The sequence below is a fragment of the Amblyomma americanum genome, chromosome 9 (genome assembly GCF_052857255.1).
Source record: "Amblyomma americanum isolate KBUSLIRL-KWMA chromosome 9, ASM5285725v1, whole genome shotgun sequence".
Classification (NCBI taxonomy): domain Eukaryota; kingdom Metazoa; phylum Arthropoda; class Arachnida; order Ixodida; family Ixodidae; genus Amblyomma; species Amblyomma americanum.
Window position 1 is genome coordinate 72,195,975 of NC_135505.1, and position 71,393 is coordinate 72,267,367.

General features: G+C 44.2%; 2 protein-coding genes and 1 pseudogene across 4 annotated transcripts; 2 read left to right on the forward strand and 1 right to left on the reverse strand.

The window, feature by feature from the left end:
- The first annotated feature begins 9,331 nt into the window (after positions 1 to 9,331).
- On the forward strand, positions 9,332 to 30,106 carry LOC144104379 (uncharacterized). 3 transcript variants are annotated; one of them, XM_077637340.1, is made up of 4 exons: positions 9,332 to 9,508; positions 13,570 to 13,621; positions 27,409 to 27,475; positions 28,930 to 30,106. In XM_077637340.1, exons 1-4 carry the CDS (start codon positions 9,453 to 9,455, stop codon positions 29,073 to 29,075), a joined length of 321 nt encoding a protein of 106 aa, XP_077493466.1. In that variant the 5' UTR covers positions 9,332 to 9,452; the 3' UTR covers positions 29,076 to 30,106. The 3 variants fall into 3 exon arrangements, 2 of the variants coding, with proteins under 2 accessions (XP_077493466.1, XP_077493467.1); XM_077637341.1 differs by having other exon boundaries at positions 27,409 to 27,460; XR_013308518.1 differs by lacking the exons at positions 27,409 to 27,475; positions 28,930 to 30,106 and adding an exon at positions 18,409 to 18,543.
- A 3,431-nt stretch (positions 30,107 to 33,537) lies between these two features.
- On the forward strand, positions 33,538 to 57,126 carry LOC144104380 (juvenile hormone acid O-methyltransferase-like). The gene is made up of 4 exons (XM_077637342.1): positions 33,538 to 33,654; positions 46,128 to 46,764; positions 55,780 to 55,939; positions 56,609 to 57,126. The coding sequence occupies exons 2-4, from the start codon at positions 46,186 to 46,188 to the stop codon at positions 56,770 to 56,772; spliced, it is 903 nt and encodes a 300-aa protein (XP_077493468.1). The 5' UTR covers positions 33,538 to 33,654; positions 46,128 to 46,185; the 3' UTR covers positions 56,773 to 57,126.
- Positions 57,127 to 68,611: 11,485 nt separating this feature from the next.
- Positions 68,612 to 71,393, reverse strand: part of LOC144103420 (uncharacterized) — a 9,825-nt pseudogene continuing 7,043 nt past the window's right edge.

A 71,393-nucleotide genomic window follows, 5' to 3' on the forward strand; every position in this document is an offset into this window, starting at 1 on the left:
ATCATGGATGAAAAAGAGCTCAGTAAGATAAATAGGTGACAAGCAGCTTTTCCTTGCCCTTATATGTAACACAATTGCTCGGCGTGGGCTCATATAAAGTGACTGAGCTTGAATTACCTACAAGATTCACAAAAATGCACGCATCGTTTTCCGCGCGAGGCAGTACATTGTAGTTGGGAGTTGCGTGGCCTAGTCCCCAGTACTTAAGCATGCCCAAGTAATGCAGGGAGAACTTTTAACTGACTTTTGAACTCTTGGCTTCAGGTCATAAAACTTAACGAAAAGCTTCTACATTATTTACGATTTTAGTGTTCAATAGAAGACGCAATTTATGTGGCATATTTTACGATTTTCAGAAAAATTCTCACCGCAGATGAAAACTGCTCTGGATGAGTAGTTCTCAACAGCAGTCTCATCACACAAAATCTATTGTGGCAGAGCCTATGTCACCAACTCGCTATGGGGCTTTATGTATAGGGCGAGAGATGCGCCGGACGCTTGTGAGGAATTGTCAAGGCGAACCAATGTAACGCGTTGCTTTCGGGCTCACAGCGAGAGTGGAGATGGCGACCATGCGTTGCATATGTCCTCAATCTCATTATACCTCTTACCGTAGGTTCCTTATGAGTCCTCATGTGACCTTTTATAATAGACAGTCTAGAGCGTCTTTATTACTAGGTCGATCAGGGGACATACTGATCTTGTGACAAATAAAGTTGAGCTGCAGCTTGCATTAGAATTTCGAAACGCTTTTTGGAAGTGTTTTTTCTGACACCTTTCAACAGTCTGCGACTGGCTCGTCCCTTCTTTGTACAAAACGACTCTTGAAGACTCCTAGGGGCTTACAGAAGTTACAAGAAATGTGTAGTTCTTATAATCTGCGGTGGTTGCTGTGACTTATTTCTCAGTCGGAAGAACTTCACAAGAAATTACAGCTTTGCCGAGAGGCTGCTTGCTGTACTGAATTCCGACGTACATTCTTGAGTTCCACCAACTAAGCGGAAGGAACAATAAACTCTCTCAGCTTGGAGGAGGAGGAGCAAAATTTATTGCCGCGCTGTACTGAATTGGGAATGGGAGGTGGAGAGGGCTGCTCGATTGGGTGGCAGTCCCTATTGCGGGACGCTATTGGCGGCCGTTGCTGCCTGTGTTCCCAGCTGAGAAATTGTTTTGTGCGCGTTTAACATCATAATACCAGTTTTCCTTTGATCTATAATTAGGCGAATAATGATTTCCTTGTACGCGCGAGAGATTTAGAAGACTGTTCTGCAGTTTAACATCATAATACCAGTTTTCCTTTGATCTATAATTAGGCGAATAATGATTTCCTTGTACGCGCGAGAGATTTAGAAGACTGTTCCTGCAGAAACGATTGGCACTTTCTGAAGAGAATGTCAGCAGGGGCTGAAGGTCGGATGGATCCTGTACAACATAAACGCAACTGAGTGGACACACGGTGGAAAAATTAACAATCTTTATGCTAACGTCAGAGTACCACCGTGTGCCCACTCTATAGCGTATATATATATATATATATATATATATATATATATATATATATATATATATATATATATATATATATATATATATATATATATATCAAGCTTATTTTTCAATGACATGTATCCCCAGAGTCACTGAGCGCTATCTGTAGCACCGGCTCATGTGCGTTTGCCCTTTCAGGCTTCAAAAATGACAACGCTAGATACACGTTACATATTTCAGTAAAAATAATTGCGTTCTAAACCTTTCAATAAAAGAAAAAAAGACCTATTTAGCGTCCTCAATTTTGAAGCCTAAAAGGAGAAAAAGCAGGTCAGTCGGTGCCCCAGATAGCGCTCATATGACAGTGGAGGTCGTGTCATTGTAAATTAAGCTGGAAAGTACTAACGCATCCCTGCTATGTGGGATTCTTCGGGTTCACCGACCACTGGCCTTAAAAATGGTGGCCGCTGTCTCTTCGGAGAGCGAAGTACGCGGTTGATGTAGTTCTGTACAGAAGGCTGAAATCAAACAGATTCTATTTAGCTTGTCTGGTAGAGACTCCTACGCTAAGTCATTTCCTTTTTCGATTAGTGAGGGTAAAAATTGCAATAAATGGCCCCAATAACAAGAAATCCTTCCTAACTCTAAGTTACATGGAATTTCATTGTAACGTTGAGAAAGTGTGAAAATCATTTTCAATGTATAGACCTAACCTGGACACATTTTTATGCTGGTAAGCTTCGAATTTCGATGTGACATAACTATGGTGTAAACATAGCGTTTATAATATGGCGGATAAAGATACACTTTCTACAACCACGAGGACGTTCTAGCAATACTGGGAGTGCGGCGTACTGTGTTGACCGTAAAGGTTCAAGCTTGGAGGTGTAGCGAAGGCTTAGGCGCTCCAGCAAAGGAAGACTGCAGAATTGTCGAAACGTGCGTCTCGAAGTTCTCATCTCGGGATCGAATAGTTTGTGGGAGGAACATTGAGACAGAAATGTTGTTTCCTGCGATCATCGTAGATATTCGAATAATAACAGAATATCATATGTGAGGTACTTTTCATAGCGTTTTTGGAAGTATCATGTCTTGTAAAATGTACTGTGTATGTATTTTTCTCGAGATGGCGCAATGCAGACTCTATCGCCATAAACGACAACCAGCTATACTCTCGAGGTCTTCATTGTTGGTTTTGGCAAGGATTACACTTAATAAGAAATGAACAATATTATTCAGTTTTTCGTACTTCCTTTACAAAGCACAATCCCATTTAAATAAAAAAGCACAGATCTTAATCGCGGTTGCTATCGGTCTTGCTGCTCGGCCAACCGCATGATTAAAAACTTAGAACTGCTGAGGAGCCAGAGGTTTCTTGTTCTCAGGTGTAAGGATTTTTAAACTGATAACCAACAGAAATGTAACTTTTTAGTGGGTTATAATCTCTATTTATTGTACTCTTTTGTGCAGAATTTTTTCATTCGTTAGACTTTTATTCTTCGCTCATACTTAGCAATCTCTAAAGAAAGGTACCTGTTATATGGCATTCTTGTTACATGTCTCCCTGCTGATTTTTGGTGCTGATACAGGGAATCGAAAGCAGCAGTTTACAGAAAAATTAAATAAAGTGGGAAAGACCTGTCGGTTGTAGCTTTTCTCATAAATACAGCGCTACCACAAATTCATTCTTTTGTCGGCACTTATTCAGTGTTATCACTGGACCTATGACATGCCGTACGGAACTTCGAAGGTCTTGCCGAATGGATGCGGCATAGCATTTCACGCAAGTGGTTAGGCTCAGTAAAAACTGCGTGTACTTCGAACACAGATGTTTGACAGCATTTTTCACGAACGCATGCGACAGTAGAGGCGAATATTATTTCAAGCCTATGCGGCGGCTCTTTGTTTTCGATTGGTAAAAGATAGGGAATGTAATCTGTCCCGTCAAAATAGCGACCTCAGATCTCAACCCCGGGAGTGAAATTCTCAAAGATTAAGAAATAGGCACTGCACATTTTGCAGGTCCTCTCATGCCACCAATACCAGCTTATCGTGTTGCTCAATAATAAAAATCCAGGGCAATTCAGGGAATGCCTCTTTGACTTCTCAATACTATTTCTGTCTAGTGACTGCTTTTCTTGCTACACAGTATTTGCAGTGATGACGTAGATCAGGAAACTGGCAAATAAACTGGTTGTTATTTATTTTCTATCGCCTGTTACACTGAGCCCACTGGTCGCTAATAGGGCTTCGAAGCTGCCGGTGATAATAGCCTTAGCAGTTTGTGCACAACTGGAAACGATATTAGCCTCGTCTCTGGGGATCACCGCATTCTGGGCTTTATGCACGTCATTTAAAAAAGCACGTCGCCACCGCGTAGGCACATGGAGGCTTAATAACGAGGTTCAGCGTGCGACACAACTGTCCCTTGTGATCTCTTGCACCGTGACTTTGCCAGCGAGCAGACGAGACCACCGCTGGCTGGACGGAAAAGATAGTGACGCGAAAACAGGCTTCGGAGTGACGTGTCGAAGTCCATATTGCGATGGGAGCGTCAAAGCCGCTTGGTGTTTCAATCTCGAGTTAAATTCCCGATTTTTGTTGAGGCTGATATCCATGAGTAAAAGGCGCTTCGAAATTTTGGAAAAACGAAAAGGGTGATAACCATGAGGAGAAAAATCTATAAATGAACGGTCCTTAACGTAATCGTCAAAGCATCTGTTAGCCCAAATTCAGTTAACCAGCGTAAATGTGAACATATTTATAGTGTATTTTCTGAAGTAAAAGCCACCAGTATTATGGTGCGTAGATACCGTATTTGTAATTTATCGCGCGTCCTAAGTTTGTTTTTTGCCGCTACATGGTCACAAAGTAATACTTGACTTCCATGTGAGTGCTGAGTCTTTCGGTGCTTTTGATGTTGTGGGACATGCTATGCCAGTTTTCAGTCACAGATGGCTTTCATTTCAAGCTGTTACAGTGGCTTCATTTCACGCTTGAGTATCATCATCATGATGATTATCAGCCTGACTACGCCCACAGCAGGGCATAGACCTCTCCATTTTCATTTGCGTTAATTCCTTCCATTGCCAGATGTGGCCAACTTATCCTCGCAAAATGTTAATCGCATCCGCCCACCTAACTTTCTGCTGCCCTCTGCTACTCCTGCCGTTTCATGCAATACACTACGTTACCCTTAACGACCAGCGGTTATCTTGCCTTCGCATTACATGCCTTGCCCAAGCCCATTTCTTACTCTTGATTTCGACTAGGGCGTCATTATCCTGAGTTTGTTCCCTCACCTACTATGCTTGCTTCCAGTCTGTTAACGTTGCACCTGTCCTCCTCTTTTCATAGCTCGCCACGTTGTCTTTAATTTATGCTAAACCTTTCTCGTTGGCGCTCTTGGTTAACGCCTGTGTATGGTTGTCTCCAAAGCAGGTACGCTGCACCACACCGCTTAATTAAGCGAAAGCAACGTGGATGCATTACTCTGTTTTATCCTCGGTGTAATGGTTTAGGATGTTGCTAGCCGAATAACCTGTCCGGCACTGATTTCTTAACTGCGCGCTGAACAGCGTACCTTTGGGGATTTACACTTACGTGTGAATTTTTCCTCGTTGATGTTGCCCTCCCACTGTGCAGAACACATGTTCAGGTGAAGAAGGCGTGCGGTACAAGGTTTCCGTCATTGGGGCTAAGGACGTAGTACCTGTTTTACGCAGTCCACGTAACTGAATTCTCTATTGAAGTAGGTAAAGTTGTCTTGGGTTTCTTTTTATTTGTGTAAATGCTCAATGAGGCTTTACTTTACATTGAGGAGGAAAAACATAGTGTAAATTAATAGCGGCTGGCGTTAACTGTTAGCGGCTGCAAGATGATGTCAAGCGCCTGCGGACCAATGTTTGCCGCTGGGACGACGGAGTCGTCCACCCTGCAATACATGCGCCATTCAGCGCTGCGAGCCGAGATGGGTTCAGGCGATTTTTCAGCTGGAATCCGACATATCGGCGCTGTTATTTCCCGCTAAGAATAATGTTTGCCGTTTCAAACTCATCTTGTAGTTTTAAAAACGTTGTTAGAAACACCTCCCACCTTATGCTTTCTTTCAAACTCCCAAATTTTTCTATCTTTTCTCATCTTCTACAAGTTAGAATTCTTTGGTGCTGAGTAACTATGAAGGTACGGTCATTTCGCGAAGGACGGGTGAGTTTTAGAGGAAAGAACAAATACACTTGTTAAAACATCAACCAGAGGACAGACATCTCTGTGACTTTCTCCACTAAGAAATATATTCTACTCTTTACCACAAAATTTAAAGTATGAGATACAGTTACTATATATCGCTTGCCGTTCGTTTGTGTCCATCAGTCTCCAATGCCCGGTAGGCCTTTAACTTATTATGAAAAAATAACATAAGCAAAGCAGCCAACTTAAAATCAGAGATTTACGACTATATGTCCCCTTTATTGTATTGAGGGGCCGAGGTGAGAACGCACTTTCCCACGTGAAAACTAAAGCTAAAATGAGGTTACTAACTATTGCCAAGGCATGACGAATGAAGAAAACTTCAGTTGCCAGAGGTAAAATCCACTGTCACCTGAGTTTCCAGTTTCCCTTAATTTCTCTACATTAACTACAATTGGAGCAGTGTTCTACAGAGGAGCAGATAGCAGCATGCACTTCTTATTGATAACTTGTAGAGACTGTTTCTTTTGCCTCTGGCCTGCCCTTTAGCTTATACTTGTATGTCGAAAGCATGCACCCGGTTATTTGCACTTGAAAGCGTGGTGTGGTGCATGGCATGCAAAGCACGTAACACGTGCTTACACTGTAGACAAGTGTTCTGCATAATTATTCTTAATTTTTTATGTTGATGCAATTTCGTGAGTCATATGGCTTGTTCTGCTGACGACATTGCTCAAAATGTTGTCTTCTTTGTCAAGGCTTAAAAACTGTCCTATCCGCTTAGGCTAAGCGACATCAGAGCACCATCAGAAAAAACAGACCACGTAATTCAACTCTTTGGCGCACGGCTTTTTTTGATATTTTGTTTCAGCGTCAGACGAAACATAAAGCCTGATGCAGCGACTGAAACTAAAGGCTGGTGGTGCCTGACGAGGCTTCTGAGCCTAAACAGTCCACTGCAATACAGATACATTAGAAATCTTAGACCAAAAGAATAAAGTTTGCCTCCTGTAATCACGAAAAATTAAAAAAACGCAACATTTGACCCTTGTACATAAACGTATCGCATATATTGTTGCGCACAATTGACACAAATCACACATAATAGGAAGCTACACAAAATCATGATAATTCTGCACAAATAGCTGTTGTACAAAATCATACAAAAAAGATATAATGCACGTGTTAAATTGTCAGTGAAACTGAATAAGATTGCTTGAAAGGACACAAAAGCAAGATAAACGAAATATATAGAGTCATTTTGTGTTATACAGAGTTTTAGCGCTCTAAGTTTGTGTTCAAAAGTTTTGAATTTGCATTCAAAGTTTAGCTTACCTTCAGATTTGTTTCAGATCGCAGGTATTTCATACGCCATTGCTTGCCTTCTATAATTTGTTTAGGATAGTTGGCGTTCGGTTTTTTCTGTGCCTCAGAAGGTATTCAGTGTTTTCGGAGTCAATTATTCCGTACAGTTTCTTCTGATATATTACTTGCAGAGCTTTTAAATAATATAACTGGTCTGCCTTTGGGATGCCATGTTTATTAAATAGAGGAGCGGTTCTTAAGTCCTCTGCATTGCCTCGATGTGGTGCAGAGCAGCGCAAGATTTTCTTCTGCAAAATAATCAGAAGAAGGACGTTCTGGCGGCCTAGTTGGTTCATATGGAAGAGATTGGGTACAAACTGCGCAAACAAGACGGGACGTAAGGCACACAAAAAAATAGACAAAGCGCAGACTTCCAACTGATTTTATATGACAAAGCACATGGTTTATAAAGCCCGCGAACATAAAAAGAAAAACACTATTTTCATAGGGCTCGACGATAGAAAACATCAGCAGATTTTTACAGGACAATCAGAGCCGTTGTGAAACACGAACATGCCCTTCTAAATACTCTGTATTTTGTCTCGATAGCGACAGCGAGGGCGAGCTAACGCAGTCGTCACCCCTTTTGGCAATCAGTAACGCCTCGATAACCTCTCTTTCAGTTTTGCTGCGTGCGTTAGAGACGAAAGTGTTCTTGTCCAGGTAAGGGACGCAGTTGCGGCTGTTACAGCTTTTGCAATGCAATGGTAGATTGCTGCCTGTGCCGGTGTGCATTGACCTTTTATGCTCCATGGATCGCTCACTGAAGCACCGGCCAGTCTGGCCCATGTAAACCCGCCCACCAGATAGATGTATCTGGTAGATAACTTCGGAGATACACATGCTTAAATTGGTGTGATGATTTTTCTTGCACGACCTGCGTTCTGTTATTGTTTATTTATTTTTTTTTGAGAGCAAGGGACATACTTTTTTCAGCTTACAAGGCGCCGCAAACAAAACAGGTATTCCGTATTTACCTGCCACCTTCTTGATGTGGGAAGACAGTGAAAATATCGCATGACGAAGGGAGGGGTCCGTTCTAAACACTGCAGTTTTCTTACTGCATTCTTCAGCCTCTGAAGAAGGCCTTCACATGAGCTGCAATTTATTTGCTGAATGCTTTTCTTGTTACGTTCGCGGTCCTTATAAACCATGTGTTTTCTCAAATAAGATCAGTTGAAAGCTTGCGCTTTGTCTGTTCTTTTGTGTGCCTTACGTCCCGTCTTGTTCGCGCAGTTTGTACTAATTCTCTACAAAATAATCAGCTTAGTATAATTGTATTGTGCAGTAGTGGCCCGAACCATTAAGCCATAGGTTAACTTGGAAGGAAAAAAGTGAGTAATAAATGTTCTTTTTAGCCAGAGAGGTATGAGATATTTTGTAAAGACATCCCACTGTGCGGCCAAGTTCCACACTTAGATTCTTACGTGTACAGACCAGCTCAAGTTTTCCTGAAAGCAAACCCTGTAGGAATTTTTGTGTCTGAACTTGTCTCATGAAAGTGTTCTCACATTGCACGATAAGTTTGCGGTGTAGAGGTTTGTTGGCAGGACGAAATATGACATATGTTGTTTTTGAGGCGTTTAATCTTAACTTGTTAGGGCTTACAGTCAGAAATGGAAGGAACAGAAGCACACACAGTTCACAGCTAGAGTCTCGACCATAGAGATTCACAAGCTATACCATTCGGGCACTTCACTGCCAACGCAATGCTAAGTCGGATGTTCTTAACTTTTCAAAATATCGTTTCCTTTACGGTTATTTGGCATTTGCACCATTCCTGCTTATTAAGATCTAAGAGCTCCGTCATCGAATTTCGCTCGAGAGATGTGTCGTCATGTAGCCGTAGTGGCGGTATTGAACTATCATTTTCAGTTGACTACCGCTATCAGATGCACATTTACGGCACATAAAAGGAAACGCGATGTAACGACATGAAAATCAACTTGCGCTTGTAAGACACGATCTTCGGTTTGTGTCAGTAGTTTTTGAAGCTGAGTGATAATTCCAATTGAAAGACGCACCCTAACGCCAATTGGCCATGGTTCTAACAGCACGGACGCCAGCGTTAAATTTATGATCGTAGTTTTAATTTACGAAATATATTTCATTGGATCGAGGACAGAGAAATTTCAAATGTTAAACAATGTCGAAACTGTAATGCTCTCTGCCTCTCATTGCCTCCTAGCGACTGATTTCGCGACAATTAACCTATCAGTCATGGCATCCATCAGATGCAAGTGTGAGATACACGGAGTGACATTTTCAAATTGTCTGAAATGATGATTATATCCATGGTAGCGACAGAGCTCGCTAGCAGTTTCTTGAGACATTAAAAATCACTTATTGGCCAGTCATAATATAGCCATAGCGAACATTGTCGTCTTCACGGCTCCACGTGTTGCTGCAAAATGAAGTACGCAGCGCTAAGTCCTCTTTTTCTCTTGATGTTTCCCATTGCAGTGGAGTAAGTAATTTTTTCTCAGATGTTTTAATTACTTTTACTATTACTATTTTCATTCCCAATTAGAAATAAAAGCGCGAAAGTTTTGGACACGAAAAAGAACATGCGGAATTCAGTGGCTGTACAAAAACTCTGTTAAGAACTTTGACTACCATCGCCCGCATTTTCGCGTTATGCTTAATTACTCTTAAATCTAATTTCTTTTTTCCTCATTGCCAATCCTAATATCTTTTAGAAACGCAGGTACACTTAGGACATTTCAGTTTGAATGTAAATAAAACTTTCACAAAATCTTATCTGTACTATTAGATAATATATACAATTCCAGAATACGTCAGTATTTTAAGCGTACTGGGAACGTGGACTGGAGCTGCCTGTGTTTCGGCCAGTTAAGACAATCATTTTTCTATGTGCCATGTCACACTGCCTGTAATTTAAAAAAAAACAGTGAAGGCTTCGCTAGACGCATCTCCCAAGAGGAACATGATAGTAAGAATACACCCGCACCGCTTAGAAAACTCAGCCAAACGCATATGCCAACCGAAACAAGCGCATATATGACTAACTTTCACTGAGCTTCTTTACTCCGCTTTTCTGAGGGAGAAAGGCAGCATGATTAACGCGATGAGCACATCTTTTAGAAAGAATGGTTTAGGCCAAAAGCGAAGCGCAGGAATAATGAGAAGTAGAACAAGATTTGCGATGCCAAATGACAATATCATTCTACCCTGTGTGTCGTGGAGGGGACTTTGACAATAATATTGTCTAGGCTTTCGCTCTTTCTTTGCTGAACAACTTTCATTTTAATTCTTTTATTCACCCTAAGGGCCCTTTCGGGCATTGCATATAGGGGGAATATAACTAAACAAGATTGATAGTACACGCACATGTGCTACCAAAGCTTTTTAAGCTTTTGCTCATGCAGTCAAATTATATGCAGCCTGCTGCCCTTTTGAATGTGCGTAATGCTCAGAACAGCGAGCAAGAGATGATGTTTCATACCGAAGAAGTCACTCATAAATAAGGAATCGCGTTGGCTGACGAGCTCAAGAAGCTCATATTACTGCTACTAATTCGTCCCCCTTGAATACAAAAAAACAAACAAACATAATAGTAGAAAAATGAGAGAATGGCTCCTTACGCAATGCGCAGAAGGCAAAAACTGCGCCTAGGGGATAATTTGCCTTTGACAGCATTGCGCGAAGCAGCTACTGCTCATTGGCTTGCAGGAGACGCAAGCTGAGGTCTAGTTACGTTATTATCTACTTTGCGATTTAAATTCGTTTACCAAATTGTTTATACGTAGTTTATTCTGCGCTTGTGCGGGATGTCTCCAGTGCGATGTCGTTTTCGTTTTTAATGCCTTTGCAGTATGTTGTAAAAATTATATTCGTAGCGCCTTGGATGCTGTATGTCTTTATTCTTCTTTTTGTTTTTAGTGCTATTGTGAAAATGTTTTAAACCGAAATCTCAAGGTCTTATTTTTAAGGAAGCAAGATTTTACAATTATTGAATAAATAAAACATCTTATCTCCGTCAGGGGCGACAGTTCTGCTTCTTTAAATGGCGCGATAACTGTACGAAGCGCTGATGGTCGCGGTAGGCTGTCTGAAAAAACAATTTATAGCCGGGTTGCTTGGACAGCGTTATCCTTGCGCTTTTGGTTATTGTAACTGCATTGCCCATTATGAATGTATACTCTGAAATCTATTTTATAAAATAATTAATTCGGCGATAGTTCACAATGATTGATATTACCTAATTTATCGTCCACAATCAATGACGACAACTGCTGCGCGCAGCATTCAGCGTTACTCAGCATGCAAAGTCCCCTCACCTACCATCACTGCATTGCGCTCACCCTATGTGAGTCATGCGCCGTAAGCTACAGTCGGTTAGTTTCAGGTCACGGTTCGCAAGAACTGAATTCGATGACGCTTCCACGCAGTGTAACCTATGAATTTTTTCTCTAGAATCGGTGGCAGCGCAAATAAAAATCGTTCGGATTTTCTAGGCCTATTCATTGCAAAAGGGGGCTGGCATCGAGTGACGTTTGAGAACCTGGCAAAAGTTTGCCGCTACTCAATATCGAAGTGTATAGATACTAGCGATAGTCGCTCATTTCACCTCGTTCTAACACAGACAAGCAGGCACAAACACGGCTATTCTAGTCGCCGCCTGACTCTAGTGAAGCACGGCCAGCAGATGGTCTGTCGACAGCATTAGCCGGCGTAGCTCGCCTTAAAGAATGTCACACTGCGGTGATACATACATATTGGTCTAGGTAATGTAGCCGTCTAGTGCTCAGAAATGGTTCGCTGCCGACGGGAGCTAGCGATTAGGCCTTGCATCACCGGCGTCGGTGTTTGCATGAAGCAAACGTCCGATCGTCGATTTTAGGCTGACACAGATGTACTACATTTACACTTGGTAGCGAGGCGCCGGAAGTTGTAAGGCAATACGTCTACACTGTGCTGGCAGTGACCCCAGATCTTTGTCACAAGAGTGCAATAACTACAAGAACAAGAATGGGGCGGAGCACATTTCGCAGGTTTTCTAATGTCATGAATGGCAGATTACCAATATACCTGAATGGAAAACTATTTAACGTGTATATCGTACTGGCATTCAGCTATTATTAAGCGACCTGGAGGCCAGGAAAAATGGTTGCACTTAAACTGAGGACTACGCAGCGAGCAATAGAAAAAAAGTGATAGGCGCAGAGCCAAGAAGAGGGCGGAGTGTATCACAGAAAAAACGCAGGTTAATAATATCCAAGTCGAAATTTAATGCGAATGGAATGTAATGCGAATGCAATATGGCCACTGCTCCTTAAGTGTGACAAGGTGGATATCAAGTGAAGGCAAGTGTTGCAGGGGGCGGCAGAAAGTTAGAAAGACTGTTAAGAATAAAACGTTGGCGGAGATAGAGTGGACGAAACTGCCACAGGACAGGATTAATTGGAGAGGTATGGGAGAAGCCGTGGTCCTGCAGTGGGCGCAGTCAGGTTGATGACTATTAGTAAAGAGGTGCAACAAACTACAGAAAATGTTTACCACACTGGAATCGCAAAGACCTCACGGATTTGTGCTACGTAGAAGGCGACAGTGAGCAGAGCGCCGCGGGACGGAGCAGATCGAAGTTGATTAAGACGAGGCTCACCAGTGCACAGCGAGAGAGTGTGGTGCAGTTTAACACGAGGCGCCTTGGCTACGGAGATAGCCTACAGGTCTCGCAGAGCGGCCCTTAAAGGAGTTCTGTTCGTGCAGCAGTGGGCTCAACTCCCGGTCGTAGATATGGATTTAATTTCTGTTTCATGGTTTGACCACTGACTGAGCTGAATATCAGAACTAGGCACCCGGCGATCGAAGCGCTACGTCCCGTAGTGAAGGTTTCACTTCAAAACCCATGCGGCTGCCTACGTTGACATGACTTGATGTCGAGCGTTGGAGTGGCTGATCAGACAGTATGTGATATTAAATTAATTTCCTTCAACCCGAGAGGTCAGGTTGAAGAAAATTGATGAAATATCACTTAGGGACTTACTGAATGTAGGCAGCTCGGATTGAAAGTATCTAGAGGGCCTCTTATTAATGCGAAGAATTAAATCGTACTGTTTTTTTGTCTTTGAAATATCCTGGCCAAACTCGTTACGGTTAATTGTGGTGAACGGGAAATTTGCCTCTTGATCAAGCTTCGCGACTAGGTTCCGTATATTTATTCCTTGCACCAGCTGTACATGGTGCGAACTATGTACCAATAAGTAGCCGGTTTTGACACTAACTTATCAAGCTTATTTTTCTTCCTTAAATGGGTGCCGTTGAGGCCAGAAAATAATTTCTTTAGTGGACTAGTAAAGTTCTCTATCTTTGCTGAACGTAAAAGCGCAAAAAAAGGACGCAGAGTAAGACACACAACATAGAATAAGACAGACAAGCGCTCGTGTTGTCTGTATTATTCTGTGTGCTTGATTTTTGCGCTTTTACGTTAAGCATAGAAAACTAACTCGCCCAAACATGGCCATTATACTCTCTATCTTTGAAAGCTTTTTCTCTTCTTTTCAGGGCCGGAAACACACATCCACGTCCACGAAATCATTTGCGTTGCCTCAGAGTGGTAAGATGGAATTTATTTTTGCATTTTTATTATGAAAGACAATGGCACTTTTTTCCAGAAGAGGGTTGTAGCGCCGAAAAAGACAACACATAGCAAGCGAGACGGGACAGGCGCAACTTCCACCTGTTTATTCACCGCGTATGCGAATGAATATAAGGACAAATCAAGATGGGTAGCAAAAACCACAAATGCGCGAGAGGGGTTTACCAAAAAAGCGCATAAAAGATAGGTGAGGCACACACGAACCTCACACCCGTGTATCTAAAAAAAGCCGTTTCTTTTTTATAAATGGAGATAGATGGGGCGCTAAAACAATCGCTACAGTTCCTTTTATTATAGAAGACCTTCAACAGTTCACGGGCTGTCTGGCCCTTACTTCTGTTTAAAAATTTTTGCTTCTTTCAGCCATGGCACACACTTAATCTTCCTTTCTTCTCCGCAGGCTTTACAATGATGCGGCAGATGAGAACCAGTGCCATTTTGTAAATCCCGATTATGTTCCGCTAATCGGTCGTTAATGGAGCAACATACACAATGATGCAGTATTGAAATAAATTCAGCAATGCATCGGCACCAACACGCAAAACACAAACTCACGCGCAATTGATTTCTTACGGGAAATCATTTATTGGCCGTGACCTAATTGTGTCATAGATTACATTCAAGTATTCAATACTTCGTGGAAAAAAACTGTAGCTTAAATTATCTGTGCGAGCAAAGTAAGGCTTAATTTTAAGGTAAAGGTGAATCGTAGTCGATAGTGGAATATCTGGAGGAATATAGACTTGATCTGAGACACAATAACAAAAATCCACAATGCAATGCAGAAACATCAGTGACTCGATGTGACGGCGTACGGATAAAGGGGTTCAATGTATTGAGGCCAGGGCGCGAGAGGGTGAGAAATGTTGATTGTAGTGACGAGATATGAACCTGAATTATTTTCGTTGTATGCCGTCAATGAGGTTAATGTCGCAGTGCTTATGGGGACTCCAGGCAAGGGAAAAATAATCTAGCACTGGACAAATTAAAGATTTATACATGTGTAAAGTAGTCTCTTTTGGAGTATTAGTGAAATTTCTCCCCAAATACCGAAGCTTGCTAATTGCTTTTGTCCTAATAAAGTAAGATGTTTAGACAAGGACATGTTAGTGGTAAACAAGACGCCAATATATTTATAGGCCGATACCCTAAGCAAGTACGCCGCTGCGTTGGCTCAGTGTTTATGGCGCTCGGCTGCTGACCCGAGAGACGCGGGTTCGATCCCGGCCGCGTCGGTGGAATTTCGATGGAGGCAAAATTCTAGAGGCCCGTGTACGATGCGATGTCAGTGCATGTTAAAGAACCCCAGGTGGTTAAAATTTCTGGAGGCCAGCACTACGGCGTCCCGCACAGCCTGAGTCGCTTTGGAATGTTAAACCCCAAAAACCAGGCCAAACCTAAGCAAGGATAAATTATTGAAAGTGTAATTCAATTCTGAGGGAGATGTGCTATCAGAAAATGACATTACCACAGTTTTAGAAAAGTTAATTTTCATTTGCCAGGTGTTACATCCGGCACAGAAACTGAAAAAAAGGTATTTATTGGGAGATGGTCTTCTAGCATGTTAATCTTGCGATATAATACGCATTCATTTCCATAAAGGCGTATGTGAGGTGATTGGCTGAGGTAAGTCAATAATGTATAATAAGAATAAAAAGGTACCAAGCACCGACCCTTGAGGTGCACCAAATAACACGTCAACACAACGAGGGTTAGTTGAATTATAACATACGAACTGTGGTCGGTGCGAAACCTAACTAACCTGGTGAGAATTTTTCAATATCATGTAAAGTGTTAGTGATAGATTGCGAAATGTTTTGAGGTTTTGCAATAAGCCGTTTTCGAAAACTACATCTAGGATTTTTATGCCTTAGTCAGTCAATTTTTTTTTAAAGAAAAGTACAAACCATTTCTCATTCGTCTGGGTGAAATCACGTGAGGAATTTTCCCGTCCAGTGATCAAGTTTTAAATGCAATTTATGCTTTTTTAATTCTCGAGGACGGAAACGTAGCAACCGTCAGAAATGTCAAGACCTCCTTAATGCGCTCTGCATTATTGTGACAGCTCTTATATTAACTACAGTCAATGTTTCGAAAATTAGGCTTAGTTATCTTCAAAGACAATTTGGACAGCGTAGTCAAGCCCCCACCTATACTTCCGGTGGGTTTTCCTTACACACTATATCTAGGTGCACTAAACTGACTGTTGTGTATTGCGCCCTTTAACCATGTTTCTGGTGTAATTTCAACTTCCGCCTGGCTATAAAGTAAAATTTCTTTCATTTTTTTCTCATTGAAAACAACCGCACAATATTGCTTATGGTGTTCATTGACCCAAGAAAAGTGCCGTGACAGCAGTTTCTTCTTGTTCGATCCGAACCATTCGGAAGCGATCAGTTTCATTGATGCCTAGAAATCACAGCAGCACTTTTCTTTAAATCTCCAGTCTATTCCCGTTCTGAACATATTAAAATCCTATTCCTAGACAAATCTTGATTCGATCCCGATTCTGATTTTGGTCTGAATCTGGTAATTTCTCTTGCAAAATCTAGCTGCCTCAGTGTGAGACATCTTCAAAGAAGCAGAGTAATTCTTTATCGGCCGTCTCCATCCTTTACGCTACAAGTGAAGAGGGAGAGAGCGGAGGGGGCGGGAGAAAAAGAGGTGGTTAGCGAGAGCAGGGCGGTTGGCAGGTGGCGGGTATGGCGGGTGGATGTGTGGCCACCCGCCAGGTTTTACGATGGCGGTAGCCCCGTTTTGCTCCATCGAGGCTTCTATGTTATTGCATCAAATGCGACACTTATATTTCGTCGCAGACCGACCGGACAACATGGTTGCTACTTTTGTCATTCTGAATTCTCGCCTTAGTACCGTTAACATTGTTAGCGCATCAACACTAGACCTTCCACTCAGCCGCATAGCCGTTGTATAGGAGTTCTCTCTGTGTGCCCACCGGGTTGTGGGATACCTGCTCCAGGTGGCGCAACTTCCGCATAGGTGACGGACAGGCCACCTAGCTAGCGCGGCCTTGTTACATCACCACAACATGCCCACGAGATTCTGCACAAAATGCCGATCGCAGCAGGCGGTAGCCCAATAAATGGTTGGTCGCAACAAGTTGCTCGGGAAGAACAACCTCGCTCCAACAAGCCCGACCTGTGGCAACACCTGACAGCGCAGAGCAGTGGCGCATCGCATACCCGCTGCACCACTACGCCAGGAGTGGTATGACGACTGGCAGCGATCTATGTACAAATAGTAGAGAATGACAAAATGCGGTTTTAAGGACATTGAGCCATTGCAGCTATGACCTTATGGCCCTAATGTGGAGCCCTGAATACTAATGCTAATGAAGCACAACTCGTGCAAACGCACCCATGTCGCGTTTGGGATAACCAAGCTAAATCGTCTGCCATTTTTATTCGATCAGTTTTGACATAGCGCTTTTCAAATTTCATGCTCTCTAGGTAGAAATTTTTCGAATGATGAGGTTGTAGAGTCTTGGGACGTGTAAGCCATTGTCAGAATCAATGTCTCTTTCCTCTTATAAAAATTTTTTTACTAAAAGTCGATTACAGTTTCCGGTTATTATCGTCTGCAGGGCATCTGCCAAACTGCGATGCATTCAGTGCGTCCGTCGTACACGAAGTGTTCCTGGAAAAAGTCTAAGTTTAGAGTGAAATATTTTTACTTTACATGCATCCCAATGCCCCCTCTTTTACAGTGCTTGGTTTCAAGAATCTATAAATAAATACGCGTATTCAGCTTTTATAATAAAGGGCATCTGTCTGGCTCACTAGCAGCGGTATCCGCCTGTCATTCTATGATACACTCATTTTAATAGCGTTTAGTTTGCTTGCTAGGCTGCTACAATCAGTAAGCACGAGTTGTATTCAATCTACTTGCTCAGTCAGGGAACGAATTTCTTCCTGGATTTTGTTTTGGCTAGCTTGTTTACTTTATATAGTGCTGTTTATTTTTCCTTGCGTAGCAATATTTTTGAAAGCACTTACTTTCCCTATGACCAGGCGTAGCCTAATTGTCAAGAGTGAATAGATTGATTGCCTAAGCTAGAACTGAATGTCTCAAATGCTTAGCAAAAGTGGACAGCGCAGGAGCACTAAGAAATATTGATCTGTTCGAAAAAAATAGTGTTTCCGTAATTGGTGATCAGTAAGACGAAGCAAAAAGGGCTTGTGTTTAGGTTGCCGCTCAAGAAGCTGCGTTATCGATTACAAAATCAGCTGATATGTGGGGGCTTTCTACGTGCTCTGAATAGGCGTTTCGTCATGTTCCAAAAGCAAGCGATGGCCGAGGCTGGATGACGTAGCTGAGAATATGGTATGCATCCAGACATTGGCAAATGTTGGTGAGGAGCCCTTGTTGCGGCTAAGCTGCTGCGTGGCATTGCCTCGACTCCGAGGACGGTTGCAAGCATGTGTAATAGAAAGTAAAATTTGTTTCTTTTAATACAGCCACTCAAGTTTTTGCAATGCCAGAGTTCCCGATGCTCTGAAAAAGTTTCAATACCTATGATCAATTCCTGTGGTATATGTACTCGAAAACAAGGGTACATAGACAATAATTGTAATGCGCTCAATGGTTGGCCTATTGTGGTTTCATGTTTTTGGTAATATCAACTTTATCTAAAATGATCAAATGTGCTGTAAGGTTGTTAAAAATCTTCAGTTTTTATGTGGCTATTCCAGTTTCATGCACTGTTTCTTTTCTTCGGGCCTTGTCAGTGTAATCCTTTCGCCAGACAACATAACTGCCCGTATGGATGTCAATGTTTTCCTGAGACAAGTCAAGCCAACTTGGGAATGTGCCTCGACTCTAACATCCAGCTGCCCCCAGGGTTTCGCACAACGTCGACGCTAACCAGGGGAGTGCAAGTATTATAAAATCATAAGTGCTTGCATTATCTCTGAGCGAAGAAAGTCTCCAAGCGCAGATATACAGAATGTTTTAATTTACAAAGCAATTTGTTGAACTGGAATTTTAGCACGCATATCACCCAATGGCAATCATCATCACCCTAGCATTATAATCGCCACCTACTTTAGTCACAGCCACTACAGGACAGAAGCCTCGTTCGAAAACCTCTAATGTTGTCTCATTTGTCTCTATTTGGTTTCTGCAATGCTCCACACCACAAAGGCCAAGCAGTGCTTAGGCAGATTACACTAAACCGGAATTATAGATGTATAGCAAACAATGAAGAAAACACAAAGGCGAGATATACAGGAAATAAGTTCTACATATAAATAAGCAAGGTTTTACTTTAAAATTTCGTTGAATCGTGCAAAGCACATCATCCAGTGCCAGCAAAGTAAGGAGGGGGGGGGGGGGTAGTTTTTTGTATTCTGGTTTAGTCGTAAGAGCGATTTAATTATTATAATTCTCTGAGTTTGTTATATTTTACACCTAAAAGCGATGAAGGCTGCGCATTGAAGGGTTAATACTCAACTGGTAGTGTCGAAAGGAGGCTTTAGTTTGTGATTCGCACGAAGACAGTTCTATCAACATTTTTAATACATGATGGAAGCCAACGTTAACCGAATCCAAGCAGCTTGGTGGACGTTTTTCTTTTTTAAATTGTGGTGTCCATCGAAAAGAGATCAATAACGTAATTATTTGTTGAAAAAAATTTATTAGAATCCAGAACAAAAAACAGCAACAATCCGCCGATGAGATCCAAACCCACGACCTCCGAATTTCGCTTCCGTTATAATGCTAACTAAGCTACTGCGAGAGCTGTCCATTGTACTGTCCTCGGAGGTGTACGTATACGTGCAAAGAAATCGAACCTTGAGGGTTTTCACAAGCGCCATCCTCCTCCATAACGGCGGACGTACTGCGTCCTGTATTACAGCGAGTGGCACCCAGGAACGTGATCGAACGGTCAAGGCAGAAGTTTAGAGAGAACACTCTTCTGCTGCCTATGGCATCAAGACAGACAGAATACAGTCCCTCGTTAGCTGTTGCGCAAACAAGAGAAGGAAAAAGAGAGGCTCTTTATGACACGCATGACGGAAGCCAATTGTAACCGTAACCAAGGAGCGCACAGGATGTTTTCTTTTTCTTTATGGTGTCTTCAACTGGTCGCTACCGCGATCCGGTTAGGATCTGGCAGAGTGGGAGCCGCTCTCGCTCAGAGCGCATAGCGAGACTAGTCAAGCCGAATGGTCAGCACGTTTTTAAGCGGAAGCGCAGGAGGCAGAGGGGGGACGTAACTTCCGCAACCAATACGCGGCAGCGCTGCTAATGTCAACAGTAGCCGGACGTAAGGTCCCTTGACTACCTTTAGCCCCACGTGGTCGCACACAGTTTGCATCGCGGTCGCCGCTTAGCCCGTATCGATCGCTACCCCGGCTTTCCGTCCCACGGGACGCGCATTTTTCGAACATCGCCTTGTGGATAGCACTGTCGTCCTCCTCTGAGCTGCTGTTGGAATCGCAGTTGTCATGCGACAGCAACACACACCGCGTTCCTAGCGTAGTTATCCGGAGTCTCTTGGACATTTTTCCTCACAGAGCGCGGCACCCGCAAAACACAACACAGCAAGGACGCTACCACTGCGTCAAAAGCCTGCACTTGCTTCTGCCTACGCGCTGGGGACGCCGAGGTCTCGCACCGCTTTCGCGTAATGGCGGAAGTAGCTCTGTCACGTAGACTCATCTCGGAGCCGCTCGGACGTTTTTCTCGGAGCGCGTCAGAGCGCTCTGAGCTGGAGGCGAGCGCTCAGAAAGAACCAGCCGAATGTAGTCAGAGTGGCCAGTTTCGACCAGCCGAATGTGCAGTCGCCTCTCAGAGCGCTCTAGAGCGATCTAAATGATCATTCGAAGACACCATTTAGTTTGCGGAGTTCATAAATGGGAGATTAGTACCCTGATTATTTTTTACAGACAATTGGCTAGAAAACAGAAGAAAAATTTGGTGACGATAACTTTTCTAAACTTAGTTATACAGAGCGAGATATCTGTTCTGTTGCTTCGCAAGACTAGCTTCTCGTTGCTCCTCGGTTTAAGCGGCTCATTTAGCTTGCGTCTTCTGCAGTACACCTTTTCGGCAAGCTATGTAAACTCGATTATTGGACGCAGCTCGATGGCGACGCCGTAGAATTGACACACTTGGTATGGCGCGCGCCTCACCCATGCAAAATTAAATGAAATACCGCACACATAGCAACTCTCCTAGTCAGTTGATATCACAGTGGCGACGCCGGCTAGCGCGCACTGCTGCGCCTCTCCAAGCCTGCCCTGTCTTAATTACTTGATATCATAGCGCCGGAGCCAGCGACCGCGCGCAGGTGCGCCTCTCCAATCCTGCCCTGTCCTAATTACGTGATATCACAGCGGCGGAGCCAGCAACCGCGCGCAGGTGCGCCTCTGCTTTGCAAGACACGTGGTTGGCCTGCGTCACAAGGCCTCCATGTCAAAATTCTCTGAAAATTCACCTTGGGAGACATGTAGAAGCAGAGCTTTCGCTCTAAAAACACTCACATGCCACCGACGGGACCCGAACCCAAGATCCCCAAATTTCGCGTCTGGTGTTTTATAAAATGAGCAACGGTGACAGCTGTCCAATCTCCTGCATTCTGGGGAATTTATGTGTAGTAGCATGGAACCTTGAGAATGTTCACAAGCTCCATCCCCCTCCATAGCGGCGGACGTAGTACGCCCTGTGTTACCGCGAGTGCCACGTAGGAATGTCGTCGATCGGTCAGGGTGGAAGCTGTGCAAGGACCCTCTTTGCTACCTATGGCATCAAGAATACCTGAAGCATGTCCCTGGCTACCTTTTGCGCAGACAAAAGAAAGAAATAAAGGGCTCTTTTTGATATGCATGACGGTAGCCAACAGTCACCGAAGCAAGGGAGCTTAGGGGATGTGTTCATCAGTAGGAGATTAATAAGGAAAATTTTTTAAACATAAGTTATTGCAAAGCAGAATAAAAATGCCCTCTCGTTTTTTGTAATTAGGCCAAATGCAGATATTTTTTATTTTAGTTATTTGGAACATACTACTAGCCTCTTGCGAGGTTGTTGCAGGAATCGGAACAGGCTGGTTTTCTTTTTAGGTAAGTCACAAAAGAAAAAAATCACAAAGAAGGTTCATACAACTGATATAACATTGTAAAATGGATAATCATGGGAGACAGTTTCAAAATACATGACGAAATATTAAGCAATACAAAAGTACGTGCAATGCTTCACTAAAAAGTTCAAATAATTCATTATGACAGGTTACAAAGAAAACTGCAAATATTCTGAGTTAACAACATTTCCAGGTAACATATTCCATTTCCTGATTGCTTGCGGAAAAAATGAATAACGAAAGGTGTCAGTATTAAACTTATACTCTGCTAAGTGCAGCGAATGTTCCGTTCTGGTGTTACGTTTTGGTGAAGGAACTAAGCAGAGGTCAGAATTTATTTTTAGGGCACCGTTTAAGAGGTGAAAAATGAATTTAAGGCATGAGATTCGGGCACGGTTACTAATAGTGGAGAGATTTGACTTGTTTAAGAGTTCAGTTGGGGAGTCGTTACGTTGATATTTGTTAAAAATAAAACTTACTGCTTTCCGCTGCATGCTTTCTACCTTATTTATGCATTTTTGTGTGCGCGGAGACCAACACAGGATATTGTACTCAAGCACGGGAAGGACGAGAGAACGGTATGCCAGTAGCTTGGTGTCGGGAGATGCAGATGGTATAGATCGCTTAAGAAAAAAGAGTGCGGAAAGTGCTTTTGACGATAGATATTCTGCGTGATTATAACATTTCAGGTCAGAGGCGATGACAACACTTAGGTATTTGTATTTTTGGACTGATTTCAAAGGTTTATTTTCGTCTTCATACGAGTAAACGAGCGGGTTCTTTTTTCTTGATACTGTCATGCCCACTGATTTCTCGAGATTAAGGGTCATCTGCCACTCTCGACACCATTTTGCAATTCGACCAATTGCATTGTTTATTGAGACTTGATCATCGTGTGACTTAATTTCTTTATAAATAATGCAATCGTCTGCGAACATTCTGACTGCTGCGTTGAGATTTAACGCTAGATCGTTTATGTAAAGTAGAAACAATATGGGTGCCAATACAGTTCCTTGAGTTACGCCAGACATTACTTTGACATGGTGCGATGCGTGGCCGTCATATTGATCATACTGGTAGCGGTCTGAAAGATAATTTTGTATCCAGTTTGTTATTTTATTACAGCCAAGGAAGTGTCGAAGTTTAAACATCAATTTTGGGTGTGATAAACGATCGAACGCTTTCGAGAAATCTAAAAATAAGACATCAACTTGGCTGCGTTTGTCCAGTGTGGATGCGATATCTTGGATCGTTTCCAGCAGTTGAGTTGTAATTGATAGCTCTTTCTTAAAGCCGTGCTGGTTAGGACTCAGTAGATTATTTTCTTCAAGAAATTTTACGATGTGCTTAAGAATGATATGTTCAAATATCTTGAATGCAACACACGTGAGTGAAACAGGGCGATAGTTAGACACATTTGTAGTTTCTTTTGAGGAAGGTATTCGAAGATTATCCGGGCCAGTAGATTTCTTCTCGTCAAGATTAAGTAAGAGCAAAAATTCCTGATTCGTTTAGTGTTAGTTCGGGAGGGTCTAGGCTACAGTCACTTATTTGAGAATCTACGTGAGGCACAGAATTGTCATCAAGTGTGAAAACCGATTGAAAATACAGATTGAAGTCATTAGCTATCTTTAATGCCTCATGCGGAGGTACATGGCTTTGTTTGTGCTTTCAAGAGTTCAGATATCTCCAAAATGTTTAAGGAGCGGTTTCGATAAAGTTGCTAAGAGCAACATTTGTATATTTGTGTTTTGAAGTCCAATTGCTTGCTTTAGATCATTTGAGAGTTTGCGAATGTGTTCAGTGTGTGTTGTCGATGGTTTCCGTCGTTTAAGTTTCCTCAGCCGTGACAGCTTGCGCTTCATATGTATAATGTCTCGAGTTATCTAATGATTAAACTTGTTTACAGTTTTTACACGTGTGGGAACATAAAGTGAGATACAATGTTCCACTTTATGCTAAACGTCAACCATAGGTCGTCACATGATACCGACGGATCGGCGTACATTGTTGCAAATTCTTAATAAAAGTGATCAAAGACATCAAGAACGCCAACATCATCAGCATTTTTCCAGTCGTATGCTCGTGTCATTTTTTTCGCGCGTGCTGGTGCAATTAAGGAGAGCGAACAAATGGTTGCCCGGTGGTCAGATATACCGTCAAGTATCTCATATGAAGAGGCATCCTCAGCGAAACAATTGTTTATGAAAAGTAAATCAAGAACACTAAAGCTGGTGTCTGTAACACGGGTAGGTTCCTGCACAAATTGTTTGAGGCCGAAAGCAAATGCGACGTCAAGAAGCGCGTCGGCACTGGTTTGGTCAGTGGATCCTCTATCCAGATATTCCCACGCTATGCCTGGGAGATTAAAATCTCATATAAGAATAATTTTTCTACATTGTTTTAGGTGACGCTGCATGTATTCTGATAAAGACTCAATGGTATCTGCGCTATTATTTGGTGGACGATACATTGTGCCAATATAAATCGGAGCTTAATTTACAAGTATCTTACACCAAAGTGCCTCAGCGCCATCGACGTCCGGCAAGGGCGTAGTATTATATATCCTCCCTAATCAAAATCATGACGCCACCGCCACGAGAAGGCCTGTCTTTGCGCAATATAAGATAGCCCGGTGAAAAGATATGGTTAGATATGTGCGAAGACAGCCACGTTTAAGTGATGGTTACAACATCTGGACAGTATTCAAGAAGAAATGTTTCTAGCTCTACTAATTTATTTACGATACTCCTAGCATTTAAATTTGCTATGACTACTCGTCTGAATCGTTCCTTTCTCGGTCGCTGCTCTGATAGGGCGTTTTTTTTTATACTGCTACTTTTTGTTCTTTCGTAGCATCCCACGAGAACAGTTGGCCATTAATCCTAATCTTGTCGTGCACGAGAAAAACTTTATCGTGCTTGTCTCGATTAGCCTCGCAGCTATCCCCCAGATTTTTTCTTACGTCGAGTACTCGCTGGGAAAAGTCTTCGCTGGCCGAGAAAGGCGATCCTTTCAGCTTCCAACAGTTGCTCAAGATCTTTGCTTTATCTCTGGAGTCGAGTAGTATGAAGATAACAGGACGCGTTTTGTTTTCCTTTCTCGCGCCCGAGCGATGTATTCTTTCAATCCCAGAGGTTGTCACGCCAAGTTTATATTGAAGGATGCTGCCAGTTACTTCTTTTTCTAGACTTTCGGTTGTCTCATCTTCACGTTCAGTTAAGCCATACATGATTAAGTTCGACCGCCTGCTTCTGCTTTCAAGGTCATATACCTTACGTTCAAGACTATTCAAGCTGTTTTGAAGGTGTGTGATCTTTTCTTCAGCATCTTTAGTCTTAACCTCAAGCCACGCTAGCATGTCCAATTTATCATGGATGGTCTTTAAAGATTGATGCGTTTCCTTACTTTCGCTCTTGATAGCTTTTATGTCAATGGCCATATTTCGAATTTCAGTAAGTACCTCCTGCAATTAGGGCCACGGTTGCTTTCTACATCCCCAGCAAGTAACAAAAGACGTTTCAAAGAAACCGCGTAGCTCTCAAGAGTTAAATACTCCTGCCTAAGGCACGGCAGCACCAGAAGAAACAAGTCGTTACTTCGGAAGCATTTGCCAAACCGTTTGCTCACCTGCAGCAAAAAGATGAAAGGGTTGGTGACGCACATGCCTGCTTCGGGGCCGCCGTGCGCAATTCCGGAGTTGAGCGCGTTCTTCGCATTCATAGCGTATGATCTCGATGCCGTTGTGGATGCGACCGGTATTCCAAAGAATTCTGCAGCAGGGAACTCCAGGTGGGCGGACGGCGCATTGTACTGTAGACTGTCCCATGGGAGTGCGCAGCAGCTGACGCATGTAACATCATTCCTGGTCAGAGTGCCGATGATAGCCGGACGGCCCGTACTAGAATTGCAGTGATCAGCCAGCATCAAACTGGGAAGAACCTGGAGCAGAAAGACGAAAGGGTTGGTGACGCACATGCCTGCTTCGGTGCCGCCGTGCCCAATCACTAGTATACGCACTAGTATATGTGCACTAGCATTATGTGCTTCGGTACTGCGCTGATCAGCTGGGTTAAGCTGGTTGCTGGGTCTGTCTGTCATCTTTTCGCGCACTTATGCACGCCCTCCCAGACACCCTTAAAGCGTGTGCGGGTAGCGGTCTCGGACACCGATGCCCTCGACTCGGCGCGGCCAGCTCAGCCGGAGACCAGCTACCAAGTGACAAGCGGGTGGTCGTTTGGTGCCCAGCTTTCAGTGGTCGCAAGCCAGAGAAGGGGTCGGAGCCATTTTCACAAACAAAGCAAAGTTTATACACCAAAGAGATGATACGCAACGCCGGCTAATTTCTTTCTTCGAGTGAGGCCAGGTAAGCGGACAGGCTGTGATGACACACTCTACGATACGCTCAGCTGACAAGCTCTGCTGACAGGCCCTGTGCACACGACTAGTGATACAAGAAAAGCTTTCGAATTCAAACAACCGCAGGCCGCCAGTGGGGTCCAAACCCGCGGTGTCCGAATTTCGCATCTGGCGCTCTACCAACTGAGCTACTGCGGCGGCTGTCGAATCTGGTGCTTTCGGGGGTATTTATGTTTAGTAGAAAGGAATTCGCTCGGTCTGTGGTTCCTACCCACGTCTTGTGTGTGTCAGCTGGACACGCAGCACATACGGCACGAAGAGTCGTTCGTGCAAGCGTGTTAGGGGGGCACAATGTGAGCAAGATGTGGTGTGTACGACAGTAAAGCTTGTTGTGAATGTGAACTGATGTTAGACAATGATCGCGTTTAAAAAACGTTGCTGGCGTCATCCAAAGGTCACGCAATAAGTTTCATGTGACAAGAAATGACTATCAAAAGAAACGTTTCTCGAATACACCACACTCTAGTGGTCTGCAATTTTATTTTCTTCTGATTCCCAAGTGTCTCTAAAACACATTCTTATTCTCCTATTGATGAACAGCACAAATTAAAGAAAAAAATTCCCTATGCAACCAAGTTCCGATGCCTCTTGACCCCCGTGATGTATGACGTAAAGAGCCACGTTTTTCCTTCTTTTGTGGGCGCTAGACTATAAAGGTTATACAGTAGCACTCATGTTCAGCAACAAAGCAAAACGAGTCTGGATTGACACAGGTTTAGTTTGGTTTAGGAGGGTTTAACGTCCCAAAGCGCCTCAGGCTATGTTGAACTGTAGGAAAGGGCACTGAAAATTTCGACTACCTGGGGTTTTTTAACGGGCACTGTCATCGGACATTACCCGGTCCTATAGAATTTCGCCTCCGTAGAATTTCGCAATTTCATGCATCGGGATTGAGTGATTTCGATTCTGGGAAAATGAAAAATGCGTATCCACTTCATTGTGCTTGACAGTGTAAAGACAAAGCGGATGTCTGAGTTAATATGAAGCTTTGTTTTCGGTGTCACTCGTAACCTCTTTGCTCCTTAGTGGCATCAAACCCCACATGATACATAACAGTTTTTCTCTTAATACTGGATTGTTGTGCATGTGTGTTAGCCATACCTCTGCGATATATATATCGTGACCACAGCGTGACACAAAGGTTGAATTTAATGCCTTTAAACAAAACAAAAAGTAAAACCTACAATTAATTTCCTACGCTTACCTATATTCATTTCTTTTCCTTTAGGTCGCTGAGCTGGCACGGTCAAGTGAGAAATCACCTGCGGTGTTTCAAAGTCGTAAGATGGAAATTTGTACGCCATATTTCCTTAACTAACATATTTGCACTTCCTGAAATAAGAGATTTTACGTGTGTAGAAAAAGTTACGTGCTAGACGCAGCGTTTTTCCGAGGACTATTTTTTCTGTAAGTTTGGTTTCGTATTGCATAAGATATCAATGCTATGCAATTCCTACTGGTGAATGAAATATTCAGCTAACAATTCAGTAATGGGCGCTGACGTTCCAGCCCGCATAGTGACAAAGTGGTTACAGGAAATTAAATTAAGTTCACTCACGACCAGGCAAAAATTAATGTTATCTCTTGAATTGCAGAGGGCATCGCTACATCCTCACTATTTGTGCGGATTTGAATAACGGAATGGAAAATCTTAGTTTCGTACAAAGAGGATCGCTAACCCTTACTGTTTGTGAGCATTGCACTAATGGAATCAAAAATGTTAATCAAGTATTGTCAGTGACCTCACAAGAAAGACCCTATCAGCACGTGAAATATTCTTGATTTATAAACAAGAACAACAACTTTTAGAAAAATTAAACAGCCAAAAAGAGGCACACAGGTAAACTGAAAAGAAGATAGAAAACTTTTAGACGCAGACAGTTTTCCAGTGTGCGTAAATAATCAAAATGATTTCATTAACTCGTCATCGCCTATCACACACCCATGTCCATCTTGCTCAGGCAAAAATTTTGAAAATTGTAATACACTGTTAGGGAAACATTGAAGGTATTGGTTGATTATTCTAATATCTAGCAAGGTATTTTTTTAAGCTTTTCTAGCGATCACATCGAACAGTTAAGTCTGCCATAGAAAAGCAATGGGAACGCTTTTGACGATAGTAAAACGTAAATAGAAAAAAAAATAAAGTACAAGACTGCCGCCGCCAGGTCAGCCGATATATTGGCGATAATATTGGGATCTTACACTACATGAAAACATTGAGTGCATAAAGGTTTCAAGCACAAAAATGATTTCTTCTAGCATTGCTGGCTATGCATCAATTGTCACTCAATAGAACCAGAAATTAATATGATACAATTTTTCTTAAGTAGCCCCCGATTATTTCTGACACGAGGTGCCGACTACGACTGCGCCATAGGTGTTTTAACCGAACGAGCTGCATACGCTGCCGCGTAAAAAAAGTAAATGGACATGACATTTTAAACTAGCAAAATGTTTCAGCTTGAGAAAGCGAAAAAAAAATCGCCTCAACTTAATTTTGTTGTGATGCATTAAAACAGGGGTATTATAAACACAGAGGCAAATAGGCTCCAATCTTCTTCTGCCTATTTATTTTTGTAGTCCTGTTGCTCTAAACAGTAAACGAGCTCTGGGTTACAAAGAAATAAGTCGTTCAATTGTAGATTGCCTTTTCACTGTAACATTTTGATTTCTAAACAACAATGGAGTCGTAAATCATGTCTCCTGACAGTACCATACCGCTTCTTTTTTTCTAAAACGTTCCCAGTGCAATCCACATGCGACCCAACATCGTTGCCCTCCTGGATGCCAGTGCTTTCCCGAGATTATGAAGCCCAACATGGGAATGTGCCTGGATGCCGTCCTCCCTCTACCTCCTGCTTACAGCAGAGTGCCTACATAAGGCAGGATTGATAGGATGACAAGTGCAAGCTCGCCATAGTCTATCCCCGACGAAAAAAAAATCTGAACAATTCGCATAGCCATAGCTCACTTTTCGAAGCATTTTGTGAAACTCCGTAACCAACGCGCATTCAATCGAAACGTAATAAGCAGCCGCCAAACCAGCACCATCAACGCAATCAGCCCGTTCACGCCTCCTGCAGGCCAAGTCCGCTACCATTGATCTGCGATGAGGTTGTTTTGGACCATTGGGAACCCACCTTTATCAGACAAAAGACGCCGCCAAATTTCACGCAATTGCCAGTGCAACTCTAAAACGCATGTGCAATTGTTTACTTGTTTTTCACGCCTTTGCGAATCATACTGTATACTCTAATCCTAGTTTTCTCAATAGTGATTTCTTAATCGAATGGACGAAAGAATGTGTTATTGACTTATTAAACTGATATAGCTCCACAACTCGAAGATATCAAGACGCGACAGAATTTGGCTTATTAGCTCTAAAAGCGAATTTTTTTGTCAGAAAATTATGTCTTGCTTGTAAAACTCTTAAATATGGATAATTTTTTTAACTTCTGTAAATTTTACGCTTGCTTCCTGGTAATAAATCATGGCTTTAGAGATATGAAAGAGTAATAGTGCATTACTTACGTGAGAGAGGAACAAGCGCTTTTCAAAATTACCTAGGAAGCTCACATTTTTTTTTTTCACGGAAGTAAATCATCCCTAAGAGAAAACATTCTTCACGCTTGTGAGGCAAGTTGTTCTCGAAGTACTATTAGAAGAAATTTAAAAGTCTGTTCCAGAGTTATTTTATATGCCATATCGGTATGCACGATGCACACATATTGGAAGGCTGAATGTGTGCTCTGGACACGTACCTTCTGTTCTTTCCCTCAGGAACATCGCGATTGCAAATAACACTTCAGATATATCAAGCATAGCGAGATTGCAAGTTGCTTTGCACGTTTAGTCGTTAAAAATTTCAAAAGGTACAACGCATTGAAATGGTCTTATCTCTTTTGTTAAGAGCATCAAGTCAACTAGAGGGAACTAAACCGAAAAGAGTGCAGCGAACATCGCAATAACAGAGGTCACAACACTGACCTGGTTGCAGTTTTTGAATATTTTTTGAAAGGAAGAAAATGCAAAAGAAACAGTTGAACAGAGATGCAGGGACTACAAAACATCAAAGAACAACGGCCGATGGTGTTGTGTTTCGGCAAAATAAATCAAGACAACGTAAATACGTTTGATATAAAGAGCCGAGAAGGACAGACCAGCAGTAAACTAGCCCACATATGGTCACTTACACTGTCTCCCGGTATGCGTCCAAGACTAAAGGCACTCCTTAACATCGTGAATCATTCTAAACCTGTTTCAGCAAAGACAACTATCCCCGTAATCTGTGTACACGCGAGAGAATTCAGAATGTTGTGTACATCGCTTCGATTGTTTATGACTTTCGGAAGTGGCTGTAGGGAGCGCAAGAAGCATTTTAAAGGACATGTACAGTGAAGAAGAAAATTCAGACTTAATAAAAGGCGTGTTCGCGCATATTCTAGAGGTTTGGTTTAAAGGGTTTAACGTCCCAAAGCGACTCAGGCTATGAGAGACGCCGTAGTGAAGGGTTCTGAAAATTTCGACCACCTGGGGTTCTTTAACGTGCACTGACCACACACAGTACACAGGCCTCTAGAATTTCGCCTGAACCGAAATTCGACCGCCGCGGCCGGGATCGAACCCACGTCTTTCGGGCCAGCAGCCGAACGCTATAACCACTCACGCACCGCGCCGGCGTCATATTTTATAGGGAGCGTCTAGTTCATGCAAAAATATTTAAAAAACCACATCGAGTTGTGCTGCGCGGGGCTTGTGAATGCATGATACAAAAACCGCAACCTATAACGCGTTATTTTGGGTGATTTATTCGCGAAGCACTATTCTGAAATATTCGGCAGACAAACTATTTTTCAGACTCAGAGACATGTAGCGACTGAAAAAATTTTATCCTGCATTCACTAGGGTAAATTACCATGCAGCCAGAACAGATGATATTTTTTGCATTCAAACAACGTTACATCAGGTAAGGCTAGACTCTACGTGACTTTTGATCTTAGCTATTGTTTTCTACACGTTTTTCTCAGAACCCTGCAAAACTGTAGGGCTCTACCATGGATGAAAAAGAGCTGAGTAAGATAAATAGGTGACAAGCAGCTCTTCCTTGTCCTTACATGTAACAGAAGTGTGCAGCGTGGGCTCATATAAGCTGTCCGATATTAAATTACGTACAACATTCACAAAAATGCACGCAGCGTTTTCCGCGCGAGGTAGTACATTGTAGTTGGGAGTTGCGTGGCCTAGTCCCCAGTACTTCAGCACGCCCAAGTAATGCACGGAGAACTTTTAACTGACTTTTGCACTCTTGGCTACAGGTAATAAATCTTAATAAAAAACGTGTACTTTATTTTGCGGCTTGAGTGTACAATAGAAGACACAATTCATGTGGCCGACTTGACGATTTTCATAAAAATTCTCATCGCGGAAGAAAACTGCTCTGGATGAGCAGTTCTCAACCGCAGTCTCATCACACCAAATCCTTTATGGCAGAGACGATGTCCCCAACTCGCTATGGGGCTTTTTGTTTAGCGCGAGAGATGCGCCAGAAGCTTGTGAGGAATTGTCAAGGCGAACCAATGTAACGCGTTGCTTTCGGGCTCACAGCGAGAGTGGAGATGGCGACCATGCGTTGCATATGTCCTCAATCTCATTATACCTCTTACCGTAGGTTCCTTATGAGTTCTCATGTGACCTTTTATAATAGACAGTCTAGAGCGTCTTTATTACTAGGTCGATCAGGGGACATAGTGATCGTGTGACAAATAAAGTTGAGCTGCAGCTTGCATTAGAATTTTGAAACGCTTTTTGGAAGTGTTTTTTCTGACTCTTTTCAACAGTCTGCGACGTGCCCGTCCCTTCTTTATACAAAACGACTCTTGAAGACTCCTAGGGGCTTACAGAAGTTACAAGAAATGTGTAGTTCTTATAATATCTGCGGTGGTTGCTGTGGATTACTTCTCAGTAGGAACCAGTTTACAAGAAATTAGAGCTTTGCCGACAGGCTGCTTGCTGTACGGCATTCCGACGTACATTCTTGAGTTCTACCAACTAAGCGGAAGGAACAAAATACTCTCTCAGCTTGGACGAGGACGAGCAAAATTTATTGCCGCACTGTACTAAATTGGGAATAGGAGGTGGGGATGGCTGCTGTGTTGGGTGGCAATCCCTATTGCGGGACGCCATTGGCGGCCGTTGCTGGCTGTGTTCTCAGCTCAGAAAATTTTTTTGTCGGTCTTTAATATCATAACACCAGTTTTCCTTTGATCTACCGTGAGGGGAATTAAGATGTCCAGGTACGCGCGAGGGATTTAAAAGACTTTTCCCGCAGAAATGATTGGCACTTTCTCAAGAGAATATCGGCGCATTAACAACAGGAACAACATTTGGTTATCGATTGAAGAAGTTTACTCTTTCCTGATGCTTTTAGAGCACCACCTAAAGCTGTATATGCAACACCTTTTTTTTAAAATGTCTCTTACACGCGAAAAATGTTAGTGGAGAGGTCGCTAACGCCGTGGTCGGAACCGACGCAACAGCTGCGGCAAGCAAACAAGTTTTTCGAACTTAATTGCTCTTCAGTGCTGTTTGTGCTGTACGTGTGTTCGCGGCCACATTTCTAACCTTCTCGTGTTAATGAAACAAAAAGTAATCATCGTCAACAGCGTAGCAATGTCACCTGCTTGGCAGGGGACATAGATACGCTGTTTTGGTGACTGTTGACTCCATTCATACGTTTGTTAAAAAAAACGAGCCCCTCATTTTCTTTACCTTGTCTGCTAATATATATATATATATATATATATATATATATATATATATATATATATATATATATATATATATATATATATATATATGTGTGTGTGTGTGTGTGTGTGTGTGTGTGCGTGTGCGTGTGCGTGTGTGTGTGCGTGCGTGCGTGTGCGTGTGCGTGTGCGTGTGCGTGCGTGCGTGCGTGTGTGTGTGTGTGTGTGTGTGTGTGTGTGTGTGTGTGTGTGTGTGTGTGTGTGTGTGTGTGTGTTTCAAGCTTATTTTACAATGACACGTATCAGCAGCAGGGTCAGTGCGCGTCATCTGTTGCACCGGCTCATCTGCTTTTGTCCTTTCAGGCTTCTAAAATGACAACGCTAAATACACGTCAAACATTTCGGTAGAAGTAACTGCTTTCTAAGCTTTTCATTAAAAAAGATCTATTTAGCGTCCTCATTTTAGAAGCCTAAAAGGACAAAAACAGGTCGGTCGGTGCCCCAGATATCGCTCATATGACAGTGCTGATCGTGTCATTGTGAATTAAGATGGAAAGTACTAACGCATCCCTGCTATGTGGGATTCTTCGGGTTCACCGACCACTGGGCTCATAAAAACGTGGCCGGCGTCTCTTCGGAGAGCGAAGTATGCGGTTGATGTAGTTCTGCACGCAGGCCAAGAATCAAACAGATTCTGTTTAGCTTGTCAGGAAGGGACTTGTAAGGTAAGTTATTTTCTGTTTCGATTATTGAGAGTCAAAACTGCAATAAATGGCCCCAATAACAAGAAATCCTTCCTAACTCCATGTTACATGGCATTTTATTGGTACTTATAGAGAGTGTGAAAATCATTTTCAACGTGTAGACTGAATCTGGATACATTTTTGTGCTGGTAAGCTCCGAAATGAGATGGGACATAGCCATGGTTTAAACATAATGTTTATAGTATGGCGGATAAGAATACCTTTTCTACAACTCCGAGGATGTTTTATAAATACAGGGAGTCTGGCGTATTGTGTTGACCATAAAGGTCCGCGCTGGGAGGTGTAGCGAAGGCTTAGGCGGTCCGGTAAAAGAAGACTAAAGAATTGTCGCAAAGTGCGTCTCGAAGTTCTCATCTTGGGATCGAATAGTTTGTGAGAGGTACACTGAGACAGAAATGTTGTTTCTTGCGTGTCATCGAAGGTATCCAATAAACAGAACACCTGATGGGAGGCCTTTTTTATAGCGTTCTTGGAAGTATCGTGTCTTCTGAAATGTACTGTGTATGTATTTTTTTAAAGATGACGCAATGCAGACTCTAGCACCAGAAATGACAAGCAGCTAATCTCTCGAGGTGTCTTCATTGTGGGTCTTCGCCAAGGATTGCACTTAATAAGGAATGAACAACATCCAGTTTTTCGTACTTCCTTTACAAAGCACGCTTCCATTAAATAAAAGGGTGCAGACCTTAATGGCGGTTGATATCGGTCTTGCTGCTCGGCCAATCGCATCATACAATACATAGTACTGCTGAGGAGCAAGACGCTTCATGTTCTGAAGTGTAAGGATATTCAAACTGATAACCAACAGAAATGTAACTTTGTAGTGGCTTAATATCATTATTTATTGTACACTTTTGTACCGAATTTTTTCATTCAGTCCACTTTTATTCTTCGCTCATACTTAGCAATCTCAAAAGAAAGGTACCCGTGATATCGCAACCGTGTTACATGTCTCCCTGCTGGTTCATGGTACTGACACAGGGAATCGAGAGCATTAGTTTACAGAAAAAATAAATAAAGTGATAAAGACATGTCGGTTGTAGCTTTTCTCATAAATACAGCGCTACCATAAACTCCTTCTTTTGTCGGCACTTATTCCAGTAATTTTCACTGGACCCTGGTGGAAGAAGACAAAGTGCTTCTCTTGCGGAACACGTCTCGCCCGTCTCTGTGTTTTTCTGGACTTCTTACTGCACCTGTGGGGTCTACCGCCCCCTCCATCGCGGTGATGGATGTACAACACCCCGAGGATCCTCCCGGTTCCCGTTCACCCGCGGACATCGGTTCGCGGAAGCGAGGAAATACGTCGAGTGGCAGCGAGGACACAGAGCTGTACTGCGCATCAGGTGACGAGTCCTCGGAAGATAGCTTTCGACTTGTCCAGTGCCACAAAGCCAAACGAAGAATTATCAACTCATCTTCGGCGTCCAGCTCGGACACTGTGAAAACAGCTCCTCAGCGATGGCCTCACTCCATCCTGTTTGTGCCACAGAACGCTACCGACAACCTGCGCGTCCTCAACAGGCAAGCACTCTCCGTGTATCCAGAAAACACCGTGCCAAATGAGATCAAGGATGTTAGGATAAACACTAGGCGAAACATCCTGGCGATCGATGTGATGAACCCGAGCGCACGGACCATACTTCAACATGTAACGCAGCTGGGAAACATCAAGGTCCGATCCATCGTGCCAACGAATGGTGCCACAATAACAGGAGTCATCTATGACAGTGACAATGAAATATCTAATGCAGACCTACCAATTCTCTTAAAACCAGCAAGCGAACACAACGTGATCGTGCATGTTGGTCGCCTCGGCAACTCACGTTGTGTGAGGATAACCTTCAAAGGCGACTGCCTTCCACCCTACGTGAAGGTCGGCCACTTTCGCCACCAGGTTCGACCATTTATTCCAAGACCTATGCAATGCTTCAATTGTCAGAAGATTGGACATGTGAAGGGTGTTTGCAGAAATTTGGCCGTGTGCCCTCGATGTGCCGAACCCCACTCAGAAGACAACTGCAGCGCAACCACGTTGAAGTGTCCTAACTGTCAAGGTGATCACTGCGCCTCTTCCAAAGACTGTCCCCAGATCAAGAAAGAGATCACCATTCTTAAACAAATGGTGAGAGACAACTCTACCCACAAAGAGGCCGCTGTGAAAGTACGGCGAAGACGACGTCACTGACGAAGGTCTTCACGGCGGGAAACATCAAGCTTTCAGGAAAAGTCACCTCGTCAAGCATCATCATCAGCGGACGTTTCCAGCACTCCGTACACCGATGTTGGAAGGGAGAAAACTGCCAGATCTCTTTCCACAAAGGAATGGCCGCCACTTCCGCGTACACGACCGCCAGAAGAGCCGCAGAAGAAGCCGCCCACAGTACAGCAAGGTGCTGTATCCGAGGAGTCGAGGAATACAGATGAGCAAGTGATAGCACTTATTAGGCCTTTAATGAATGCCATTCGCTTGCTGCTAAGCAACATGCACACACCGTCTGCCAGAAGTGCGCTTCAAGTACTGGACGCTCTGAGTCCGTTGCTTGCAACCCTTGAGTAGATCATGGCTTCACAGCCTTGGTCTTTTAGGGAAGAGGTCCGACAAGCAGCTATTTTTCAGTGGAATGCCCGCGGACTCAAAGCGCGCCTTTCAGATTTCCGTCGGTTCGTGTACGCCAATATGTTTCCCATTATCGTCATTTGCGAGCCGAAGTTATCGAACAAAATCAGGCTTTCTGGATATGAATCATTTATGTCGTCAGCTGTTTATGAAAACAGTAAGGTTTTGGTGTTTATTCGCCGTGACCTCACCTACACTCATCAGCCCGTACCACCTAATGACAGTAATCAATATATATATGCCTAAACGTAAGGAAAAAGAATCTGGCCTTTACTTTTGTAGGCGCCTACCTATCTCCGTCAAGTCGATTTGATTACAAAAGACTACGAGACATCCTTTCCTCAACTTCCAATCCCTGGGTCATCATTGGAGATTTCAACGCCCATCATACACTCTGGGGAAGTCGGATCATTTACGCTAGAGGCAGAGCTCTGGTATCTTTCGCCTCCAGTAATGAACTTTGGCTGCCGCATGATGGAAGTCCTACGTTCTTACGTGGCTCCACGTACAGCAGCTGTCTGGACTTGGCATTCGTCTCACGCAGCCTAGTCAGACGTGCAGGGTGGTTTGCGGACATAAAAACGCACGGAAGCGACCATATCCCCACGTACGTCACGATCAGAGGATTGACCGCTTCCAAAACACAGGATACGATCCAAAGAGTGGACTGGCCTAAATTTCAGTCTATTATGGAAGAACACTGCGACGCCAATTCATCTTTCGACTTGGAAGAGGCAATCAAGAGCGTGGTGCAAGACACTATGTGTACTCTAACATGCTCCTCGAAACTTAATCATTTTGATGTGGAACTAGAACGACTACAAGCAATCCGACGACGTGCTGAACGAAGGTACCGACGTACGAAAACAATGGACGATCTACGGACCGCCAGGCGCACGCAAAAGAAGATACAGCGCCGGTTAGACAAGCTCGAATCGCAACGTTGGGCTGCCTTCTGTGAGTCGCTAGATCCACGCAAGCCTTTATCGCAACTATGGAGAACGGTGCGCGGGCTGCGGACACTTCCTGTACAGCGATTCCCATTCAAGGCACTTGCCTTTTCTGAAATGAGAACTGAGATTGGCGTGGCAGAGGATTTCTGCGCCAGATTACCCGGCCAACTCACAGCTACCAACATTCCATCGCCTTCGAGCAGCTGCCCGCCACCACGTGATTTCCGGTTGGATCTACCATTCTCGATCCACGAACTTAAGGCAGCATTAGCTTTGTGTAGCCGCACATCAGCGCCAGGACCTGACGGAATTTCCTACCGAGCTCTGTGTCACGTGGGGGAGCGAGCGAGAGGAGTTCTTCTTGAGGTGTACAATGAATCTTGGAGAAACGGCACGCTACCAACAACCTGGAAGACAAGTCGCCTTGTTCCACTGCTCAAGCCTGGCAAGTCGCCGTTGGAGCTCTCATCATATCGCCCGATCGCTTTGGCGAGCTGTGTGGGCAAAGTAATGGAGAGGATGGTCCTAGGACGCCTGGAGTGGTATTTGGAGTACCACAACACCTACCCAGATGCCATAGCGGGCTTCCGACGCGGTCGATCATCGATCGATAACGTCGTCGACTTGGTGACCTACATTCAACATGAGAAATGCCGTAAGCGTCTCTGCGCATCCTTATTCCTCGACGTTAAAGGGGCGTATGACAACGTTACGCATGAAGCCATCCTCTCTGCTCTCGCAGAGGTAGGAGTGGGTGGTCGGATGTTTCAATGGATACGGAGCTATCTATCCATGCGATCCTTCTTTGTAAGCACCAAGGAAGGCCATAATTCTCTTCACTATAGCTACCGCGGCGTGCCCCAGGGCGGTGTACTTAGCCCCGTGTTATTTAATCTAACACCAATTGCTCTCCTTGAGCACGTGCCAACCACAGTCAGGCTATCAATGTACGCGGATGACATCTGCGTATGGACATCTGCAGTAACACACCTACAGTTGCGAGCGAGAATTCAGAGAGCCGCCACACAAACTGTTATCTACCTCCGTAATCGAGGCCTGGAAATTTCCTCCGAGAAATGCGCACTAGTGCCATTTACGCGCAAACCCAATGCAAACTACAGTGTAATGCTAAATGGCCAAATAATACGACGGGTCCGATCGTACAAGTTTCTAGGTATCATAATAGACAGGGACTTGTCATGGAGCCCACACATATCATACGTGAAAAAACGGTTGACAGGCATCTGCCACCTGATCAAGTTTTTCGCTGGCAAGACCTGGGGAATGTTGCCTAGTGCCATGTTACAACTGTACAGGGTGCTTTTTCTAGGATTTCTGCGATACAGCTTGCCAGCAATAAACAACACAGGCAAAACGAATCTACGCACAATACAAAGTCTCCAGGGTCAAGTGCTCCGGATCTGTCTAGGCCTGCCTCAGAGTGCTTCAAAAGTGGCTACGATAGCAATCGCTAGAGACCACCTTTTCAAGACCCACATTGAAATTGAAGTACTCAGGACCCATATAAGGCATCTAGCCAGGACTCCTCCTCACCATTTAGCCTCTCTACCAGCGGACAGGCCACACACATCTTTCAGCCAAACGATAACAGCATATGATGAATCACTGCCAGCTTGTTTCACTCCGGCTGCGAGACGTTCGATCCCTCCATGGTGCCTCGTTCAACCAAAAATCAAACTCGTAATACCTGGTATCTCGAAAAAAGCTGATCTGTCATCATCAGCCCTTAGACAGCTCACGCTACTACATTTGTACGAGAACTACCGTGACTCAACGCATATTTACACTGATAGATCTGTCCTTCCAAGCAGCTCCGCGGCGGCAATCGTCATTCCAGCGAAAGCTACAACAATCAAATTTAAGACGACCCACGCGACAAAATCGACGGCAGCAGAGCTCGCAGCGCTCTTAACTGCCCTTCATCGCATTGGTGATGAACCGCCACACAAATGGACAATATTCTGCGATCCGAAGGCGGCACTGCAGTCTCTACTGTCACCTCTACGACGCGGGCCCCACGAACAACTAATCTTCTATATTACAGAGACGTTACACCATATAAGTGATGCCGGCCCTGAAATAACGTTCCAGTGGCTTCCAAGTCACTGTGGGATCATCGGCAATGAACGGGCGGATCACGCTGCCCGCTCAGCCCATACTGAGGAGCGCCACGTCCCAATTCCTCTTTCTAGAACTGACGCCGCACGGAAGCTCCGCCTAGTTGCTCGGCAGTGCACCGAGTCGCAATGGAATGAGCCACATTTAAGAAATACGCGACTGTACTCACTTGATCCAACATTAAGTCTTCGAGCGCCATCACAGCTTCGCCGCAGAGACGCCACGCTTTTATATCGATTTTGGTTGGGTGTTGCCTTTACTAAAGCCTATGCCTTCCGCATAGGGATGACCGACACCCCAACCTGTGATCACTGCGGCCATGAAGAATCAATTGGCCATATATTGTGCTCCTGCCCGCAGTACAGTCCACAGACGGCATGCCTTAGCCACGAACTTGACCAACTGGACGGCCAACCGCTATCCGAAAAAAGAATGCTACAACTTCGAAAGGACCTACCGTCGCAGCAGAAGGCCGTGCAAGCGCTTTTGCGCTTCTTACAATTTACCGACCTGTGTGAAAGACTTTAACTGGAACGCATTGTGTGTGTGTGTCTCCATCTGTGCAGGTTCCTTTTTTTTCGTTTTCCTCTCTGTCATCTTTCTAACCCCTATCCCCCATCCCCAGTGTAGGGTAACAAACCGGAGACTCACATCTGGTTAACCTCCCTGCGTTTCCTTTTCATTCTCTCTCTCTCTTTCACTGGACCTATGACACGCCGTACGGAACTTCTAAGGTCTTGCCGAATGGATGCGCCATAGCATTTCAAGCATGTAGTTAGCCTCAGTAAAAACTGTGTGTACTTTGAACACAGATGTTTGACAGCATTTCTCACGAAAACTTGCGACAGTAGAGGCGAATATTATTTCAAGCCTATGTGGCGGCTCTTTCTTTTCGATTGTTAAAAGATAGGAAATGTCATCTGTCCCGTCAAAGGAGCGACCGCAGATCACAACCACGGGAGTGAAACCCTTATAGATTAAGGAATAAGCACTCGCATTTTGCAAGTCCTCTCAAGTCACCAATACCAGCTTAACGCATTCCTTAATATAAAAAATCTAGGGCATTTCAGTCAATGTCTCTTTGACTTCTCAATACTAATTCTGTCTACCGACTGATTTTTTGCACCCAGTATTTCCAATGATGAGGTACATCAGGAAACTGGCACGTAAACAGGCTGTTAATTATTTTCTATCGGCTGTTACACTTAGCCCGCTCTTCGCAAATAGGGCTTCGAGGCTGCCGTTCATATTAGCCTTAGCAGTTTGTGCACAACTGGAAACGATATTAGCCTCGGCTTTGGGGATCACCGCAATCTGGGCGTTATGCACGCCATTTAAAAAAAATCACGTTGCCACCTCGTAGGCACATTGAGGCTTAATAACGAGGTTCAGTTTGTGACACACCTGTTCCTTGTGATCTCTTGCACCATGACTTTGCCAGCGAGCGGAGGAGACCACCGCTGGCTGAACGGAAAAGATGGTGACGCGAAAACAGGCTTCGGAGTGACGTGTCGAAATACAATTTGCTGTGAGAGCGTATCAGCGGCTTTGTGTTTCAATCCCGTGCGAAATGCCCCATTTTTGTTGAGGCCGAGATTCATGAGAAAAAGGAGCTTCGAAATTTTGGAAAAATAAAATGGGTGATAACTATGAGCAGGAAAATCTTTAAGTGAACGGTGCTCAACGTAATCGCCAAAACATCTATTAGCCCGAATTCAGCTAACCAGCTTAAATGTTAACATAATAATAGTGTATTTTATGAAGTAAAAGGCACCAGTATTATGGTGCGTAGACAGTATTTGTACCTGAAAATGCTTAGTTCTAAGAGGTGGAGGTGGGGTTCGCTTAACGGCCTGTCACACTAGGCCAACAGTCAGCAGATTCGGTCTGCTAAAACCATGTCTTCGAGATGTCTCGCTCTATGTCGCACTGCGCCTTTTAAAACAGTCGGCCGAGTGTCAGCGTCGGCGCCAGCTCTCCCACAAGACGCCAGTTGGCCGGTGGTCTGCCAACTCCCAGGTCACACTAGCAAGACAACGAGCGAGAGCTCCCGCCGACATAGCCCATTCTCGTTCTCGCTTTTTTTGTCATTTCCTGCTATGCGAAATTCATGGGCCGGGACGCTTCATTCTTAACTCTTTTAAATAAATCCCAGCATAGTAAAACAAACTCCTCAACAATCGTGATTATCAACATAGATTGAGAGCAGCCCAGAACTGAGCGGCACTTATTTTTAGGGTCAGAAAGGCATAGCTCGAAAAATAAATCCAGCCGCTCGCGGGTAAACAAGACGGGTGACATTATTTAAGGGTAAAATAATAAAAAGAAGAAAATTCCCCACATCGCGCATAAGAAACTAGGAACCTCCGGAATGAAAAGATACTCCTATACCCGACGTCAAGGAGAACAGAGCGAATGTGGCCCCATGTGGCCCCATGTGGCCCCATGTGAACCACATAGGTTCCAAGTTAGGAAACATGGTAGGTATTTTTCATCGCCATAGAGACTACCTTCCTCAGAAAATAGCATTAATCCTATACAATTCTCTGTTCATGTCGCACATAAATTATTGCATTCTTGTATGTGGTACTACCACACTAAGCAACAAGTTAAAACTGTCCCGGCTCCAAAATAAGGCAATCCGTGTTATGACCCGGTCTGCCTATGATCATCCGATTGCACCCTTGCTCCATAACCTGAATTTGCTAAGCGTTAATGATATACATAGACACCAGCTTTGTAAATGTTTGATTCGTGGCAAACTACAGCACAATAATTATCTTATTAACCTTGGTGAGTTGGAAATCAAAGAGCCATCGGGTTATAATACGCGAAATCCCTTATACTGGAAAGTAGAGCATTATCGAACTAATTATGCAACACAATCTCTAAAATATCAGATACCAACTCTTCTCAACAATTTTCTTCAAGAAAATATAGACATTCTTAACATTCACCTCAAACATTTAAAACAACTTTTTTTTCCTTCATGATAATTCACGACACTATTTTTGTAATGTCCTTATTAGTTTTATATCTTAAGCAATGCGCAGCTGTACCATACTTTTGTGTCCTTATCGCTATTTTTAATGCTCAGCGAGTAAGAACCTAACCGTGTTTTTCCTTTGTTTTCCTATGTCAAATGATGTGCTAGACATTTTTATGTGCCTTCATTGCTTCACGTCATAATATGCTGTGCTACTCATGCTCCTTCCGTACCCATAATTTCTTCATCACTGCATTTTGTGTTTGCTCCTAACCGAAATTTGTTTTTCTTTTGCGCAGATACTTGAATCCATTGTACATTTGTAACTATTGTCTTCATTATTCTTTGTTACTAGTTTCTGTTCGGTGTTCGGTCTGTGTTCACTACTGTTTTGCCTTTGAGGGGATAAGGTCTTAGTCAAGCTGCGTACGCAGCTTTTTGCCTTATCTCCTCCATTATATGTAATGAAAGACCAATAAAAATCGGCGGCTTCAGAACTGCTGATAAGAAGCAGTCCGCAGTGTGACACTTGCGACACAAGTAAAGCAGGCGACCCATGTGCGAAAAGTCGCCCCGCGCTGCACCGGTCACTGCTTGCGAATTGCAGCCCCACTGCAAGCAGGGACACACGGAGCAGCAAGCATCGCTGCGCCGCTCGACTCATGCACTCGAGCTCAAAGCGTACGCTTTGCCACCCGCAGCGGTCTGATTACTGCTTGGCCTGGTGTTGAAGTTCACACCAGAAAAGACAAAGAAGTCATATTATCAGAAAGTCTGCCAGCTTCACTCGAGCAGCGACAAAGCATGCTTGCGCTAGTAGTGACTTTTCGGCAACGGCGCCGCCCGCGGTCGCGCTTGGCGACGAACTGCGCTCCTGCCTGTTTGCCCTGGTTGTCGCATCCAAGGCGCAGCGGAAAGGTGCACTGCTAATATCGCTTTGCTGTTAATAATGTAAGCTCACCAGAAATAAAAATTATGCTAAATTTCCGCCACGCTATCGGCTTCGGAGATAGCGGACCGCTGCGGGCGCCAGGCGAGCCGGACCGCAACGGCGGGCCAGCGGCAGCTTGCGAGGCGATTCTGGCGAGAAATTTTGATCGTATCAAAGTTGTTGCTTTTACCAGCAACTCGGTGTTGATCAAAGATCCTCAGAAACTGTACATCTATCACATTTCTCTGTATCAGTGTTTATGACTTACGTCAAAAAGAATCTTAAGGTTATTTTTATTACGCCGGCGGACGGGGTCCAGGCTGGCCCGCCGGCGAGCAGGCTCGGTTTACTTCACGTTTTCACCAAAAAAGGCAAATAGGTATGCTATCAGAAAGGCTGCCTGTATATTCGAGCAATGACAGCATGCGTGTGCAATCGCCGTGCTTTCGGCAAATACGCCGCCTGCGGGAGCGCCAGAGGGACGAACTGCGCCGCTTCCCGGCTGCCCAGGTCGTTGCTAAGCCTAGCTTGTTTCACATCGATGCCGCAGGGCGCTTCGGAACTAGCCACCGCCATAATAAAGGAACTTCTCTAATCGCCCCTTTACTGCCAAGCCGTCCCATAATAAAATAATGTTATGCTCGGTTTCCACGACGCCTGCAGCAGCGGATCTAGCAGACGCTAGGTGAGCCGCTCTGGGCAGAAGCAGCAAGCGGCTATAGGATGCAATTTGCTTGTATCGTAGTTATCACTTCAACCAGCACCTTCGCATCGGCCAACGATCCTCAGAAATGATACCTACATGGACATTCATCTATCCCCCCAGAGCTTGTTATGAACGTAAACAAAAGTACTCTAGCGGAATCCTGTTCGTGTGTGGTGAATGTTTTAGCTCGGCGACCGAACTCGCGACGGCACGGTCGGGAGACTGGTTTTGTAGGCGTCCCGTTGTCGTGTCGGGCTGGTTTGACAGGCCCTTTACAAACAGGGGATAGTAGCGGTATTTTCCAGTGCGCATATATTCTGAACAATTTGAGAGGGTTATGTAATGCTTTGCAAGAAACTGAAAGTGCGGCGAGGGAGTAAAATAAAATGTTGCGTGCAACATTTATAAGAAAAAAAGAGGGTGGAAGGGATTAGGAAACAAACCTTGCATAACGATATCCTAGCCGCATGACGGGCGCGAAAATGAGAAAGGGGTGCGCGTATAGTGCGGAGAGCTAATTAGCTATAGTCTGATTTTGTGAGGGAGTGCCGTCATAGAATAGGGAAACACAGCCGGGTTCGAGAGATTCAAATGAGTGGCTCAAAATCGGAAGTTTTCTGGAATTTGTTGACCCCAGCTGGCGCACCACAAAATGAACTGGAGAGTGGGAGCCGTGTCTGCCCCGGACTGGCCGCGGCGGCTAGGCTGTTGACAATAACCACTTCTAACTTGAGTATGTGCGACATGAAAAAACGCATAAGATCGAATGCAACTACTTCTAACCTGATTCCAAAGATAGAACTTTGTGGCCGATCTCGCGACGACACGGTCGGCTGCTGCCTTGTTTCCGGCAGCTGCGTTAGCGGCTGACGCCATATGCCAAAAGTGTTAGTTGTGCGAACATTTCAAAATAGGCGTTGCGTATACGCCCATGAAGTGTACAGGAATCAAAATGCAGTGAACAAATATATCTGCCTCAGGACACGAGCACCGTCTAATGATGGTGCCGGTTCACGCCTAGGTGAAATGCGGCCAGTTTCAAGAGTGCTTATCTTCTAACCCGCTCTCTGGTGTCCCATAACAACATCAGCTGCTTGTACAGGAAGCGCAGCGCAGGTTCTGTGAGGCCAAACTTGAATAAATGTTTACATTAGAAAGAGCTTGGTATTTCGTCTGGACAGCTAGTAGAGCCGAAGAATAAAGTCCAAATGAAGGCTGCATTCACTGTATCTTCTTCTTCTCCTTAGTAAACATCGCACATACCCACACAGAGGGATTGGCCAAGGTTCAGTAGATAATCCCAATGAGGTATCTTTCTTCTTCTTCTTCTTCTTCTTCTTCTTCTTCTTCTTCTTCTTCTTCTTCTTCTTCTTCTTCTTCTTCTTCTTCTTCTTCTTCTTCTTCTTCTTCTTCTTCTTCTTCTTCTTCTTCTTCTTCTTCTTCTTCTTTTTCTTCTTCTTCTTCTTCTTCTTCTTCTGCGTCAGAAGACTAAATAAATATCAAAACTGAAACAGCCAAATGAATTTACAAAAAAAAATATGAATTACCAGGAACAGAATCGAGCATTTTTGAACATGCGAGAAAATTATGTATACAGCTGGCAATGTAACCGATCAGTTGCACTTATGTAATCATGAAGGTAGCCGCAGACACTGCTTAACGGGAATCCCTTTGCGCTCGCATCGAACGAAAGAATTACCGTATCTGCGCACCTACTTCAGCTTTCACTATTTTGTAGGACTAAGGTGGAAGCTAAAGAAAACACTGCCTCACAAACGGCAGCTTCGGAAATATTTTAGGGCCTATAAAGTGCAGGACATTTGAAGTCATAAATCTATTCTTTTATTCAAGGAGGGGAGGAGCGAATTGGGGAACTTTCAAACATCTCAGAAAAATATAGGCAGAAACCGGTTTCCTGATTACTAAAGACAGATCGAGCTTGAATTTCAAAGTGACTAGCTCACAGCCCAATCTAACCGACCTAAAAAGGATGGAACTCTAATCTCTTTCTCATAGATTTGCTTTTCTCTGAAGTGCAAAGAAAGTACGCGCATGTGTGTTCACGCCTTTAGGCCATGCTCGTCTCTTTTCGGGTGCAGAGAGCTGCAGACCTGCTGCCACAGTCGTTGTGTCTGGACGCTAATCTGTGTGGAGACCATGCCCGTGAGGGAGCCCGTAGACCAAGTGGGTGATGCCCAGATACCTCCTGAATCTCAGAAAAGCCTCAAAAAAGTGGATCTGCCTGTTGAGGACTATGCATCAAGCCACAAACCGCAATGGAATTATAGCCTTTCCATCCTCGATTGCAGTTGGGCATCGTTCTCGAAAGTATCAGACGCGTCCCAGCAGTTCCTCGATGTGGGCTGCGGACCGGGAGACTTCACACGTGAGGTCCTCCTTCCCCGATGCCAGCCGTGTCGCAGGATCGTCGGCATCGACTGTTCCCAGGAAATGATCGAGTACGCTCAACGTCACTCGACCGGCGAGAGAATTGAGTTCCGCCAGCTGGACATATGTTCGGACGTTTCAGGTTTCTTGCATGAGTTCGGTCGCTTTGATCGGATCTACTCGTTCTTTTGTCTCAACTGGGCTGTGGACCTCACGGCAGCACTCAGGAATATAGCCCAGCTCTTGACGCCAAACGGCGAATGCCTTCTTGTGTACTGCGCGTCTGTCGAGACTGCAGACGTCTGGAGGGGCCTAGCAAATATGGATCGCTGGGCTAAATATTCCGAGGTAAGTGCAAAATGCTTGTTATGACCATATCGGGGTTTTAAGAAGAGACACCGGCGTGAAACATGAACTGTCGAAACAGAAATGTTAAGGAGTCACACAGAAAACAAAATTGGCAGGACCGTAAAAGTTTTACACAGATACGTGTATTAGGATTATATAAGCCATTTTAGCGGTACAACGGCAGCCGAAACGTTTAAGGCCTTTGAGGTTGACGTACTGTCTGAGAAGCGACATAGTTGCTGCGTCATTCTCGTCCTCAAAGCAAACTGGTTGCTCTCACTCCTTTCCTGTAGACTGAAAAGGGAGAAAACACACGGGCCCCTTCAGCCTCTGTCGAAACGCGGCCGCCGGGGTCGGGTACACTGTCACGATACTCCGACTCCAACGGCCGGGCGCCTTATCCACCTAATGACTAAGCCACCAATGCAGGCGCAGCCTGATGCTACTATGCTGCCAAATTAGCAGACCTCGCCATTTGCAGGCACGGTCGATAGAACTGCGGGCTCCCAAAGCCTCGGGGCTTTGCTCTAAGACCCCCTGCTTGCACGACATGTGGATGACGGCTAAATAGGTATAAAAAATAGTGTTACCCGCATATTCTGAACGTCCGGTAGAGTTATGCCAGAAGCTAGCTTTGCTCAATTCAGTGTCACTCACAATATCGGCATTTATGGTGGTTGAATAATTTTGTGGTCGGAATGGGTTTATATAGAGCTGAAGGCTGCGCGGACTAGAGGAAATAGAGCAGGCCACCAAGCGAACGTCCTTCGCCCGTCTTCAGCTGCTTCCCCTTGCACACGGTTCCCTCGTGCTGCGTTCTAATGTGGTGGTTGCGCGGCGCGTGACAGTTTCCTCGGTGGAAGACAAATCTCGCCCTCGAGTCAGACAGGAACGCTGACGGCGGCAGCGCTTAAGACAAGCCGATGGACTACTTGGGTCTTGCGGGTGTGGCGACCGTTTGTGGTACATTTCGCAATGACGTAGTTTACATCGCTCAATCGCCTCGCATGACGAAAGGCCCAGACCATCTGAACAAAAACTTCTGGAAGAACCCACGCTTGAGCATCACCATCCAGATCCATACAAAATATCCTGGCCCGTATGTAGCCGCAACGTGTGGGCCAGCCACCGATCGTCTTGAGCGCGACATAATATCTGGTAGGTTTAAATGTCTTGGGGGAAGAGAACGGAAGATGGTGTTCCGAAACGCACGTCTTCCTGACGTAGAGGAGGTAGAAAAGAGAATATTTGGTGACCTCATGCTTCGCGATCACGAATGTCCACGAACGATTATGAAAGGGACACGAATGGTAGCACAGCGTGCCAGTTCCGTTGATACGATGCCACATACATTGGCAGCATATTATTGAGGATGCGGTTTGTGCGCTCTCCAAGGCCGTTGGTCTTTGGATAGTAGGGCGTGGTGTGGCGGTAGTTAGAGCCACACAGCCTATGTAGCTTTTACATGACGTCAGCAGTAAACTTCCGGCCACGGTCGCTGATGATAACACAGGGAGCACCATGACGAAGGATAATGGACTGCAGCAGTAATGATGGCACATCACTTGGCTTAGCTTATAAGCGCGCTGCAGTTTTCGCGTGTCTCGTCATAGTAGACACACTCTATAACCCAGCGGTGGCATTCTGAAGACTTGGGAATGGGGCCAAGCAGGTCGGCGCTTACTTTTTCAAAAGGCGCAGATGATGGCTTGTCCGGCTGTAAAGGCCAGCAGGCGGGACTGTGCTTGGCTTTAGACGTTGACATTCGGGACAGCTTGGTCTTATACATGTCGAGCGAGTAGAAGCGTTTACGAAGTCTTTGCAGTGTACGGGCAAACCCATGATGGCCCAACGGGATGACGTCGTGCAAGGCGTGCAGGACATCAATACGAATGTTCTATGGCACATCCAAAAGCAGAGGGGCACCGTCGATCGAATAGTTCTTCCACGGGATTTCGTTTTCAAGGATGAACGGCGTAGACGGTGCTCTCGTGTAGGCCACAACAATAAAAGGTTGCGATACGAGGTCGTTCTTTTGCTCTCCCTGAAACGCATCCCTATCTGGAAACGGTGGTTAGAGTGAAGCCAAACACCAGTCGAAGTCCTCCTACCTGCTGGATGTAGGTGGCGCGAGAAGCTGTCGGCATACGTATAGCCGCGACCACTTTTGTAGGCGAGGGAAAAGCCGTATTCCTAGAGGCGCATAGCCCAATGCACCAGACGACCAGACGGATCGCCAGACGGAATGATGATCGGTCACGATCGTAAACGGACGTCCACGCAGGCATGGGCGGAACTTGTGGACAACAAACACAACAGCTAAGCAGTCAATCCAGTTACAATGTAGTTGCTCTCAGACTTTGTTAATGTACGACTGGGATACGCAATAACGTGTTCGTCACCACTGTGAGTCTGGATGAGCACTGGTTCATGACCGATACCAATTGCCTCAGTGTGGACCTCAGTGGCAGCAGTAGGATCAAAGTAGCGCAGAAGGGGTGCTGAAGTCGGAGCAAATTTTACCAGGTGAAAAAATGCATCACATTCGGATGCAAAGGAGAACCGAGCGTGTGTGAAAGTGCGCAAAACTAGGAAGAAAGCAGCGGAAATATGAAGACAGGACGAGGAAACTCAAAATGCCTTTAAGGGTATGTGGTTTTTCAAAATTCAGAACTGAAACAAGCTTCTGCGGATGGGCCGGATTTCCTCCTTATACACGAAGTATGCAAGAACGAGAGTTCGCCCTTTTCCAAATTGGCACTTCTTCAAATTGGAGACGAGTCAAGCCTTGCTGATGAAGTTGAGTACGGGATAACGCCCTGCAATGCGCCTTGCTCGGAAGATGAGAGCGGCTTGTATTTTGCTCTTTAATTGTCTCGGCAAACATCATTCAGATAGCGCATGCGTATATTCCATTTAAGTCGACTTTGAACCGTATCCATGAAACACTCGAATGTCTGAAGTGTAATATTCAAGCTGAATGGCATTGCATTTGTTTTGAAGAGGCCGTCGGCATCATGAAGGGAGTGTTCTTTTGGTCTGATGGATGAATCAGTATTTTTCAGCACCAAAATCGCTGATCAAACGACAAGAGACATTACGAAAACTGATGAAAGCCCAGAGCGTCATTATTGTGTGATAATGGGTACACGTCGTTCTTTGTGACCACATTCAAGGGACGATAATTGACGCACAGATGCAATGAATTGTCTTTCTTCTTTACTTGTATTAATGGCGTAGACCCCGGAGTGGGAGACTCCCGAATGAATCCTTCATGCAGCATCTTTTGGACCTTAACGTGAATGATTTTGCGCTTGGGCGCAGAGACTCGATACGGTTTCTGACCAATGGGATTGACATACTGATATTCCCCGTGTTAATTTTGTTATGCATTTGAGAAGCTGGCCAAGATGAAAAAGATCAGGTATAGGTAAATTCGAACACATGGGCAAGAAGCGGAATAACGCCGTGCAATGCGCCTTGCTCGGAAGATGGGAGCGGTTTGTTGATCATAAGTCACAAATGAGCAGAATAGTCCGGCGTCTCGGATGCTCTTCGGGGACAATTGCAAACGGACGAGAGAGTGCCGTTGCCATAGTCATCATATCTCACGAGTTTAGAGCCAGACGGAAGGCGCACTGGTTGTTCAGAAGGGTTCAAGACCAAAGTAAGGCATGATGTTGGACTAGTTGGTTCTTCGAATCAGTCATAATGAAACTGCGCGAAGAAGACAAGAAAACTAGAAGATGCACGAACAGGAACACACAAAGCGCCATGTGTGTTCCTGCGCTCCGTGTGTTCCTGTTCGTGCCTCTTCTTGTTGTGCTGTTTTCTTCACGCAGTATTATTAAGGCCTGTTTAAAGAGGCACATGTGCATGCAACTGTACGGTGCGTCCATGACCACATGTGGGATCAGTACCTTTTTGTTCAAAATACTTGGTATATTCGGCTGAGTTGTTATGGGGCAAGGCCGCAATCGCACGCCGGAAGATTTAACGGGGACCTAACCTACTGTCGGAGTTGGCAGGACCTCCTCTTGCATGAGAAAAAGCAAGCCGTCGGAACTCTTGGGCGTATCTTCGACTAACGCAGACATGTGTTGTCACAAATAAATTTCGCCAGCTACAATGTCAAGTGCATGTCCACACTCGCGCAAAATTCAACGCCTAGGATTTCATCATGCGTAGAACGTTCTAACCCAATAAAACGTATCCTAAAACGATAACTACCCAGTGATACAGAGGCACAGCAAAGGCCAACACGGAGTAAAGTTTCATCGATAAGACTGAAAAAAGTGGTGGCTCGGTCGCACGAAAAAAATATTTTAGGCCCATGACGATGTTTAAACGAAAATGTTATCAAAAGCACCGCAGCACCACTGTATACCAAATCAACTGCTCTAACAATGTTTACAGACAGAGGCACATAGTTCCTCAGCATGAGAATGGGAAGCGTTAAGGGCAAAGTTGACCGCTAAGTGACCTTTCTTCCATCGGTCGCACCAGCTAATTTCCCTGTCGCGCCGGTCTGTAACGGCGACGGGGAACGGCCGCGTCGATGTGGAGGCGAATGCTGCGCTCAGAGACGGGAGACTCAGCTCGGTCGGAAAAGGCGGCTCCGAAGATGGCCAGGCGGCTGCCACGGTGGGTCGTCTCGGAAGCACGAAGGGCTTCGTTCAAAAGGACGCCCAGATCAATGGCGCGGGCTATAGCGGGATATGTGTCCGCTTCGGCAGCAGCTTTAACAGAAAGCGTCGACCGAGGATACCCCGCAGGTACTGGTCAAGGTGTTTCGAAGGCATGTTCTCGGGTAGGTCACCGGTTAGGTACTCGGTAAGTTGACGTCGGTGTTCGGAAAAGAGAGACCAATCTCCTGCGCCGTAACGGTTGCTGCTCTAGAGGGCTGCTCCATATGTGGTCGAAGCAGGGAGCACGTGTGGCAGGGGTGGTCGTGAGTGACACCATCTGTGTGGTCAACTCTTCACACACGATCCGCCGAACCACTGAGGTGACATCCTTATATCAAGGAAAGGCGACGCTGTCTATACTTGCGACATTCGATAGCCGAAAAATTTTTGCAGAAATCCGCCGCGACTTTATGGCTTCAAAGGCACGACAATGTTGCGTTATATCCGCAGCAAAGGCGATGTTTTCTTTGTGATCAAAATTCTGCAGACTTCTCCGGCAATTCGTTCTAAAAGATGGCCTACTTTGTAATTATGAGACATGTTACTGCTGACAAGTCGGCAGAATCGTTGCACTTCGATGTATATCCTGAACGTCTCTCTAAGGACGTGAGCTCTTTGTGCAAGCGTCTTTTCGGCTCTTTTCTTCTTGGTCACTATACCACTGAAGCAATCGGTAATTTTATTCCAAAACCGTGTCCAAGTATTCAGATTGTCGTCATGGTTCTCACACCAGAGAAGAGCGGTGCCGGCAAGAAAGAAGACGGCACTACTTAGCTGAACAGTCGGGACCAAGCGGTTATACTTGCGGAGTCGCTGATAAGGCGTCATGCAGTGCTCAACGACATCCTTATATTCATATGTAAATACGTGGGGTTCCCGTTGATGTGTCCAAGATCTGGATTGAACTGAAGATTGGGTCTGAACCTTTAGGTTGGCAAGACGGTGACTTCAGGCCGGAGTGCTGGCACAGCACCTAAGCGCTGGCTGCGAAGATCCAGGGGCTCCAGTGCGACATATGCAGCCGTCTTCTTTCAAATATTGTTGCGTTTGAAATTTGTTTATTTAGAGGTGAAGGCTGAGCGGACTACAGGAAATGGAAAGAGAGAGAGAAAGGAAGATGAACAGAAATGCAGGGACGTTAACTTGCCGACGCCCAGTATGCTACCCTACTCGTGGGAAGAGGAACGAAGGAAGAGAGTTCCGGGAGATCACTTTCCCTTGTGTCCGTAGCCATTACTAACAGAGCACACCGGGCCAAGTCTGAAATTTTATAACCTTGAACTCAATCCATTGGCCTTCAAGAACTTGAGAAGGGCCTTTTTGCTGTCCTCTGCAATGATGGTTTAGTCCAAGGACCCAGAATCTTGGCCTCTGTAAGTGACAAGGATCTAAGCGCCGGAAAGTTGCATCAAGAAGGACACGCTCAGGCTCAAACCGAGGGCAGTGATCAAGTAGGTGCTCTATTGTTACGTCACACCCGCAGCAGGCCGCCAAGCCAACGTACTTCGCAGGTCTTCAGTTTCGTCTACCTTCCACATGGTGCCCGCGTGGTTCGTCTTTCTCCTACGCGGTGGTTGCCTGGCGGGTGCCAATATAGAACTTATGCGAAGGCAGTACTAAGAACGTAAGTCGGAATCAGCCATGAAGCTTTCAAAAGACTCAGAACAGCGCCGTCTGAGAAAAGATGAAGACGCGAATGAAAGAAAGGGGGGGGGGGGGGGAGAGGCGAAATAGGTGCCGTATTGGACGGTTTCTCTTTACTGCACCTAATGAGACTTAAGTACACCCTGGAAATTTTCTTCATTGCGACGGGAATATCGAAAGCATTTTCATATCCCAGCTGGCCGCAGCGCAAGCTTTCGTTCTGGCTGATAAACGGCGAAGCCGAGAGGCCAAACAAGTTCGAAACAGACATGCTAAGCTTAGTACCTAACGTGCTCCAAACAAGCAGGCGAAAGCCAATCAGCCAAAACATGCTCCAAAAGAAACACAATGAAATGTAGCGAAACGTTAGCAAAATATAAAAACAAGGCCAAGTGGCTCCTTTTGGGTCAGGTTGGCTCTTTGTGTGCCCAAAATGCCGGTAAATATGCTTGGGCCAGCGTTACCGTACTGGTTGCATGCATGCGAAATACCGAATTTCTCAGCCTCAGACGCATTTAATCCTTACCAGCATTCGCTCAATAATCGGCGAAGGAACTAAGCCTAACTCTACATTTTTGTGAGGATAAGTTTATTTTGACGAGTAAAGAGGAGAACTAAACTTTCGCTAAAAAGCTATCCCCGGCCCCGCAAATCAATGTATGCGGCAGACAGATATGGAGGAGGACGGGAGCTCGGATAGGCTCCTCTCTGTCGTGTCCAATGCAGATATGTGAAATGTACACTTTTTGACGTCATAGAAATGCAAACACATGCTTTTCGCGCAAACGGCTGCATCGTCGGATTTGTAGCTGTCGTTCCAAGCGCGGTGGGTAATCCCACTACGTGGTACTTTTAGGCGCACTTGGTCAAAACGCGCCACTTTGAACTGTGCGCCAAATTTTGCAATATTCGTGGCCAGTGCGGCTAGGAGCGGAGATATTATACTTGAAGATTCCAACGCACTATGATTGTGTTACTCTGCACACTCGCTTTCCGCTGTCAAGCATGTAGAGAATGACAATGCGCATACGAGAGCGGTGCACAAGTTGGAAACCAAACACACATTAAAAATGGTCGCAGTTTGGAGCCGTTCTTGCGACACGTCCTCGCTATAGTATTGTCGCACAAGAAGCGTATTTCGATTTGTAGCAAACGGAATTCGTGAGAACAATACCGGTGCCAAAAAGTTTACTCAATAACAATAAAAAAACAACCTACAAATCCGCCACTATATAGAGGAAGGGGATGGAGATGCGCGAACGATTACTTACTATGCTTGGCTTTATAGGCGGCTGTAGTAAAACGGGACATTGAAGACGCGGACCACAACAAAGAAAAGAAAACACAAAATACGCTTCGTCTCCCATACGGGAGCCTTGTTCACAGCAGTGAACAACACAGTAGTTCTGTGAACAAGGTACCCGTATGGGAGCGGAAACTTCTTTTGTGGGTTCCTTTCTTTGTTGAGGTCGGCGTCTTCAATGTCACGTTTTATGATTCAACACGACCAGACGAGTTTTCGTCAAACTCTTGATTTCAAGGTTGTTGTATGTTACTATTAATGTGATAGCGGCTCCGTACTGCTCAGCCATGTATTTTCTTTGTCCCAGCGTTGAGGCTTTTAATTGTGTATTAGTACTCAATAAATAAGTTCAGTGATTTTTTGCTGTGCTGCCTGCTCTCTAAGGCCAGAATTAGTAAACATTTTAATCACAATTGATAAGCCATTAAAAAGATTGTGAGAACTCACAGACACTGGTTTTAGAAAGTTCGATTTAGAAGCCAAAGTTCAGTCATTAACGGAGAGAGTAACATTTGTTTACCTCAGTGAAGGCAATTGAAAAATAAGGCCAACATAGTCAAATTTTTAACCACGTTGAACGCATGCGTATCACTTTCCAAACCACACGTTGAAGCGAGGACTCAGACAAAACATACCTCCTCAAATTTCATGAAAGTATTACAGGGGAGTGGCCATATTTGTGTGCCACATGTATCAGAAACACACCTTTCTCTCTGCAGCAGGTACTATGAATAATATTTGTGTAGCTCGGAGTCTTTAAGAGTTCTGCACGGACGTTAGACGAATTCTTCACTGGCACTTGATGACCACGATTGTTCAGCATATATGGTGGTGTCTTCATTTCTTTTTTGAAGTGTATCCAGCATGCCCGTTGCTGAGTAAGTCTTGTTTGCTGGGGCACCTTGGATTACTTTACTGTGATCCTCCAGTTAAGAATTCTAATAAACCCGAACATTGTGCATAACGGACACGAACAGCATTGAAGTTTTAATGCAGGAATTCTCGTTCATTGTGTACTATGCTTGATGTTCAGCTTCTACTTTGCGGTCTGGTATTTCTTCCTCATTTTTCAGCCAGGTGTCAACGGCGCTATGTCACACGCACCGCAAATATTGAGGGGTACGCATTTTGCAAGGAATGTCGATTGCACTAGCCGCCGTTCTTTTTGCATGTACCGTCACAGCCTCCCCTTTCTACAGGTCAGCTCTTGCTCGTGTTCTTCTGCATCCGCTCCGGTGCTCAATAGAAAAACAGGCTTTTTGGTTGACCTGCTGTCATTTTCGTAACTATTCTATTTTATACCGCTACCCTTAGCTTATTAGTTATAATTTACGGTGCTCCATTTATCTCTTAGCAACAGTATAACCCATTTTCTGCCAGGTGCTGCTGAAGTTCATTCCTGACACGCAAGACATGAAGGACACCCGCGAGATGATGAGCTTCATGTCACGAATCCTCCTTGAGGCCGGCCTTCATCCAAGTATACTTGAAGTTCCCCAGTCCACCGTGATCCATGGGTGGAACGAGGACGATATGCTGGGTATGCAAATGACAGTACATAGCCAGCATTACTCTGTTATAATGTATAGAAAACTGTAACGAACCGCATTCAAACATTCGCGCAACAACGTATAATATGCCACTTCGTAAGAACTTACCCGTCTCGAATAGTCCGCATATCCTCTTTGCAAGATGTGAAAAATTTTAGAAAAACACATAGCTGAAGGAATGGGCTTTCAGAAATAAGGCTTGTAATTATCATGGTGAACGTTAACAGCAGCTTCTGGAGAATTGATTGTATGGATAGTAAAAGCGCCAGGCTTGATTGTATCTTCCAGAGCCTGTGCAAGGCACCATTTCTCTCCCACTTGTCTGATAACCTTCCTACCACCTGACCAACTGCCTGATGCAGGCAATAAGGTTGAGTTGTTCGTACCAAGTTTTGCAGGCAGCGCCTCGTGAAGTAAGCTGTCCGGTGCTACATGACGTCTTACCATTCTTTCCGAACAATTCCTACGCACGTGACCAAAAGCACTGAAGCACGAAGAGCAATTTTCGTACGTCAACGACTTAGCCAGTGTTTAACCCATTAGCTCATGTTGCACAAGAGATGCGAAAAAGGCTGCTATACAGTGCCTTTCTTCCTTGAAAATTTTGAACCTTAATCGCAAGCAGTAAAAGGTCATGTTTTCTCTGCTCTCCTGCACAGCGGCTTATCTTGCAGTCCTTCCAATTGCCAAGATGGTCAGCCCAGAAGAAAAATCCGAGCTTGCGAGCGCCGTCAGGGACCAGGTCCGAGCTGTGCACGGCCCCAACGCTGACAAGGAACGCTACAGAAATTTCGTCATCAAGGCGTCGAGAAGAGAATCGTAGACGGTTGCTTTACTCGGAAATTTGTATCCATTCTATTGACTTAGTAGCGAAATGCGGGAATTTGCTAGAATGCACAAACGTTACGCATACCTTAGGCTCAACTGATTAATACAAGCATAATCAATAAATTGAAAAATAGGAAATTCAAAGAAATAATACAAGTATTTTACGCGATCAAAATAAAACTGGATGAAAACCTGAACAGTCCTTCTAACGAAATTAAAAAGAAAGAATTCTGCTAGTTGAAAAACACTAGTGGAGATTACAATGAGATCATTCACAAAAATACGCCCATTTGATGGTGAGAAGAAAATTGCGATTGTGCTTGTTCCCTGGTTTTCCCAACAAAAGATTTTACCCGCTGCAAAAATAAAAAAATTTAAATGAGCGCTCATCTTGCTTGTAATCTCTGCCTTTCTTCCAAGTTTCTACAATGCGGTTTTAAATTTCCCTGAAGTTTTTCTGCTAAAAGAGCGGGAGTTGCCTATGCCAAAGACACAGAAAGCTCAAAGTTAGGGCCGCGGCGAGAGAGCACAATTTTTGTATTAATTGATGCAACTGTACTCTTTGTGCCAGTACATATGCGAGGTGCGGGTGGTTTAACTGACAAACGCAGATTTTAAGTGATTAGATGAACGATTAAGCGCAATCTACTAACTCAGGCTTTTTTCCATTCGTATGGAAAAAGGAAACAAGAGAAAATGTCATAAGCTTGAAATAAAATGCATAATACGGACGTGCACGGTGTTACTGGGAAAAATGACACATGACAAAATGAAGGGAAGTAAAAACTAACTGTGATTTGAAATGAAACCTGCGCAAAGATACCAAACAAGTGATTGTTTTCACCTGGACGGAGGCTGATATGCTGCTTATAGATTAGAAATTCGCATCAGTGTCAGTTACGCAGCGTGCATCAGTAAGGCAAGGTCAATACTGTAAGGCCAGAAAGTTTCCCACCAAGCTTTACTAACACTTATTTTCCATTTGGCTTCAGAATGGCAACATGCGTTCGGCTCTCTTCAGCGGGACTATGCGCTTTTATGTTGGCCTGTGCCAGCTCACATCATATGCCCACCAGTGTATGGTCATTTATTAAGGTGTGTACCGGAAAAGCGTGTGTTTGGCGCCCGCGAAACCCCATGTTTTGTACGCAGAGCACAGCTTAGAGTCTACCCATTCTGTCACATTTCTCTAGAGCGCTCGGGAGGTGCCGTCCGGGGAAAATTAAGCGAAGTTGTCAGATAGGTATTGGCTCTCAGTTACAACGCTTGCGTTGAAGAGCTGTCAAATAGACATGCAAACCGAGCTGGAATCAGCGCCTTTTCCATATGAGAGCTGCTGCGAAAATATTTCACTTCATTTGCTCTTGGGTACAGAGCTCGAGCACCCTACACAAGTTCGATCGACTCTGTACTGCAGTGTGGCGTAAAACTGGAAGCATTCTATGCGTGCACATACGCAAATTTCTGTTGAGTTGATTTGAATAAGAAACCACTATCCATGTTGCATTCGCTTAGAATTTTTTGCATTGTGTAGATATATTATTTATAGGTGCAGCATGTATGTATTTAATCAATGTTATCTAATGAGCCCGGCAAACGTGAGAAAGAAAAACCTTGAAAGCAATAAAATTCTCTCATCAGGAAGTGTTATTCTGCTCGAAATTTTATTGGCCTTATTTGGCAGCAGTTGTTATGTGACTGTTTTTATTTAAAAGTTTAAAAATATTACCAGTGTGTAGTTTTAATCATTCGTGAATAAAAACGCTCCCAAAAGAAAATAAAGAGGAACACTTCTTTAGTAATAGGTTAGTTGCATTCTAGAGGTTAAGACGCTCAGTGGTTGAGACGTTGGTCTACTGAGCCGGAGTACCCGGCTTTGAACCAGACCGCGGCGGCAGCGTTTTAATGGAGGCGAGGAGCAAAAGGCTCACGTGTGTTGTCCGATGTCAGTGCACGTTAAAGTTCCCCACGTGGTCAGAATTGTTCCGGAGGCCTACATTAGGGCACCACTTTCTTCCTTTCTTCTTTCACTGCCTGCTTCGTCCCTTCTTTTGCGGCGCAGTTAGGGAGTTCACCGAGATATGCGGGAAAGTTACTGCGTCATTTCCTTTCCTACAAAACCAATTTTTATTTTAATTTTGTTCAAACCATCCGGCATGCAATTTTTGTTTTATTTTTGCTGACCACCCATTTCCCCAACAAACGGCCCTGAGCCTCCCTCTCTAAATAAACAACTCATTCATTCATTCATTTTTGCTGACCGGACAGAAATGTTACAGTGCAGCAACAATAAACCTGAGACTGCTTTGAAGACGAAATAAAAGGCGTGCCTGCTGTGGAAGTCTACGTCTAGGAACAAGAATTTCCCTATGTTAGAGTAGTAAAGGTGTAATAACAATATTTAAATGTTTAATGAATGATGGCAGCGTGGAACTAAAAAAGATATCACTTGACACCTTGAATACGCCGTGAACATGATCTTTGGAGGAAAAGCAGTCGCTACAAGCAAAGGTAATAGAGATGTTCTAAACTAAGGTTACAGAAGACAATTACATGCATATTTGTATGGCACAAAATTTAATAGCCTACACACTAAATACAAATATCAACATTCACATACTCATTTTTACACAGTTCTAAGCGAACAAAACAGTGAGTGGAAAGGTCTATCAAGAAAACCAAAATAGCGATTTATTCTTGATATGCGATAATTTAAAGAACAATGTTAATTTCGTACCGATTGTTTAGGAATCGCAGTAATATTTTCCGTAGTGTTTCGTAGCCGTAATGATATATTAAGTTTTACTGTCGTCATGGCAATATATCTTGTGTTCAGCACGTTTATTCTTGTGTCCTAAACGATAGTGTTTGTAATTCCCAGTTTAAGCGCTTGAAATAACTCAGTCATATATTTTGGTTTTCAGGGAATTCTGCTGCTTAAAAGGAGTACGTTCTCGTGGTTTGCTTCAGCTACACTTTCAATAATTCTCGAAAAAATTTTGTTTTGAGAGATAAAGCTTTGGCAGTGTTTTTGGGAGTGTTGCGGCCCAGGCTAAACTGATGAAATTGAAGAGTGAGAAAATATATGCGAGCTACGCTGCAAGCTGGGCGTTGGCAGGTAGTAGCCAGCAATTATAACTTTGACGAAATATGTGAGCCTTTTTGCTACAATATAATTAACCTGACAATCCCGATGCATTTGTGTATTAAATTGCTCACCTACTCATTTATATGCTTTATACACCCGTCAATTACACGTCATCACCCTGACAACGCCCACTGCAGGGCAAAGGCCTCTCTCATGTATCTCGAATTAAACCTTTCCTCTGAAAGGTTGGCTACATAGCGACTCTGTTCGATCCTGCGGCCAATATTATACTGTAAAGTGCAAAACAAGCGGAAACTCAGAACCGCAGGCCTAAACGCACGCGTAAAAGCTAATTAAAAATACTAGTGCAGAGCAACAAGAATGAACCTAGCTTCTGGATATGTATTGTAGCTCTGCGTGGTTACGAATGGAGACGCAGCCTAGCGGCAAATAAATGAAAACCCTTAAACAGGCGACAGAAGTGTCTTAACCACAATTATATTATGCAGCGACACTGATTATGGCAATGCGAAAACGTGAAGGCTTTTGATGCAGAAGTCGTTTGTATACTTCTATTGCTACTTCATTATAACTGTGGCAAAGATAGTTCTGAATACAGATAATGCCAAATTTAAAGTCCGCGGCGTCCTCTGCAGATTGATATTGACTTTGTAAGCTGTCATTGTACTCCACAACGCCTACCCTCTGTGTTCCAGTGGACGGATATTATGCTTAAAGAGACCTATTTTGCTAACAATCTTTTCGAGATATTAAAATTGCCCCTATATGACGGAGGTTACAATAAGCACTCGTCGTATTTGCAGCGCTCCTGGCATCCTGGATTTTGAGCTAGATGAAGGGTGCGGCGGCAGTCGACCGCCTCGGCACTCTACTCTTCGCCGTCGCAGTGTAGGAAGTACTTAATTACAGGACATATACGAGTACCGAAGGGATGCGGCAAGCTGCTGGAACGAAGAGAATAGGTTTTCACTGTGGGGCAAAAATAGAAAGCCTTGCGTGGTTTCACAGAGCTCGCGCACTTTTTTTGGGCTTTACATTTGAGCTCTTTTATCATTCTCTCCTTGTTCTAGACATTCCACGAAAAGTTAAACGTGCTGGTGCGCAGCTATGATCACAACAGTGCTTCTGACGATGATAAGATTGTTTGTTTCCTTCTAGATTTGCATAGAGATGTTTAATTGCAAATATTTATGCTATTAAAGATATTGTACAAGTACATATTACTTGCTCGCTTCTGTTGGCGAAAACGCAGAAGTTGCGTGTATTTAGAGCGAAACTTTGAACTCTGAGTCCATTCCGCAAGGCTTCTTTCCTAGACTGAAATTCTTAGGCAAACAGGTGTTACGACTGCAGTGGTGCGGATTAGCCTTAAAACCATAGTTTTTTTATTCAACAGTTTCCAGCTTGCGTGCAAGAAACTGTACAAGAGATGGTCGTTGTATTTACAAAGTTTTAGTTCCGAGCAAGCGCTGTACTGTCCAAAAAGCGATTAAAATTAAGCTCACTACACTGCTTTCTCCGACCGCATCACCATACTGAAGTGTTCCAGTAACTTCAAGGATGCATGTAGGCCGTTACGTCGTCTGTACTCGGGCCTACGAGGACAGCTGATATTACTACTTTCTCTTAGACGGCGCGATAGATGCAGATATTCACTGACATTTACGATTGAATGAGCAGGAACTATCGCATAAATTAAAAAAATAACGTATGATATTATATAATCTAGATCGAAATTTCCAGTAGAAAGCGAGGGCGCTGAGAGAGAAAGGAGGCGTCGCAGCACACGTTAAGGTGTATCTCCCTCCCCTTTCTTCTCGAGAGGGCTGCAATCACCTGGAACATATGCCCGCAAGCGCCTGCTTCGCCAGAGTCGCGTGTGCCGGAGGTTCTGGCCTCTGAGCGGGGATGCGGTTACAGCCGCGCGTGAATTCGGAGAAGTTCAGGAATGTTCTTTTTCTCATTCTTTTTTCGGCGCGCGCGCTGCAAACGCCTTGCGCTCCCTATAGCGGCCTTGCACGCCCCACCACTGCTGGCCTCTTTTGCCCAGCCGATCTGAAAGCAAACAGAAATACGCGACTTCTCAACCACACGCCGAAAGTCCGTGCGCAAAGTTTACGCACATTGCCCTTTTCCAACATGAACTATGTTCACTGCAAGCCCGAGTTCTTGCAGTCGTGAAGTCCTTTTTCGTGCGTCTCATTCGCTGCACTCGAGCACACGCGCAGGAGAGCGGAGGCGAGCGGGAACGTTCACGCCCGCATGAGCAGCGTTACTCAGGCCCGGGGAAATTTCCGGCCAACTGGCGACAGTTGTCGGGCAGCTGCACCGTGTCTAAGGCTAGCACGCTTGCTAACAACTGTGAGCTTCTCATTGGTTTCCTCTTTCGGCATCATGCTGAGCTTCTTAGTGATCACATCGCGCGTTCTGGTTTCTAGAGCTAGGGAGTTCACTGGAAAAAATTGTTTGCTTCGGAATGTTCACGCCGAATACCTTCACAGTTACACCCCCACACATATGCTCCTTGCTGTTTCTTTACTTTCTCTTTATTTCGCTTCACCTGAAGTATTTAGGGTGCTGCCACGTGTTACGCCCCCGTCAACTTCTTTCATTGATGATCGAAAGCCAGTGATGCTGTTTGTTTACGATGGGTGAGATATCAATTTCTTAAAGGCGTTGCTTCACAGCGAAAACAATAAAGATTCACTTTAGAAATTATTATTTTATGACTTTGATGACAAAATGTTTTTGTGACGTTTAAAAATATATTTACTCAGTTCAGAAAAATTGGTGTGATATATAGTTTTTATCTAATAGCAATAATTTAGCGCGAAGATAATTGCTGAATACTTATTGGGCAGAAGTAATGAGATGGATGTAGCTAAACTTCGAGAAGCGCTGATGAATTATTTGCGCCATAGTATTAGAACAGTGCCTTCAAGGGGTAAAGGTAGCCGCCGTCACACGCGGGAACATTGCCATAATGCGTGCTCACTTCGGATATAAAAAAATTTAGTCTCAATTTGATCTACTCGAGCAACTTCTCCGGACGAATAATTATTTAACTGCCACCTGCCAGGGTGGGCAGTTTGCTCGGAGTCCTATTAGCAGGTTGCCACCAGCCGGAGAGCCAGGAGTTCGGGAAGAGCAACCTGTTTCAAACGAGCCCCACTGGTGGCTTTGGTTGAATAAGTCACTTGCCGGGGCAATGCGCGTCACTTAACTGCTGCACCACTGCCCCTCGAGGAGCATTAGGACTCGCAGAAATCTATGATGTAAAGTAGGGAATCACCAAGTTCTCATATATAATTATTAGCCTCAAGAGAATATAAAATGCGAAATTAATTAAACGGTCCTCTGAGAGTCGCTAATAATGCATTTTAAAGACCATTGAAAATATGGCCAATACAGATTCAGGTGTATATTTTCTTGATATTTCTATCAGGTTTTTTTAAATTATATTCGCAACTGTGGTATGCATCATCTGAGGAGAGACCGTTTCGCAGATGCATAAATTGAAGATGTGTGCGAGTTACCTTACCTTATCTTACAAATACACGAATGTATTTCAAAGGTATCTCTTGCAGTCAGTCCACCGATATCTTGTGGAGTATACTTGTTCGACTGATAATAGTTAGCAATACATTCACTAGAATTTAGCAACTCCAGCAGCCAACATTTCGCACATAATAAATACTCGCTCCTTTACGCACCCCAACAAAGAGTCTGAAACTCCAGTGCTTCATTACTGACAAACAATTCAGGCGAACTCACTTCTCCGGTCGATGGCTCTTATTGGATTTGAGCTAATCAGCCGGCGGAGCCAAGCCGTGGTGTCGGAGGGTCAAGTGGCGCGACCGGATTTATCATCATCATCATCGCCGTCATCATCATCATCATCATCATCATCACCACCACCACCAACAACATCAACATCGTCATCATCATCATCATTGTCAGCCTCCCTAGGACTTTAGTGTAAGGTCCGCCCGTTATAAAGGAATGAGCCCCAAGATCCAATCCAATCCAACCAAATCCATACGCCCACTGCACAACTAACGCGTCTCCCTTATCTCTGCAATTAACCTTTTCCGGTGTGAGCTGTGGTCACCTTATCCCCGCAAACTTCATAATCTCTTCCGCCCACCGAACATCCTGCCGCCGCCTGGGGCTTTTCCATTCTCTTGGAATTCATTCTGTTGTTCTTATGGACCATTCGTTATCTTGCCTTCGCATTGCTTGTCGTGCCAACCACCATTCCTTTCTACTGAATTTAAGATGGCTTTAAGCTGGTTTTGTTGGTATTCTAGCCGAAATCAAGAGGAAGAAATGGGGATGATTATTCTACCGCTGTGTCACACTCATACCATGTCGATCCATATATGGAGAACCTTAAGCCCTGATATAATATGCAGCAAAGTGCAAAGGCATTAAAAGCTGGACAGCTCAGGCACTCATGAAAGCATAAAACAGACCTAAAAATTCTTCTGTACAGCAATGAAATGAGCCTATCTCCTGAATGTGTTATGGCAAAGACTTTCGTAGGCTGGCGGGCGAATTAATCAAGAGCGCTGAACAGCGGACAGAAATGTGTGAAGTTCAATGATTGAGCAAAGAGACACTTCAAGGAATGATGAAGCAGGAATTTTTTTAAAACAAGGGTTCTTTATTTTTTTATTACTTTTTATTACTTCTTTTTTCGTGAAGCAGCAGCGATCCTTGCATACAGAGATCATTTGAAATTTAAAATTCATTTCTGCTGCTTATGTCTCCCCTGTTAGGTCTTCACATTTTAAGACGTCATTTTCGACCACAGTGCCTGCCCTGCGCGCGTGTGTTGAGGCTCATTATGGTAACAGACCTACTTCGCTATCATCTTTTCGCGATACTGTAATTGCCTATACATGTCGACTAATACAATAAGCATTTGCCTCATTTCCAACTCTTCATGGATTGTGTATTTTAGCGAGATGAAGAGCGGGGCATTCAGCTGCATTTACATTCTGTTCCTCACAGCCACTGTGAAGGGAGTACTTCAAGATGTGCAATTAAAATTACAGAGTATATTCGAGTACCAAAAGAAGACGGAAAGCTGTCGCAAGAACAAAAGAACAGATATTTACTGAGGGAGGGGGGGGGGGGGTAAAGGAGGGCCTTGTGAGGTTCGAAAGAGCTTGCACTCTAATCATGCTATAAGTTCCTGCATTTTTGGATTTTTCTCCTTCTATGATTTTTCTCCTTCTATGATACGCAAAAAGAAATACAGCGAAGAAAAGTAGTTATTAACGGCTATAACACGGGTGTGACAAAAATAATGAGGAACAACATCCATGTCACATGTTTTGTTCTTCATTTTTTTTCTGTCTATAGCTGCGCATTTCGAAAGTTCGTTGATGGTTCTCAGATGGCTTTTTAAAACCTTGCCGAAAATTTCCGTAAGAAGCCTTATGGAAAACTTATGGATTCCACATATTTTCCACAAAAATTTGTACGGATGCTGTATGGACTTATGGAGTCCACATATTTCCACAAAACTGTTTGTGGAAAGTTATGGATTTTGCGGAGTGCATGGGGTGGTTGCGGACACATGTGAACAATGACTTTACGGGTGATGGAGTTTTATGGATGGGTGTGATGGAGAGACTTTACGGACCATATGAATCCATAAAATCTACTCGACGCGGAGTCCGCCAATTATGTATGGAAACTCAAAGACAGTGTGGAAGTGGGTTGAGAACACAATGGAAGCTTGCAATTGCTGCAAAAGGCATACGACCAGGTATGCACAATGACCACAGCCTGCAATGGCAGTATATTAGTACCAGATATAATCAATTTAATCTTATAGCCACCGCGTTGGTGCAGTGGTTAAGGCGCTTGGCTGCTGACCCAAAAGACGCGGGTTTGATCCCAGCTGCGGCGATGGAGGCGAAATGATAGAGGCTCGTGCACTGTGCTATATGTCAGTGCATGTTAAAGAATCCCAAGTGGTCGAAATTTCCGGAGGCCTTCACTATGGCATCCCTCCTATAGCCCATTAAACACCCCATAAACCATAATCAATTTAAGTAACACAGATGAAACATATACTTGCAATGTATACTCATACACATAATGATCGATTTATTGAATACAACTGATATATGCACTTCAAAACCAATATTTCTCATGTTTACAATGCGGTTTAGGAGCTGCAAATAAAACTGCTGAAAATCATAAGTAGCCGAGCCGACCATGCAGTGCTCAATGAAATGCGTCCCAAAGAAAGTAAATACATATAATTACAATACATACATATCATCATCATCATCATCATCATCATATATATGTTTTAGTACGTGTATATATATATATATATATATATTAAGGAAGCAAACAGTCACCGAAACAAAGGTACATAGGGGAATGTTTTTAATTTTTTTAAATTTGTAGTGCCAGTCAATCGATTTAGAGAAAATTACTTATAAAGCAGCAGAAAAACAACCATGCCGCCGGTGGGATCCGAACCCACGACCTCCGAATATCGCGTGCGGTGCTCTTACCAACTGAGCTACGGCGACGGCTGTCCAATCTGCTGCTTTCGTGGGTATTTATGTTTACTAGGTGTAAGCGAACCTTGAGAGTGCTCACCAGCGCCACCCTCGACCAGAGCGGTGGACGTACACGTCCTGTAGTACCGCGAGTGTGACGTAGAGCGTCATCTAACGGCGAGGGCGGAAACTGTGCGAGAGCCCTCTTATGCTACCTATGGCAACAAGACTGCCAGAACCGAAACCCCCGTTAAGCTATTAGCAGACAATGTAAAGGAAATGAGGGGCTCGTTTGACAAACATATTAAGGAAGCCAACAGTCACCGAAACCAAGGTACATAGGGGAATGTTTTTAGTTTTTTTTAATTTGTAGTGCCAATCAATCGGTTTAAACAATATATATATATATATATATATATATATATATATATATATATTTTACAGAACAGTCATTCATCTTTGATCCGGCAGAATGCATACGAGATTTCTTGTTACCGAGTGAAATTGAGGTAACATTTTAGTACTTGATAATAAAAATAAGGGAAGAAAAGGTAACCACATGTATTTTTTAAATGTATACATATCACACTTCTGCAACAAACTATTTACTGGATAACACAAAAATTGAGGAAAATTTGATTCAATGTACCTGCTATGAAAAGTAGCCACGAAATGAAAACAGAACTACAATACAGGACTGCAGCAAAATGGAGGCCATTTCAAGTCTTCGGTAAGTGCTACGTCCACCGCTCTGGTCGAGGGTGGCGCTGGTGAGCACTCTCAAGGTTCGCTTACACATAGTAAACATAAATACCCACGAAAGCAGCAGATTGGACAGCTTTCGCCGTAGCTCAGTTGGTAAGAGCACCGGACGCGATATTCGGAGGTCGTGGGTTCGGATCCCACCGGCGGCATGGTTGTTTTTTCTGCTGCTTTATAAGTAATGTTCTTTAAACCGATTGATTGGCACTACAAATTAAAAAAAAATTAAAAACACTCCCCTGTGTACCTTGGTTTCGGTGACTGTTAGCTTCCTTAATATGTTTGTCAAACGAGCCCCTCATTTCCTTTACTTTGTCCGCTAATATATATATATATATATATATATATATATATATATATATATATATATATATATATATATATATATATACAGATCAGTCATTCATCTTTGATCTGGCAGAATGCATACGGGATTTCTTGTTTTCGAGTGAAATTGAGGAAACATTTTAGTACTTGATAATAAGAATAAGGGAAGAAAAGTTAACCATATGTATTTTTGGAATATATACATATGACACTTCTGCAACAATCTATTATCTGGATAATACAAAAATTGAGGAAAATTTTATTCAATGTAGCTGCTATGAAAAGTAACCACGAAATGAAAACAGAACTACAATACAGGACTGCAGCACAGATGGAGGCCATTTCAAGTCTTCGGTAAATTGCATCACCTTCTTCTGCAACACCTGTGATAGAAATGGCTTGGAGGTGATCACTATTTTGCGAGTTATTCTCTGGGCAGCAATCCTAATAGCAACATTTCTGTCACTGCCTATAGCCTTTCTTGATGCAGTAGGACAGAAACTAGTTGTCTCGAAAGTTGCTGCATCTAAATTTAGCACAGCTGGGAGCTCAAGGAATTCTGATCATCAATGACTGCACAGCGCACTTGCTGGTATGAGTTCAGTTCTTCTTAGGGTGTGTATGTGCTTGCCCCTTAGCTCACAGACAATTTTTTTCTTTGACCGCCCACTGTTACCACAAAACAAGAACGTTGCAATGTACTGACCCTTAAATGAAGCAATAAACAAATGCTGGCATGTCACCTAAAAACACGTACCCAAGGAAAGGTTAAATTCAGGTCGCAATATCAATGCAGTAAACTGCTCTTGAAAAATGCAAAACATTTCACAGGGTTCGTACAGACTCAAAATGGGCAAACTCAAGGATATTGAAGGAATTTCAAGGCCTAGTTGGAGTATGTTCAATGACTTAACACAATGCTACATGGGGCAGTTTGCAATACCAGGTACCAATTTTACGGAACAAAGTTGAGAAAAAACATTTCAAGGAGCAGCTTGTATTGCACTAAACCTACGTAATATATGTTCCGTCCTTGAAAAACACCCTGCAGTGCATTGCACCAATGTCGGGCAGCAATCCATTCTGCAAAACTGCAAATAGCAACTTCAGGGGAGCACCTGCCGCTTTTCCTGAATCTTCTGGCTGATGCTACACAGTTCCTCAGTCTTGCTTCGTGCAGCCTTCCTCAGACTATTTTATCTGACCATGTACTTCAGATCATTAGCTGCTTCTGCTTTTTCAGCATACGTATCCACTGTAGCCTGGAGGTCAGCTATTGTTGCCTCGAGTGTCTTTTTTTTTAATGCATCGATCTCTTCGTCGATGCAGCGCCTCTTTGATTCCCTGACATCATCACATTTCTTCTTTTTTACTGCTTCCAGATATGCAGCATACTGCTGCCGGGCAGGTGATACAGCAGTCCTCAGCTCTTTTGTAATAGGACGTTAAGAACGCCCCCTGCCTTGTCCACAGCGTCGCATACAATACGTTGCGTTATGTACCACAGGTCCTTCAGGTTTTTTACAGCAACCTGGCGGTTCACGCTAAACCCTCGCTTCACAGTGGCCTGTCCGTGGCTGAGCACGAGCAAAAGCTTGACAACCTTCCGCAGTACCCCATATGATATGAATTAAACTTCATCAGCTCAGACAAGAACTTGTCTAACCTGCTTATGTTCTCAAACATTCGCAAGTTATGCGTCTCTTCCTGCAGGAACTCGGTGTACTTCCCCAGTATACAGTATCTCATTGGTGCTCATACATTCTGCCCGCTGTAATGAGGGCATCTAACACTCTTCTGAAGCCGACCAGGCACTCATCTGGTTTAGTACACATTTGTCGTGGATCCACAGAGGACAAACTCCAAACGATTGGATATCTCAGTGGACTTCTCTAAAGCACCTTCTTTGTCACACTGATCAAGAAGTGTTTGCATTCCATGCAGAACTGGAACACATTCTTCTGGCTTGCTTTAGTTTTCCTGACAGTCTGTTTAGCGGCATGGCCTATATCCACCTTTTCAAGTGGAGTACAGTTCTCGGTGCTTTCAATGTCCACCATCAGCAGACCAGTGACTCTTTTTGCTGAAGACAAGACCGAGCACTTCAGAAACTGCGTCAGTAGCTTCCTGACCGCAGTTTCCAAGACTCTTGCAAGAAAAAAACAGCATCCATGGGCTGATCCGTTTGGTACTCAGTGAGGAATGGCTTGAGGGTAATGGCCGCACCCGGTGCAATTTGATGCTTTGCTAGCAGCAAGACATCACTGGCAAACTCACGCAAGTTGTGCAATGATCCACATTTTTGGGGGCTTACTTCTTTCTTCCTTGCAGATTCAATAAACTTCTTTATATCACAAGACAATAGTAAGGCTCTCTCTATCACAGAGACATTCTCCAACCACCAGTGGGCAACAAAGTTCAGGTGTCCTGACCAGTAACTGCTGAGAAGTCCTCACTCCTTGCAGGAGAACCATGGAGAAGCGCGCTCAGACTGGAGAGCAGACAGTCAAGTCCCCACTTGCTGAAACACGTACCCTGTAGGCGTTGTGCATGGTGTGGAGGCCACAAGTCCCAATGTCCATACACTGAATTTGGTATGCTTGATGCAGGTGCTCTTGGAAATTCTTCAGTAACTTCAGGTTAACATTGGGACCATCCATTGAAATCTGAAGAAATTTCTCAAGAGGGAAAGGCTCGAGCGCACTCAGCAGCTTTCCTTGGATGTCCTCGGATGTCGAGTGCCCCATAAACACCTAGATATAATACCTCGTTGCCACCTTGTGAGACGAATTTCAATACCAGATGTGAACATCCAATTGTTTCCGCTGGAGATAGTTTTTCGTGGACTCGTCGAAGAGTACCACATAGTAATCACAATCTTTTATCTCCTGCTGCAGAGCAAATAAAAAGAAAAGCCTCAGACCATGGCATGTCACATAGGCAAATTTTTTCTCTCCACGAGAATATGCTTCGGCCATGTCACTGTCCAGGAACATACGCTGGAATAGCTGGCCTGCTTCCTATGATGACCGGCCGGAGAAATGCAATGTGACAACCTTCAAAGCCCAGAGAATCTCTGCGTTCGTCACCAGCTCGTGTGCCTTGCAAGCATCGTCTAGCTTTCCGATTGCGAACGAGGCGGGATGGCTCACTGTTGCCCAGTACTTGGAACTAAATACCTTTGCACCGAGCTGTTGGCTGCAATCTTCATGACCCCAGCATGCTTAGCACTCTTCATATGGCTCTTTAGCACTGACTCGCCCATGGTGGCAATATCGAAGGTCTTGCTGCAAGGCCTGCATCTTGCGCAGAGCTCCCTCGTCGTATCTGGAGCAATCCAGTCTTTGTGAGCGTCGTTGTGAAGCCGCGCGCCCTGAAATTTGCATTGTAGACAGATGCTTGAACCGCAAAAACAAAAAGTCGGGTGGAGAACTGACAGCACAATGCAATGCCGTCAACCACCATAACAAAGTACCAAGATCGGACTGGATTGAATCGGCTCAAGTAGGCTTCAAAGCCGAATGGCTCCAATGTGGCTAACTTTTACGCAACATTGTCTATATTAGCACAAACTGATCTTTTACGCCTGAAACGCATATATTGAAACACTACATTGAAAATACAAATATATTAAATGCATTTTTTCTGATTAATAGCCATTTGCATGTCCTACGCAGGGAATTCAAGGATTCAAGGAGCAGCAAGAAGTCCACTATTTTCAAGGGCCTTCGAAACGAAATATTCCAATTCAAAGGTTTTCAAGATTCTCAAGGACCTGTGCGCACCATGAGTTCAGCTGCTAACAATGAGCTCTCAAATTTAGTCACATTTGCAAGGCTTCCAGAGCTCTTGTAGTGAAAATGTGGACCTGTGCAACATTTCAAATAA

Bases quoted from the DNA above. Each gene is read 5' to 3' on its own strand.
- LOC144104379 (XM_077637340.1), top strand. From the start codon at position 9,453: ATGAAGTACGCAGCGCTAAGTCCTCTTTTTCTCTTGATGTTTCCCATT. The intron at 13,622-27,408 runs GTAAGATGGAAT...CTTTTCCTTTAG, and splicing joins ATTTGCGTTGCCTCAGAGTG to GTCGCTGAGCTGGCACGGTC. The intron at 27,476-28,929 runs GTACGCCATATT...AAACGTTCCCAG, and splicing joins AAGTCGTAAGATGGAAATTT to TGCAATCCACATGCGACCCA.
- LOC144104380 (XM_077637342.1), top strand. From the start codon at position 46,186: ATGCCCGTGAGGGAGCCCGTAGACCAAGTGGGTGATGCCCAGATACCT. The intron at 46,765-55,779 runs GTAAGTGCAAAA...ATTTTCTGCCAG, and splicing joins GCTGGGCTAAATATTCCGAG to GTGCTGCTGAAGTTCATTCC. The intron at 55,940-56,608 runs GTATGCAAATGA...TCTCCTGCACAG, and splicing joins GAACGAGGACGATATGCTGG to CGGCTTATCTTGCAGTCCTT.